The sequence below is a fragment of the Aquarana catesbeiana genome, linkage group LG04 (genome assembly GCF_042186555.1).
Source record: "Aquarana catesbeiana isolate 2022-GZ linkage group LG04, ASM4218655v1, whole genome shotgun sequence".
Lineage (NCBI taxonomy): Eukaryota > Metazoa > Chordata > Amphibia > Anura > Ranidae > Aquarana > Aquarana catesbeiana.
The window spans coordinates 370293960-370359460 of record NC_133327.1 but is presented as its reverse complement, the minus strand read 5'-3'; the positions used below and the strand labels follow the sequence as shown (position 1 = coordinate 370359460).

Sequence of the window (65501 nt, the reverse complement as noted above, 5' to 3'; positions counted from 1 at the left end):
TGTACTCCTGAACTCTGCATCACTTAGTGTACTCATGAACTCAGAATCACTTAGTGTACTCCTGAACTCTGAATCACTTAGTGTACTCCTGAACTCTGCATCACTTAGTGTACTCCTGAACTCTGCATCACTTAGTGTACTCCTGAACTCTGAATCACTTAGTGTACTCCTGAACTTTGCATCACTTAGTGTACTCCTGAACTCTGAATCACTTAGTGTACTCCTGAACTTTGCATCACTTAGTGTACTCCTGAACTCTGCATCACTTAGTGTACTCCTGAAATCTGCATCACTTAGTGTACTCCTGATCTCTGCATCACTTAGTGTACTCCTGAAATCTGCATCACTTAGTGTACTCATGAACTCTGCATCACTTAGTGTACTCCTGAAATCTGCATCACTCAGTGTACTTCTGAACTCTGCATCACTTAGTGTACTTCTGAACTCTGCATCACTTACTGTACTCCTGAACTCTGCATCACTTAGTGTACTCCTGAACTCTGCATCACTTAGTGTACTCATGAACTCTGCATCACTTAGTGTACTCATGAACTCTGAATCACTTAGTGTACTCATGAACTCTGAATCACTTAGTGTACTCCTGAACTTTGCATCACTTAGTGTACTCCTGAACTCTGCATCACTTAGTGTACTCCTGAACTCTGAATCACTTAGTGTACTCCTGAACTTTGCATCACTTAGTGTACTCCTGAACTCAGAATCACTTAGTGTACTCCTGAACTTTGCATCGCTTAGTGTACTCCTGAACTCAGAATCACTTAGTGTACTCCTGAACTCTGCATCACTTAGTGTACTCCTGAACTCTGCATCACTTAGTGTACTCCTGAACTCAGAATCACTTAGTGTACTCCTGAACTCTGAATCACTTAGTGTACTCCTGAACTCTGCATCACTTAGTGTACTCATGAACTCTGAATCACTTAGTGTACTCCTGAACTCTGCATTACTTAGTGTACTCCTGAACTCTGCATCACTTAGTGTACTCCTGAACTCTGAATCACTTATTGTACTCCTGAACTTTGCATCACTTGGTGTACTCCTGAACTCTGCATCACTTAGTGTACTCCTGAAATCTGCATCACTTAGTGTACTCCTGAACTCTGCATCACTTAGTGTACTCCTGAACTCTGCATCATTTAGTGTACTCATGAACTCTGCATCACTTAGTGTACTCCTGAACTTTGCATCACTTAGTGTACTCCTGAACTCTGCATCACTTAGTGTACTCCTGAACTCTGAATCACTTAGTGTACTCCTGAACTTTGCATCACTTAGTGTACTCCTGAACTCTGCATCACTTAGTGTACTCATGAACTCTGAATCACTTAGTGTACTCCTGAACTTTGCATCGCTTAGTGTACTCCTGAACTCAGAATCACTTAGTGTACTCCTGAACTCTGCATCACTTAGTGTACTCCTGAACTCTGCATCACTTAGTGTACTCATGAACTCAGAATCACTTAGTGTACTCCTGAACTCTGAATCACTTAGTGTACTCCTGAACTCTGCATCACTTAGTGTACTCATGAACTCTGAATCACTTAGTGTACTCCTGAACTCTGCATCACTTAGTGTACTCCTGAACTCTGCATCACTTAGTGTACTCCTGAACTCTGAATCACTTATTGTACTCCTGAACTTTGCATCACTTGGTGTACTCCTGAACTCTGCATCACTTAGTGTACTCCTGAAATCTGCATCACTTAGTGTACTCCTGAACTCTGCATCACTTAATGTACTCATGAACTCTGCATCACTTAGTGTACTCCTGAAATCTGCATCACTTAGTGTACTCCTGAACTCTGCATCACTTAGTGTACTCATGAACTCTGAATCACTTAGTGTACTCATGAACTCTGCATCACTTAGTGTACTCATGAACTCTGCATCACTTAGTGTACTTCTGAACTCTGCATCACTTAGTGTACTCCTGAACTCTGCATCACTTAGTGTACTCCTGAAATCTGCATCACTTAGTGTACTCCTGAAATCTGTATCACTTAGTGTACTCATGAACTCTGCATCACTTAGTGTACTCATGAACTCTGCATCACTTAGTGTACTCATGAACTCTGCATCACTTAGTGTACTCCTGAAATCTGCATCACTTAGTGTACTTCTGAACTCTGCATCACTTAGTGTACTCCTGAACTCTGCATCACTTAGTGTACTCCTGAACTCTGCATCACTTAGTGTACTCCTGAACTCTGCATCACTTAGTGTACTCCTGAAATTTGCATCACTTAGTGTACTCCTGAACTCTGCATCACTTAGTGTACTCCTGAAATCTGTATCACTTAGTGTACTCCTGAACTCTGCATCACCTATTCCTGACCCCTGATCCCTGTGTCTCTTGCTCATGACCCCTGAACTCTGTATCACTCCTGACCCCTGAACTCTGCATCATTTACTACTGACCCCCGAACTCTATGTAATTTACTACTGACCACTGAGTTATGCATCACTTATTCCTGACCCCTGAACTCTGCATCACTTACTACTGAACACTACATCACTGATGTAGTCTTTTACTCATGACCCCTGAACTCTGCATCACTTACTACTGACTTCTGAACTCTGTGTCACTTATACCTGACCCCTGAACTCTGCATCACTTACTACTGAGTTCTAAACTCTACGTTACTTACTACTGACCTCTGAATTCTGCTTTACTTACTATTGACCTCTGAACTCTACATCACATACTACTGACCCCTGAACTCTGTGTCACCTACTGCTGACCTCTGTGTTAGTTACTATTGACCCCTGAACTCTGCACCACTTAATAATGACTGCTGATCTCTGCACCACTTACTACTGACCTCTGAACTCTGCACCACTTACTACTGACCCCTGAACTCTGCACCACTCAATACTGACTTCTGAACTCTGCACCACTTACTACTGAACCTTTGGAATCACTTGCTACTTGACCCCTGCACTCTGTGTCCCTTGAAGCCAGCACCAATATTCAGCACAATGAAAACCACACCTAACCTTTTCTTTCTTTTTATCTCACAAAAGGGCTCAACTTATGATCTTGCCCACAGACCCACTGCTTTCTAAAAACACCCCTGCAAGGTCCCTGAGAGATCAGAGAGAATATCAGTGATGCCAAATAACAATACCAACCTGGAAAAAAGAAACCCCTTCAAATATACCAAATTAACCTAATAAATCTCTGGTAGATTGCAAGGTTCTCTCAGATGTAAGCATCCCTAAAGTATCACCAGCAAAAGGTATACTCAAGCTTAGAATCTAATAAACTCTGTCTGCTACTTAGGTTCCAAAGGTGAGAGAGTTCTTGCAGAGAAACCAAAAAGGTGTTCTCAGAATGACTCAAACTGCAGCTAATTTCTAATGAAAGTGAACTGTAATGCCGCGTACACACGGTCGGACTTTTCGTCTACGAAAGTCCGACAGCCTGTCCGACAGACTTCCGGCGGACTTTCGGCGGACTTGCGGCAGACTTTCTAACGAACGGACTTGCCTACACACGACCACACAAAAGTTCGACAGCCTAGTACGCGGTGACGTACACCAAGCGACGAGACTATAAAACGGAAGTTCAATAGCCCGTACGACACCCTTTGGGCTCCTTCTGCTAATCTCGTGTTTATCTCGTGTTAGTAGAAGTTTGGTGAGAGACGATTCGCGCTTGTGAGACTCGTATTTTTCAGTTCGTTTTAACTGTTGTTCAGTCTGTGCTTGTGAGGTTTGTATCTGCTTTTCAGTGCGTTTGGTCAGTTGGCATTGAGAAATCTTTGTTTTATTGTCCGCTTGTTCCTGATTTTCAGGTCGCTCTTCACAGGCCTTGCTGTTCTTCAGTGCGTTCTGTTTAGTGCGTTCTGACCAGCCGACCGTTTTGAAACCATGTTACCTGTACGTACTCGTCGTCAAGCTCGTCCATTGTATGTGTTTGGTGCTGTAGTTTATTCTTCAGACCAAGACCAGTCCATGAACAGGGTGGGAAGGAGTTCATGGACCAAGAATTGGTTGCTCCAGCGTGACCAGTTCTGTCACATGCCATTGCTCCGTGAGATCCGTGAGAATAATCCTGAGGATTTCAGGAACTTTCTCCGGATGACGGACCCCGTTTTTGACCGTTTGTTGGCTTTGCTGACCCCCTATATCAGCAGGCAGGATACCTGCATGAGGCAAGCCATCACTCCGGAGCAGAGGCTAGTTGCCACGTTGTGGTACTTGGTGACAGGGAGAAGCCTGCAGGACCTCAAGTTCTCGACAGGCATCTCCCCCCAGGCTCTGGGGATCATTATCCCAGAGACCTGTTCTGCCATCATCCAGGTCCTGCAGAAGGACTATATTAAGGTAAGATATTTTTCTTTTATTAGCATCACATGTTCTTTTATGTAATCTTTGATAATGTAATGTATTTCTTGCCTCAAACACTACTTACCATCATTGCAATATAGTGTGAATGTCCCCTTTTTATCCTCACACATGCTGGATTTTTTTCCTGTTCTTTTTTGTCATGCATGTATATTTTCCTTCAATAACCTCCCCAGCATGCAATGATGGGCACATATCCACCTAGTCTACTCATTTTGAATGTATTTTGTTTGAGTGTATTTAGTGTGCTTATAATTAGCAATTAGCTTGATTTCCCAACCCCCTCCCCCCCACCTAAACTCAATCCAAATAGTGTGCTTATAATTAGCAATTAGCTTGATTTCCCAACCCCCCCCACCCCCCACCCTCGTAAAAATTTTCTAGAATGTTCTGTGGTGTTGATTTGTATAAAGCAAATATATGTTGCACTTTGCAAAATGCATGTGCACTCTCCAAGTGCATTTGTTCCAGTGCTTTAGTAAATGAGCAGAAGCTCTGCTGATTTCCATCATCAAATCATATGCAAGCCACAAAGTGTTTTCATTAATTGCCCTTGCATGTGATTGTGTACTCCTTGCAACATGACTGCCTTTTTACCTTACCTCATTTACTGTAAGCTGGGTAGCAACTGCACTTGCAGAGTGCGACAACTGCAGTCTTGTAGCCTTTTTAGTCCCTAAATCCCTGCGTGTCCTAAAAGTAATCTTTTTTAGGGATTTCACAACCCCCTAAAATGTAATCAATGTTCCATCAGAGGGGGTGAGCAATCTGATAAGTGTGCCTTTCCATATTAGTTCTTCCCGAAGATTTAAATTATTTAATGTTATACTGATGCTGGGGAATAATGTTTTTAATTGTATAATTTTCTTGCAATGTTATCTTCAAAATTAATGATTTTGGTTTTCTTGTTTGATTCCCCAGTTTCCTTCAACGCCACAGGAATGGCAGACTGTGGCATCCCATTTTGCCACCCGTTGGGACTTTCCCAATTGTGGAGGGGCTATAGATGGGAAACATGTCCACATCGTGCCACCACCCCATTCGGGGTCATACTATTTTAATTATAAGGGGTTCCACAGTATTGTTTTAATGGCGGTGGTGTCGGCACACTATGAATTTTTATATGTGGACGTGGAGAAGAATGGCCGGATGTCGGATGGAGGAGTATTTGCCCAGACGGAGTTCTGCCAGCGTCTCCAGAGTGGTGGCCTGGGATTGCCACCTGATGCGGATAACGTGGAAGGACTCCCCTTTGTCTTCATTGCCGATGAAGCCTTCGCTCTGAGCAAGCACCTCATGAGGCCATTCCCGCAAAGAACCCTCACCCCGGAGAGGAGGGTTTTTAATTTCCGGCTGGCCAGAGCTAGAAGAGTGGTTGAGAATGCGTTTGGGATTCTGGCCAGCCGGTTCCGCCTGTTTCAAACCTCCATTAATTTGGCGGAATACAAACTTAATTTTATAATTTTATCGTGCTGCATCCTGCACAACTTTTTACAACAACATTCTCCAAATTATATGGTAACAGTTGGGCCTGAGGCCGGACTTATCGATGACAACCTTACGGGCCTGGATACTGTCCGTACTGGCTTGGCCCCCCAAAGTGCCCGTCAAGTTAGACAGCAATATGTTAATTATTTTATGGGAAGGGGGGCCATTGCAATGGGCCAGGATATCTAAATATTTTAAAATAAAAAAATCTTGATGAAATCGTGAATTATATTTATTGCTTGCCTTTCTTTTGGGCTTTCTCCTAGGTTATGGTCGAGCAGTTGTAGTGCCAACTGTATTTTCCTTTTAAATGTCTAAATAAGCTCCATTGCCACTGTAAACAACTTTTTTTAAATTATAACCAAACTGATACTGAGCATTGAAATAACAAACCACACATTTCTTTAATTCCTAAGCAGATGTTTTTATTAATCGTTGTTATGCATTCAGTTATGCATTTAGTATAAAATGTTCCTAGACAAAAATATAATGATATCTTAATAATTTCGAAAAATATAATTATAGTTAAATATTTTTACATAATCAAAAATACAATTTTTTGGGCATTTTGATCTTAGCAAACATGCGTTTTTCTAATTTTTTTTTTTGGTTTTTTAAAATCACTTTTTTTTTTTTTTTTTTGGTTTTTTAAAATCCATTTTTTTTTTGGTTTTTTAAAATCACTTTATTTTTTTTTTGGTTTTTTAAAATCCATTTTTTTTTTTTTGGTTTTTTTAAAATCACTTTTTTTTTTGGTTTTTTAAAATCCATTTTTTTTTTTTTTTTGGTTTTTTAAAATCCATTTTTTTTTCTTGGTTTTTTAAAATCCATTTTTTTTTTTTTTTGGTTTTTTAAAATCCATTTTTTTTTTTTTGGTTTTTTAAAATCCATTTTTTTTTTTTTTTGGTTTTTTAAAATCCATTTTTTTTTTTGGTTTTTTAAAATCACTTTTTTTTTTTTTTTTGGGTTTTTTAAAATCACTTTTTTTTTTTTTTTGGTTTTTGAAAATCACTTTTTTTTTTTTTTTTGGTTTTTTAAAATCACTTTTTTTTTTTTTTTTTGGATTTTTAAGATATTTTCTCTAAACAGCCCTCCTTTTTTAAATGCTGTTAAACAGCCATATAATTTGACCAAAAATAATAAAGAGAAGGCCCAGAATGGGGTCAGCAAACCAGGAAATGAAGGACATGATCGATGTTTTGGGGTTTCAAAAAAGGCATTTAGATTCGACCCAAAACATCAATCATGTCCTTCATTTCCTGCTGCATACGATCCAGCCGATTACGCATTTCATCGATCTCCCCATTCCAGGCCATTATTTGACCAATTAGCCGTTGGGCACTGTCTGAGGTGAAATAGTCACTTCTTGTACCTAAAGTGGAATGAAACAAAAAAATGTGTTTAGAAATATGCACACATACATAGTTTACCTTACCATAAAGCTGGTGTCTCAGACACTGACCTGGTGGGGTGCCCATGTCGCATAATTCCTGAACATCCTCGGGGGTGGCGCTGTTGCTTGACTCAAGCACAACCAGATCACCTAAAATAGAGTAGAAAAATTACATAAAAGAAAAGGCAGCCATGCATAGATTACCGTAAGCTGGTGTGTCAGACACTCACCTGGTGGGGTGCCCATGTCGCCCACCTCTCCTTCCTCCACATCCTCAGTGGGGCTGATTTCCCAAGTATGTTCTTTTGCTGGGGGAGGACTGGGTTCCTCTTGTTGGCTGAGTGATTTTTCCCCTATGTGAAGCCAAAAATTAATATACTTAGCACACAGATATTTTAGTACATACTAATCTTCAAACATTTGTAGTGAAGTGGTGTACAAATTGTCTGTTTGTGTAGAGTTCCTAGTAGACTTCAAGATTTTAATTTCTAAAGACATATCAAGATGGATAGATATCTCGATATCTAGATATCAATATCAAAATATATCAAAAAATCTTTGGATCTCTCTCTCTAATCTAAAAATAGATATTAATTTAATTAAAAAAAAAGAAAAAAATTCTATATCTATCTATATATCTACCTATATATCTATATACATACATATATACATACATACATATGTATATATATATATATACACACACACACACATATATATATATATGTATATATATATATATATATATATATATATATATGTGTATATATATATATATATATATGTGTATATATATATATATGTGTATATATATATATATATATATATATATATATATGTGTATATATATATATATATATATATATGTATATGTGTGTATATATATATATATATATGTATATGTGTGTATATATATATGTATATATATATATATATATATATATATATATATATATATATATATATATATATATATATATATGTCTATGTGTATATATATAGAGAGAGATATATATGTATATATTATATATAGATATGTAACGATGTTTATTAAAAGATCGTTTCAAACGATGCAAACAATCGTAGAGGAATGAAAAGCACATGGAGCGGTATACAAGGTAATCAACACAAGATGAAAACACAGGTACTTACTTTTTTTCAGCACTTTCCGGATCCGTCTGAACTGATCCGGCTCCCTGAGTTTCAGGTCAGACCATCTTTTTCTAAGTTGATCCCTGGAGCGCTGTACCCCAAAAGAAGCCTGTAAAGTGTCCACCACCTTCACCATTATTTTGGCCTTGCGCAAATTTGGCCGGGCGTACGGCCCATACTTCCCATCATAGTCCTTTTTTTGAAGAATGGCCACCATCTCCACCATCTCTTCAAAACTCATATTGGAGGCCTTAAATCTAGGCCTCACAGATCTGGTTGACGTTCCAGCCTCCAGGCTTTTTTCGCTACCTGAGGTAGTTAACATGTCGTGTGTCTCCGCCATTATTCACCCCACTACGCGCCGTAACTAAAAATGGGCGGAGAACATGAGTTAAAATCGAACGTCAGGGGCGGGCAACGCAGGCGGAGTTTCACACATGCGTAGTGTATAAAGAGGGGCCTTGCGCACGTGTCGTACGTACGTTCTGTGCGTAGAATTAAGGGGCGGAGAACATGAGTTAAAATCAAACGTCAGGGGCGGGCGACGCAGGCGGAGTTTCACACATGCGTAGTGTATAAAGAGGGGCCTTGCGCACGTGTCGTACGTACGTTCTGTGCGTAGAATTAAGGGGCGGAGAACATGAGTTAAAATCGAACGTCAGGGGCGGGCGACGCAGGCGGAGTTTCACACATGCGTAGTGTATAAAGAGGGGCCTTGCGCACGTGTCGTACGTACGTTCTGTGCGTAGGTGATAGTGGACCGGGACGCTACTAAACGAAGGTAATTTAAAATTTATACTTTTGGTCAAGACTTTGTAGCAAGCGGCCTATATGGCTTGACAGATTGATGAGGCCTACATAGGGATAAGATGATGAGGGTTTAGCAGAAACCTAATAAGTGTTTTTTGTCTTGTGACTTTATCTTTTATACAGACATTATGAATCCCCTATTTAAGGATCCAGAGTTCCTTACTGCTTTTATTTCTAAATATAGAGAGATGAGGAATTTGTGGGAGGTGAAACACCCACAGTATTATGCAAAGCATGTGAGGAAGTCAACGCTGGAGAGACTTCTGTCCTTTGTCCAGGCGACCATCCCGGAAGCAACAATGGAGACATTGCTCAAGAAAATTGGGGTCTTGAGGAACATGTATAAGAGGGAACATAAGAAGATCCAGGAATCAATGAGATCAGGAGCATCAGCAGATGATGTTTATGTACCCAGGCTGTGGTACTACAATCAACTCCGTTTTCTTGATGACCAGACTGAAGCCAGGGCATCACTTTCAACCCTTCCCTCCACCCTTCCCTCCACCCTTCCCTCCACCCCAGCAGAGGCTGATGAGGAGCAAGCTGGGTCTTCCATCCTGGATGAACCGGATATGACCATCTGGAGTCAGGTAAATTATTTTAACAAATATTTACTGTACTAATATTAATGATGTTAACTGGATGTTATAATTGTCTAAAATAATTTTGCCCTCAAAATTGTGTATACATATAAATTGACAGTAGTGGCTAAATATGTTTGGCACCTGCTTGAAATAATTAGGGTGTCTGATTAGACTCTTTTATTAAAGAGATGTATTCACATTGAATTTGCTAGTCATGAGAAGCAAACTGTGTGTCATTGATGAACCCAAAAAAATATACTAAAACTATTGTCCTTTTTTTATACACAGGATGAGTCCATCCAGGAGGAATGTGGGGAAAGTGGCAGGCAGGAGGAGACCGGGCCCATGGACAGCCTGGAGGAGGCCGGATTCACCATCATCCTGGAGGAGGCTGGGCCCAGTGTCAGGCAGGAGGTGGCTGCTCCCAGTGAGGTGGCTGCTCCCAGTGAGGTGGCTGGGCCAAGTGAGGTGGCTGGGCCAAGTGAGGTGGCTGGGCCCAGTAGGAGCCTGACCGAATCCCAAGTGCCTCCCCTCCACCTTCCCAAAAAAAGGGCCAGGAAGGGGACGGTCACACAGGAGGCATCCCTGCGCCTCATGCAAGAGGCCACCCGTTTTTTAAAGAGCCCCCCCGAAGCGGAAGAGTCCTATGGCTGCTACTTAGCCAGCAGGCTTCTTCAAATGGATTGGGAGCAGCGCCTCATTTGTGAGCGACTATTTGGGGAAACAATCCAGAAGGGGCTGCAGGGCACGCTAACACGAAACACCCAACTACATGAGGCAGCCCCCCCTCCTCCTCCTCCTCCTCCTCCTCCTCCTGCCACAACTGAAACACCAGAGCCACAGCCTCGAAAGAAGGCTACAGGGAAGGCTGCAGGGAAGGCTGCAGGGCAGCGTGGAGGAAAGGCTGCAGGGAAGAGAAGAAAGTGATGACTTGGGTTCAGTCTGGTCTGACAGAAGACGCAGGCTGTTGTAGTACCACAGTCTGGGGACATCTATATCATCTGCTGGTGCTGTTGATCTCTGGGATTCTTGGACCAGATTGTGCTCCCTCTTATATGGACTCCTCAAGATCCCCATTATCTTGTACACATACTTTTTCCAGCGTTGACTTCCTCTTTATTTTATTTAGACCATAAATAAATGGATCTTTTTTGAGTTTAGGTTTTTTATTTTAAATCATAGATTTTAGACACAATGTTTTAAATTAACAAGGGACAACAATCTCATTGATTTTGCAAAAACACAACAAAAATAGATTAAAATAATGTTAATAATGTTCGAGTGGTAAGTATTTAAAAAAAAAAAGAAACATAACCAAAAACGGTTCTTTGGGTTAACTTTATATAAAAAAAATAACAAATCACTATAAAAACAAAAATTATAAAGGGTTCTTTGTGGTAACTTTACAAACATTAAAAAAAATTTAAAAAATATATATAAAAATGGGTTCCCTGTGGTAACTTTACAAAAAAATTTAGAGATAAACAGAAAAAAAGTTCCACAACAATCATAAAATAAATATCTGGATAAAAATTACAAGAAAAGATGACTCCACCAAAAAAAAAAAAAGTTTAAAAAGTATTATTAGTATGGAAACATTGTTTTGAAAAAGCATACCATGTCATTCATGAGATCAAAGAGAAAAAGAATCCAGAAATCTGTTTGGGAGAACTCTGTTTGAATATGAACAGCAAAACATCTTCATTCTTTATAGCATTCGTAAAGAAGACATTAAATGCGCTGCATTCAACGATCACAGATTTTGCAGCATGAGGAATGTGCTACCTACAATACGAACACTAGTTTTACTAGACCGAGTGCTTCCGTTTAGTTTTTGCTTATGAGCATGCGTCGTTTTTTTGTCCGTCGGACTAGCATACAGACGAGCGGACTTCGGGGTCCGTCGTAGTTACGACGTAAAGATTTGAAGCATGTTTCAAATCTAAAGTCCGTCGGATTTGAGGCTAAAAAAGTCCGTTGAAAGTCCGGAGAAGCCCACACACGATCGGATTACCAGCCAGCTTTAGTCCGTCAGCGTCCGTTGGACTTTTGTAGACGAAAAGTCCGACCGTGTGTACGTGGCATAAGACTTTGCACAACTTTTGTTTGATGCAGCAGCAATGTAATGCCCATCTGCAGCCTCACCTCAGATAACTGCTGCCTCGGAGGGGAGAGGGAGGGGGTGGGATGAGTGCCATCAGATTACGTACAGCAAGAATCTCCTGTTTACTCGGCGGCCTCTTTAATACAAAGTCCTGCCTCCTGGACCGGCTCCTATGATAGACAGAACAGAGGTCCAATGCTGCCCCAGGAGACAGGACTTCCTATTACAAAGGCCGCTGAGTAAACTCTCTGTAATCTGACGGCACTTGTCCCGCCCCCCTCCCTGTTCCCTCCTAGGCAGCCCAAATTACACTATTTGCACCCGATTTTTCAGAGTGAAAAATTGCGTGTTATACGCCAATAAATACAAAGACCAAGCTGTTCAGCAAAAATGGCAGTTATGCCGCGTACACACGGGCGGACTTTCCGACCGGACTGGTCCGACAGACTGAATCCGGCGGACAATCCGACCATGTGTGGGCTGCATCGGACTTCCAGCGGACTTTACGTCGTAACTCCGCCGGACTCAGTTCCTGACGGAAAGCCCGTTCGTCTGTATGCTGGTCCGACGGACCAGATACAATGCAAGGGCAGGGTACTGCATCTCGCGCTCGCTGCAATAGGCAAAAACATCACCCGGTGACCCCGCCCCCTTGTGCCGTCACAGTCCCAGCATGTCCAACTTCGGCTTAAGGGGGTGGGGTCACCGCCTATATAAGTCATAGCGGAGCACCCAGACAGCATTACAGTCGGAGAGAGCGTCGTGTCAACATCGGAAGAAGAGAAGAGGGAAGTAGGTGACGCAGAAGTCCAGACCACCACTAGCAAAAGAGCGGCAGAAGATAGCGGAGGAGCCGGCAGAAGAACTGGATACCGGGAGCAGAGGTCGAAAGCCGGGAGAAGAGGCCGGAGAGAGCGGAGAAGAACCAACCAGACGCTGGGAGAAGAGGCCAGAGGGACTCCCAAAGTCGGAAGAAGACCCCCGAAGTCGGAAAAAGTCCCCCGGAGTCAGAAGAAGACCCCCCAAGTCGGAAGAAGACCCCCGGAGTCTGAAGAAGACCCCCAGAGCTGTCCAATAAATTACTTTAAAAACCTGTGTAGTGTGTTTTTTTTATTGACACTTTTTCCCTAGGTGAATGGGTAGGGGTACGATGTACCCCATACTCATTCACCTAGGGTGGTGGGCCAGGATCTCGGGGCGAAGAGGCCCTTGTCCTCATCAACATGGGGACAAGGTGCTTTGGGGGGGCGGCGGCCACAGGGCGCCCCCCTCCCCCAAAGCACCCCCCATGTTGAGGGCATGCAGCCTGGTACGGTTCAGGAGGGGGGCGCTCGCTCGTCCCCACCCCTTTTCCTGATTGGCCGGGCTGCGTGCTCGGTATGGTATGGATTTTGGGGGGGACCCCACGCCGTTTTTCTGGCGTAGGGGGTTCCCCTTAAAATCCATACCAGACCTAAGGGCCTGGTATGCCCCGCAATGGGGCTCGCAAGGTGTCAATCTTGCCGATAAAAGCGGCGAGATTGACTACCTTTTCTAGTCCCGTCGTACCCGAGTCACGTTCAAAATGAACGGACTTGTCCGTGTGTGGGCAAGTCCGTTCATTCGGAAAGTCCGCCGTAACTCTGTCAGAAGTCCGTCGGAAAGACCGGTGGACCTAGTCTGCCGGAAAGTCCGGTCGTGTGTAGGCAAGTCATTCCATTCAGAAAGTCCGTCGGAAGTCCGTCGGGAAAACCGTCGGACCTAGTTTCCCAGAAAGTCTGGTCCTGTGTACGCTGCATTAGAGTGTAGTGACAAACTAACATCATAGGGGTGCTTACAATATCTACAATTTTTATCCCAAAAGCAAAAAAAACAAACAGTTTGTGTAACTGCTTAACCCCTTAACTCCGCCTGCCGATGAACATTTAAGTGGGCTTGCCTGGAAGGTGGTGTGGCTTCTGTATTATAGAAACCACTATGATTGGTTCTGACATGATAAGAAACCCATCCTGATGGCTCCCAATAAGAAACATGATGGTGAGCTGTCAGTGACAGCTCAATCAGTATGCTGAAAGCATGCAGGGACACACAACAGCACAAAACTTCAGGCTACTGTGCATGCATATGTGTGATGATTGGGCTTTAAAGCCTACTATTTTTACCACTGCATACAGTATATGCAATACGTGGTTGACAAGAAGTTAAGTGGAGTTCAGCTTTAATTTCCTAGTCAGGGCCATCGAAATCTGGTCTGTGCATCAAACACTACTCTCTCCCTAGATTGACAATGTCTTAGTCCAAAGGTGTCTCTATTGCTTCTCTATCCATAGTGGAGACCCCTTAAGACAGGAAGTGTGTTACTGGCCAGATCAACAGGTGGAATAAAGGTAAAATAGCCTTAAAAGTTATCACATACTGTATACTGCAATGGAGTGGTACCTTGGATTAAGAGCATAATTCGTTCCAGAAGAATGCTTGTAATCCAAAGCACTCGTATATCAAAGCGAGTTTACCCATAGAAGTTGATGGAAACTCAGAAACTTTGTTCCACGGTGACTTCTGTTGTATGCATTACTGCATATGGCCAGAGGTGGGGCGCCGGAGACACTCGGAAACCGATCGGAGCCGCTCGGATGCACCTGGAGAGGCTCAGAAACGGAGCGGCTCTTAGTGTCACCGGCGCCCCTGCACCTCTAGCCAAATGCGGTACTGCAGACCGCAGAGGCTTGAATCCTACTTGTTTTGCGAGACAACGCTCGCAAACTGAGTCAGGATTTTTAAAAAATAATAGCTCGTATTGCGAAATGCTCGTTAACCGCGTTACTTGCAATCCGAAGTATTACTGTATATCACATTTTTGTGTGTGGGTTTAACACCACTTTAATTTGTGTCTTTTATATAAATCTAGAGTTCAGCTTTGTTGAAGATAAACAAAACCTTGACTGCAAGTAGACAACTATTTCCTTAACAACCCTGGCTTTCATTAGTATGGCTAAAAGATATTATATCCTTTTGTGGATATTGACTCTGGAAGGCAACTGAGCAGATGAATTCCATACATTGGTACTGTGTCTTAGTTGTGCTAATGGGTTCATGTAACGATAAGGTCTTCGAACAGGTGTTTCAGGTCTTACAGTTTCATTACAACGTAGATGTTACAATGCCTTGACAACATTTAAAACATTTTCACCTGCAGATATTTAAAGCGGTATTACCCCCCCCCCCCCAAAAAAAAAAAACAAAACAAAAAAACAATGTAATATATTGCAGCATACCAACCCTTAGATGTGGTGGCTGCATTTGTTTTTTCTTTTAGTGTTTTTTTTTCTTTATTTTCACCTGATGGTTAGGCCACTTACACTCTTCTTGTCATAGGGTGTATCAACTTTGGATGGGAGCAGTGGAGACACTTTGAACAGCAGCATTGTCAGTCCATGGAGAGGGAAGTGTTAAGGCCCGTATACACGATCGGACTTTTTGACAACAAACATGCAAATTAGCTGTTTTGGAGCAACATCCGACCGTGTGTACGCTCCATCGGACAAACTTTTTCTGTTTCCATCGGACTTTTGTTGGCTGTGCGAACGCACAAACTTTACGGCAACAAAAGTCCGATGGAGCAAAGTCCGATCGTGTGTACACAAAAGCATCGGACTTTTGTACAAACTACAGTACACAGCTGCGAGAATGTTTCCAGTGCGAACCCATCGCGCTGGTTCTCGGCAACAGGGTCCAGTACATCTTGCGCTGGCTGCAATAGGAAAAACACATTTTCCTATTGCGGCGAGCGCGAGAGGGAATGAGTATGGGGTGCATCGTACCCCTACCCATTCACCTGGGGAAAAAAGTGTCAATAAAAAACACACCACACAGGTGTTTAAATTAATTTATTAGGCAGCTCCGGGGGTCTTCTTCCGACTTCGGGGGTCTCTCTGGCGTCTTCTCCCGATGTCCTGTTCTTCTCCGCTTTCTCCGGCGTCTTCTCCCAATGTTCGGATCTTCTCCCGGTGTTCGGCCTCTTCTCCCGCTCTCCGGTTCTTCTGCCGGGCTCCTCCGCTATCTTCTGCTCTTTTGCCGCTCTATTGCTAGAGGTGGCCCGGACTTCTGCATCGTCTTCTCCCCTCTTCTCTTCTTCTGATGTTGACACAACGCTCTCTCCCGCTATAATGCTGTGTGGAGTGCTCTGCAATGTCTTATATAGGCGGTGACCCCACCCCCTATGACATCACAGTCCCGAGGCATGCTGGGACTGTGAGGTCATAAGGGGGCGTGGTCATATGATGACATGACCACGCCCCCTCATGACCTCACAGTCCCAGCATGCCCCGGGACTGTGATGTTATAGGGGGGCAGGGTCTATATAAGTCATAGCGGAGCGCTCAGACAGCATTACAGCCGGAGAGAGCGTCGTGTCAACATCGGAAGAAAAGAAGAGGGAAGAAGGCGACTCAGAAGTCCGGGCCACCGCTAGCAAAAGAGTGGCAGAAGATAGCGGAGGAGCCGGCAGAAGAACCGGACACCGGGAGAAGATGCCGGAGAGAGCGGCGAAGTCGGAAGAAGACCCCTGAAGTCGGAAGAAGACCCCCAAGTTGGAAGAAGACCCCCGAAGTTGGAAGAAGACCCCGGAGCTGCCTAATAAATTACTTTAAAAACCTGAGTAGTGTGTTTTTTTATTGACACTTTTTTTCCCTAGGTAAATGGGTAGTAGTACGATGTACCCCATACTCATTCACATAGGGTGGGGGGCTGGGATTTGAGGGCCCCCTTATTAAAGGGGGCTCCCAGATTCTGATAAGCCCCCCGCCCGCAGACCCCTGACAACCAACGACAAGGTGCTTTGGGGTGGGCGGGCCGCAGGGTGCCCCCCCTCCCCCAAAGCACCCACCCCCCATGTTGAGGGCATGTGGCCTGGTACGGCTCAGGGGGGGTGCTCACTCATCCCCACCCCCTTCCCTGGCCGGCCGGGCTGCATGCTCGGATAAGGGTCTGGTATGGATTTGGGGGGGACCCCCACGCTGTTTTTTCAGTGTAGGGGTTCCCCTTAAAATCCATACCAGACCTAAGGGTCTGGTATGCCCTTGGAGGGGAACCCATGCCGGTTTTTTATTTAAAATTTGGTGTGGCGTTCCCCCTCAAGATTCATACCAAACACAGTGCCTGGCATTGGAGGGGATCCAAGTCAGATCCCAGCACCAGTGTGAACCCGGCTCGCAAGGTGTCAATCTCGCCGATAAAAGCGGCGAGATTGACACAATATCAGACAACAATACAGAAATTGACCTAAGGGTGGTGGTAAAGAGCTGAAAAACCACGCGATTTGGTGAAAGTTGGCTGGAAAAGTCCTGCCGTCTGTATGCAATACAACCTTATGGCCAACGCCATTTGTACAAAAATCCACAGGAAAGTTTGTACCAAGTCCTATCGTGTGTATGGGGCTTTAGATGAACTAGCAGATTTAGATAGACATGACTAGTGAACTAAAGTGGAGCTAAACCCTCCTGTCCCTTACAGACAAGGAAGCTGCCATCTTAGTCTCTGTTTGATCTTGCCATGATGCTGACATGATGATGACGTATGATTAGTTTTGATTCTAGCCATTTGATGGCTTGACAGTTCAGTTGAAAGCATAAAGCTGCCATGACTGTTATCAATCACAGCATGCCTTTAAAGTAACTGTTCTGGGAAGCAACTAAATCAATGGATCTAGTTCTGCTTTAAAGTGGTAGTAAAGTCCTGGTTGTAAATGACAAAATGAGTCCCTTGCAGGTTTAAGTCATAATATACTAGTATGCACTGCATACTAATACATTATGACAGACTTACCTACAAATGGAGCCCTCCAGCGTTGCGCTGTCATGGCTCCCCGGCACTTCCTTCGTCACCCAGTCTTCCTTCCAGGTTTAATGAATTAGAAATGTATCATCGCACAGTGGTCATGCGGATACAGGATAGATTATGTGTGCCACGTCTAATATAAAGTAGTTTGGGAGAACATGAAAGTGTGGGCAGGCACCAAGACTTTATAGGCACAATAAGGATACTTATATCATTAAAAGTCTTATTTTTATTTCAAAAATATTGTACTAAAAACGGGGAAAGACAAAAATTGGATAAAAACTGAATATGATATACATCGTTTACAGAACGCTCTGCACAAACTACTATCCGTGGTGCGATGGCGGTATAACGCTCCACCACCAATTGCTATATCTACCTGTTCTACAATTAGACTCAGCAAGACTGGGGGCTGAACCGCACAGCGTCCTAAGGAACTATTATGTTCATACACCTTGATGAAACTTATAAGTCAGTCTGTGACCGACAATCTTCTTTTCCCCTGCTCCACTCAATAAAATGCTGGGAATTATCTTTATCTACTAAGGAGACGGCTGAGGTTTTGTTTTCCATCTTCCCCCTTTCTTAAATTATAGTCTCTACATTGACTAGGTTGTCGTATTGCATGCTCCTGAAGAAGCGCCAAGGCGCGTAACATGTTGAGCTTATGAGCATATACAGAATTTGACTACCACCGTCACATAGCGTTTAACTCAACGATATGTACTGTAACTATATAGATCGATAAGTTGTTTTTGTCTCTTACTGATCCTGTAGTTCCGTTGTCTTTCTATACTAACCTACTTACTGTGTATGGAGTGCATATTCTGTAAACGATGTATATCATATTCAGTTTTTATCCAATTTTTGTCTTTCCCCGTTTTTAGTACAATATTTTTGAAATAAAAATAAGACTTTTAATGATATAAGTATCCTTATTGTGCCTATAAAGTCTTGGTGCCTGCCCACACTTTCATGTTCTCCCAAATTCCTTCCAGGTTTGAAATCTTTGGCCACTTGAATTGCAAGGCAGTGGTGACGTCATGCCAGCTCATGTGCATGGGCTGTAAATGTTGTCTAAGCTGTGCATGTGTGGCTCAGATCACATTACCCACTGACAGGCAGGAGGGAGATCTATGACAGAAAAGACCTCTAGGGTCTCTTCTGTTATAAAAGCCCTGCCTGTCAGCGGATATTGTATTACCCCAGTTTTCTACCACTTTAAGGCTAAATTCCTGCTAACTCTTTTCAGGTTGTTACAGCAACAGTTTTTTTTTCCTTTTAAAGGATAAAGGCTTTACAGAACTGTATAAAAGCTGAACACTGTAAGCACGACTGTCAGTGTTATGGCCCTTTCACAGTTTTTCAGGCGGACCCAATTGGAACCTCCATTGCTCTCTATGGAGTGGTGGATGTCAAAGGACATGTGTCCGCTGACACCTGCCAACATTCGATCTGATCCTGTCCACTAAAAACAAATCCATTCCCCATCCATCTTTTGGATCAGATGACAATCCGATGAACATGGACAGGCAGTCCGTTTCCATCCGACTGCCCATAGAGAACAGCGGGTTGTGCCTGTGTCCACTCTGCATCAGCAGTGTGGACACAGACCTGTCATCTGCCTGCTCAGTGGGGATTAGTGGAGAGATCCCCTGTTGAGCAGGCAGATCCGCTGGCAGACTCTGCCGTGTGTGAAAGGGGCCTTAAATGGTTTGTCTCTTCCCTTTGACTGACACTTTTGCTGGCTGTACTTCATTGTGCACTCCTGTGGCCCATTTTCAGCAGACAGCGGGCTGAAGCCCACTGTCAGCTGATGTCACAGAGCAGATCCAGGCTGGGGCAAGATTGCAACAATATGGTCGGGATCCTCCCATAACCCTGGGCCGGCACCTGGCTAGCCAGCCACTCCCACCCCCTCTACAGCCCAGCGCTCCAGTGAGAGTGGGGGGGGGGGGGGGGTGTAGAACAGACAGTGGTGACTGGTAGTCACCAGCTCTTTGCTCATGGAACTCTAAGAACTGAGCGATCAGCGGTGTGCGATCTCTTGGTTCTCAGTGTTAGAGCTGGTGGGGGACAGATACAGCATCAGACCGATACGGCTTCCACCTAGGTAAGTATGATTATTAAAAAAAATAACAAATACTGAACTTCGCTTTTAAGAAGTGCCCACACTACCCTTTCCCCAGTCTGACAATGCTGCTGGCCAAAGGTGACTATGTTGCTCTTCCATCCAGATTGGAGACACCCTACTGGCCCGATCATCCAGTGAAAATAAAGTGAAAAAAAGCCTTAAAAAAAAGAAAGGAATGCTGTCACTACATCTAAGAATTGGTAAACAGAAGTACATTCATTTTTTACTTTTGGGTTTATGACCGCTGTGTCTGCTGCACTGTGTGGATCATCAAAACTGTGCAGAACTGTCACAGCAGATTATACAGAGGCGCCCTGGGAATTCTGGTATGGAAGAGCAAATGCTATCTAGTGATATAACTTACAGTATATAATTATAATGACAGTCTAATATGTGCCACTGATGCAAGATCAGATGATATTATTATCTTTTCTGGATGGAAGACGCCACTGAAGACTTGGGCTGCATCAGCTCATCTAAACTCCTTGCCCGTTTGATTTCCAGTGGACGTCAAAGGTTTGTCATCATCTGGTCCCATGCAGCGCTATACCAGCAACATCCACACTTTAGAAAAGCCATGTGAGCAGCAGAAGCACGTTTTCTCCAGCCCCAACATCCCTCCTCTTCCCACCTACCCTCTAAATCCAGCCCACCCTCCCCCTGTCCTCAGCTTGTACAGTACTGTGCATCCTACATCCTCCTCTGCACACCTGTCACAACGCCAGTCCTTGCAGCAGCAGGTCAGTGGACAGATCCAGTGCTGATCCCATTCATGTGCTCCAGCCACCCTCACTACAGTCCATCTAGGAGATGTCCTGCTGAGCCTTGCTAAAGGTAAGGGTTATCATCTCTTCTAGACAGCATGCTTGTAGAATAGATACGATGGGATAAGAATGAAATAACAAGATAAGATAGGATAGAATGAAATAACAAAAGGTAAGGGCTATCATCTCTTCTAGACAGCATGCTTGTAGAATAGATATGATGGGATAAGAATGAAATAACAAGATAAGATAAGATAGGACAGAATCAAATAACAATAAAGGTAAGGGTTATCATCTCTTCTGTACAGCATGCTTGTAGAATAGATAATATAGGATAAGATAAATATTTTATTGTCATTGCTAACAAGTGACAATGAAATGACTTTGTATCATTGTGAATAGTGTCATTTAGTAGTGGCATGATGTATAATTGTGGCACCAGGAGTAGGGAGTGATGTGCACTGTGCCGGTGAGAGCTGTCATCAGCACCCCGGGTAGGTTCAGCACCATGGACAGCTCCCGGCAGGCAGTGCTGGAGCTGTTATCAGCACCCCGGGTAGGTTAAGCACCATGGACAGCTCCGGGACCGGCAGTGCTGCAGCTGTTATCAGCACCCCGGGTAGGTTCAGCACCATGGACAGCACCGGGGCCGGCAGTGCTGCAGCTGTTATCAGCACCCCGGGTAGGTTCAGCACCATGGACAGCTCCGGGGCCGGCAGTGCTGCAGCTGTTATCAGCACCCCGGGTAGGTTCAGCACCATGGACAGCTCCGGGGCCGGCAGTGCTGCAGCTGTTATCAGCACCCCGGGTAGGTTCAGCACCATGGACAGCTCCGGGGCCGGCAGTGCTGGAGCTGTCATTCGCACCCTATGTACTGTTCAGCACCGTGGACAGCTCCATCCGGCAGTCCGCAGCGCTGATCAGTAGCAGTCGCCTTGCTGTGCCCATGAAATGTTCTCATTCTCTTGCTTGTGTTTCATTGCAGGCACACATACGCTGGAGAGATGAATGAAAGCCTTAATGACAACGACACCGGCTTCTCTCTTCCCTGGATCCGCAGCAGCGATGCCAACGCTTCCCTGGAGTTGTCTGCTTTCTTTTCCATCTTCACCATCAACCCCTGGGATATTATGCTGTGCATCTCTGGGACCATCATTGCCTGTGAGAATGCTATCGTGGTGGCCATCATCTTTTACACCCCGACGCTGAGAACCCCGATGTTCGTGCTGATCGGAAGCCTAGCTACTGCAGACCTTCTGGCCGGCTTTGGCTTGATCCTTAATTTCGTGTTTCAGTATGTCATCCAGTCTGAGACTATTAGCCTTATCACCGTGGGGTTCCTGGTGGCCTCTTTTACTGCCTCTGTCAGCAGCTTGTTGGCCATCACCGTGGACCGGTACCTGTCCCTCTACAATGCATTGACTTACTCATCAGAGAAGACCATCCTCTGGATACATCTGATGCTTGTGGTCACCTGGGGGGTCTCAGCGTGTTTAGGACTTCTTCCAGTGCTGGGCTGGAACTGCCTAGATGACATCTCTTCTTGCAGCGTTGTCAGACCTCTGACCAAAAGTAATGTGGCTCTGTTGTCCACCTCCTTCTTTTTCATATTTATTTTGATGCTGCACCTCTACATAAAAATCTGCAAAATTGTGTGCAGGCATGCACACCAAATAGCACTGCAGCAACATTTCTTGGCAGCATCCCACTATGTAGCTACCAAAAAGGGGGTGTCTACCTTGGCCATTATTCTTGGGACATTTGGGGCCAGTTGGTTGCCTTTTGCTATTTACTGTGTGGTGGGAGACCAAGACTATCCCTCTGTGTATACATATGCCACACTCTTACCTGCCACTTACAACTCTATGATCAATCCAATCATCTACGCCTACAGAAACCACGAAATACAAAGATCCATGTGGGTTCTCTTCTGTGGCTGCTTTCAATCCAAAGTGTCCTTTCGATCTAGATCGCCCAGTGATGTTTAATAGTGACATTATTAACGAGAGCACTGCACAAGTGACAATCTAGTTAATGAATAATGCCTGCTATGAACTTCTAGGTTTGTGTTCAGTACTTGTTGATAAGAGACTTTGAAAGTAACATTAGCACTTTATATGTGGGAATGGCCCATTCGTTTGAGTCTGCAGAGTTGTGTTCGCTCGGAACAATGTGGATGTCTCCAGCACAACTTGTGTGAAGGGAATACGTCCTACGATCGCTTCGATATCGCACTTTATTTCAGCTGCTGTACTGCCAAAACAGTGTTGCGTTTTTAGGGCTGAATGAGATGGAGAATGCACTGTATGAATGTGTGTATGTGTGCGTAATACTTGTTTATGTGATAAAATATTTTGCCACAAATCCTGAAAACTTTTGTACCCAACGAAATAAAAGTCGTTGAAATGTAGCTATTGCTCTTTGGGGTTTTTATTCAAAAGAACATCTATTGATTGATGTACTGTGATTATTGCACTAAAGGTTATCTTGTTAATGTGTATCTTTAGCCAAAATGCTTTCCATCTTGGATAGAGTAGGGAATGGTAAAAAGTCTCCCAGTGGAGTGATTAGCCTTCACTATTCCTGGAAACATAAAAGGAGAAGAAATCTTTTCAAAGTGACGGAAACTCCCCTTTTGTAGAAGCACTTTAATGCTGGACATGAGGATTTCTGTTGTATCCTATGCTGCCTGTTCACACCTGAACATCATGTCACGCGAATCTTGTAGTTCATAGCTCAAAAAAGTACATGAGGTTCTTTGGGTCAGAGTTGGGTGTTTTGGTCCCTAAAGACTTCAATGGGAGCACATAAAAATGCCTGAAATTCATGTTTTCATGCAATTTCTTGCCTCTCCTTCTCCTAGTAAGTAGCTATCCATAGGCTAAAACAAAAAAATTCAAGCCTGAAAATGAGCATAAAAGACACTTTAAGAGGCTCAAGCTCAATTGCAAACCTTGTCATCAGAACAGGTGTCCACATTAGGAGCTGTATCTCTATTTATGTTCTGGTGACAATTATGAAATGACAGTGGTCACCAGACAGGATGAATCTCCCTTAATAAGGAAAGAAAGCAAAAAAACCCTGCTTGGGCTCTGAGTTTTGCCTACTCAAGCCAGAACCAGAAAATAAAGTTGTAGCTAGAGATACAATTTAAAGAGGATCTTCAGTCTTAACAAGAAAAAAAGTCAGCAGCTACAAAAATTGTAGCTGCTGACTCTTAAAAAAAGGACATTTACCCGTCCAAGAATCCAGTGGCATCCACACCAAGGCTGGTTTTTCACGGTCTTCAGAGCCGGCATGTTTATGAAGGGAAGCCGAGTGTGACTCCTTATGGTTTGCACAGTGGAGCTGTGCTTAGTGGATGGTCCCACAGCCTCCTGGGACCAGTGGCATGTCCCAGAAGGTTGCGGGTGGGGGGGGGGAGAACTTACGCTCCACTCACCTAGGCGGTCAGAGCAGAAGTGGGAGTGGGTACCTGCTAAAACTAGGTACCTGCTCCTCCCATCAAAAAAAACCTCCAAAAGTGGGAGAGGGGGAGAGAAGTTGGTGTTAAAGTTGAACTTCCCTTTGAGGGGGAAGTTCCACTTGAATTAGAACAAGAAGGGAACTGATGCTACCGGTTTATTGAAGTAGGTGACTGCTGTGTTTTATTTATTGCCTAAGGACATAAAATGACACAGACGCAGGCAGTCTTTTCCTAGGAGAGTTTATTTCAAAGCAATTACTTTTCCTTTGCCCTTTTAGCAGACGCTCCTTATTAACATGCACAATATACATCATATCATTAAACAGCCCTCCGCCTGGAGCTTTAGCAGGTTTAGCACACTCCAGAGATGCTGCCAGGGTTTATTGTGGTGATCCCTATGATTGGGCTTTACGTCAGAGCACTTTCAGCAAAGTATGCTTTCATTTTCTAACTGAGCAGTGATCTGCATGGATACCTGAGCTGAATACCATTAACGCCCACTCTACAGCCAGGAGACATAGTCACTCTGTCACCATCACTGCTGAGTCCTGGCAGCAGGAGTCTCCATTAAAGACATGTATAGCTAGGACAGGTTGTTTTCACATGCCTGACACAGGTAAATGTGTTCAGGGTGCTTATTGCTAGTCTAGTCTCACAAATGAGATAATAAAGCTTGTTACTATATTGTGCTTTAAATGGCCCCTACAGATGGTCAAAGGTGCTTAGTAGTACTAGTCTAGCCTCACAAACAAGATAATAAAGCCTGTTTCTATCTTGTGTTTTTTTTTTTTTTTTTGTACTCCCTTTAGTAATAAGAAATTATGCAGACACTATATTTACTTATAAAATGAATGCATTTCAATGGTAGATTCTAGGTTTTACTAACCTAGACTTCTGTATCACAAATGTAACATTTATTTTCTCCAGTTTTAGATAATAATCTATAAGAATAATTCAAATGTTACACATCTTTTACTTGTAAAGGAAACCTTTTCTGTTGCTGACTTACTCTGAAAATGCAAGTTGCTCGGCTGATAGGCTGGTTTTCTGACCTCACTACATTAAAGTGGATCTAATCCCAATAACGTAACTTTCATATAAAATGTTAACATCATTTGTTCTTAATCCTTCTAAATCTGCAGCTCATGTTGAAATAATACTTGATCACCCCCAGGTAGTTTTCACACTTCCTGTTAATGGGTGTAATATATGTGTAGAAGATATGTCTGTGTTAAAATCTAATTAAATAAATAAATCTAAAAAACATCAGGTTCTAAAGGGCATGAAACAATATGTTAACACTGACGTTTCTGCACACCGCTATACATCCTTAGGCCTCTTTCACGCAGGTGACTGGGGGAACAAGAAGACTGTAACGGATTTAGACCTTGGGAGTCTTGGACATTCCAAGTTCGGGGGCCCCTCAACATAGAAATTAAAGGATAATTTCACATTAACATTTTTTTTGCAGGTAAAGGAGATTGCAGAGCATTGCACTTCCAAACAGCAGATCATGGGTGCAATGCCAGGCTCCTGCAAACTTTTATTATAGCTATCTGGCAGACAGTTACTGTAGAGCTGGAAGAATCAATGAACTATAAGAGCATTCACCAGTGCCCTTGCAGTTCATTGAGAAGTACGCGCTGTCTGCTGCAATGGCAGACGGGACCCGTAGTTCATTAGTACACAGAACCCTGAAAATGAATGACACGACTGTGTGGGTGGAGCCCCACATGGCCACACTGTTTTCAAATTTTGACAGTGGATGCTGGGAGAGGATCCTCATAAATGAGGACAAAGCATATCCCTCTATAGTGTGTAGTTGTCTCAGTCCAGAGCACTATGGGTTTGATTTACTAAAATTGAGGAGTGCAAAATCTGGTGCAGCTCTGCACAGTAACCAACCAGCTTCCAGTTTTTTTCTGTCAATGCTTAATTGAACAAGCTGAAGATAGAAGCTGATTGGCTACTATGCACATCTGCACCATATTTTGCACTTTCCCGTTTTAGTAAATCAATCTCTGTGAGTAATTTCTGTCTGCTGCTTTGTTCTTCTGCTATTGGCATGAATCACTTCTGACAAGTTTTCCTGACACCAAGAGATAAAAAAAGGTGACAGGGGAGGGAGCTCCAGTTGATGAGCATCCTCAGTTCTGTTCCTGTGAGCTGTATGAAGGCGGTGTGTCCCTTTCCTCTAATCAGCTCTCAGAGCTCTCCTCACTGAGCTCTGCAATGTGTAAATTCAGCTCTCTGCCCCCTGCTTTCTGACAGCTCAGACAAGCTTTATAAATTTTGCACTTTGAACGGATGTAGAGAATAAAAAATTGCTGTGTATCACCTGAGGCCAGTCACTTCATTGGGTCATCACCTGTATCATCTTGAGGACATTGCTCACCACAGCCAGTAGGTACAGAGCACTTAGTCTTCCATCATGGTTCTCAGATAATTCTTTATCAGTGACTATTTGCTGAACAATCTTTCTCTCGAACAACTAGTGACCATCATACTAAAATATAAGAGCTACATTAACACCTGGAGAGGTGTCAGCAAGCCCTTCATAATGTAATAAAACTGCCTGTTGAAATGGAGTGAGACATGACCGGAGCTTGACAAGGGTTACAAACTAGACAAGGGGGGGGGGGGCCCGAGGCAATTGTCCAGTAAGTAAGTAAAAACAGGGAGTTGAGTTGCCATTTTACTACCACCATGACCGTCCACCTAACACCTACAATACAGCCAAAAGGGGCGGTTTACATGCCACAGCCACAATCCTTGGCATCACAGGCATAGCACATTTTACTTTTCAGAGAATGGAAGAACCTAGCATTAGATATTTGTAACAAACTTACTGCATAAAAACAGGGGTATTCAGTTCACATACAGTATATTCTGTTATATGTTCAAGCTGGCCAACTGTGTTAAAGTAATCCCCCCCCCAGCTAGTCCCTACTGTACTCTGTAAAATAGCAAAAAATGTTTACTTATGGCATACTTTAATGTAGTACTAATATGGAGGAGCGCTACAGACTCTGGTCACCAATCTGCACTATGAAATAGAAATACAGGACTTTTATTTGTTCTCAAATCTAAATATCTTCCATATACATAACACATTTGGTGCTAAAGGGGATGTGACTACATATTAACACTGTATAGCAGTGTGCAAAGGGTTCATTCAGAATTTTCAGTGCTACAGTGGTATTAAACTATTTTTTTTTAAGTTGCAGACAGGTAGGGTTTTTATGACAGAAGAGAATTGGTCTATTCTTTCATAAATGCTTCCCCCCTGCCTGCCATCTGTCATGTACATGTTCAGATCAACATACATTTTTGGCACCCAATCTGTGCCGTGGTGATGTGACTACCGTACGCATGCACGGGAATGATGTAATTGTGGCCCAGCCATTTATGCGATCGAAGAGACGAAACCTGGAAGAAAGAGTGGGAGAAGATGAAAGTGCCAGAGACCAGGGGAAGCGGTGACAGTGCAGCACTGAAGGGCTTCATTTTACAGGTAAGTCTGCCATAATTTGCTAATATGTGGTGCATACTAGCACATTATGTCATAACCTACCTGGGGGCCCATGTAATTAAAAAAATAAATCCCAGATTAATACTGCTTTAACTTGTGATTACACACCCTTTAGCAGCTAATGCAATATATATATATATATATATATATATATATATATATATACACTCACCGGCCACTTTATTAGTTACACCTGTATAATTTATTTATTTATTTATTTCAGGTACTTATATAGCGCTGTCAATTTACGCAGCGCTTTACATATACATTGTACATTCACATCAGTCCCTACCCTCAAGGAGCTTACATTCTAAGGTCCCTAACTCACATTCATACATACTAGGGACAATTTAGACAGGATCCAATTAGCCTACCAGCATGTCTTTGGAGATTGCTTGATAACACAAATTGCTAATCAGCCAATCACATGGCAGCAACTCAATGCAATTAGACATCTAGACGTGGTGAAGACGACTTGCTGAAGTTCAAACCGAGCATCAGAATGGGGAAGAAAAGGTATTTAAGTGACTATGAACATGGCATTTTTGCTGGTCCAGACGGGCTGGTCTGAGTATTTCAAAAACTGTTGATCTACTGGGATTTTCACGCACAACCATCTCTGGGGTTTACAGAGAATGGTCCAAAAAAGAGAAAATATCCAGTGAGCGGCAGTTGTGTGGAGGAAAATGCCTTGTTGTTGTCAGAGGTCAGAGGAAAATGGGCAGACTGGTTTGAGATGATAGAAAGGCAACAGTAACTCATATAACCACTCGTTACAACCAAGGTATGCAGAATACCATCTCTGAACGCACAACACATTGAACCTTAAAGCAGATGGGCTACAACAGCAGAAGACCACACCGGTACCACTCCTGTCAGCTATAAACATGAAAACTGGGGCTACAATTCACACAGGCTCACCAAAATTGGACAATAGAAGATTGAAAAGACATTGCCTGGTCTGATGAGTCTCGATTTCAGCTGTGACATTCAGATGGTAGTGTCAGAATTTGGCATAAACAACATGAAAGCATCGATCCATCCTGCCTTGTAACAATGGTTCAGGCTGGTGGGTGGTGGTAGTGTAATGGTGTGGGGATATTTTCTTGGCACACTTTGGGCCCCTTAGTACCAATTGAGCATTGTTTAAACACTGTGGCCTACCTGAGTATTGTTGCTGACCATGTCCATCCCTTTATGACTACAGTGTACCCATCTTCTGATGGCTACTTCTAGCAGGCTAATGCACCGTGTCACAAAGCTCAAATCATCTCACCGCTGGTTGATCACAAAAGGAAGGGAAAGTGGGGACCTGGGATTGTGAGGTACCTCACAGTCCCGAGTCCTCCCTTTCCCTTCCTTTTGTGATGATATTGTTGTTGGGATTCGGTACCGCTGTTGTTTCATAGGATATAAGACCATTGGTATTCTATCTCAAACTGATTTCTTGAACATGACAATGAGGTCACTGTACTCCAATGGCCTCCACAGTCACCAGATCTCAATCCAATAGAGCACCTTTGGGATGTGGTGGAACGGGAGATTCTCAATATGGATGCGCAGCCGATAAATATGCAGCCACTGCGTGATGCTATCATGTTAATATGGACCAAAATTTCTGAGGAATGTTTCTAACACCTTGTTGAATCTATGCCATGAAGAATTAAGGCAGTTCTGAAGGCAAAAGGGGGTCCAACCCGATACTAGCAAGGTGTACCTAATAAAGTGGCCGGTGAGTATACATATATATATATATATATATATATATATGTATATATATATATATATATATATATACACACACACACACACACATACACACACACTTCACATTTTGCATTACATTACATTTTATTTCACATCCTGGGTAGGACCCAGGCAGCCTGGGTTCAGGGAGAGTGGGATGAATAATGATGGATGCCAGACTGAGGACACCCAGTGGTGAAAAATAACTACTGCAAGGAGAGCTCGGGATTGAAGGGGAAATATATCAGCAAAAGCTGCTTTTTATGGGCAATTCATTTTTAACTTGTTATTTTTGCTTTAACCACTTGCCCACCATCCCCTGCAGTTATACTGTGGCAGGTTAGCTCAGCTGCGTAAATCGCTGTAGGTGTACATCGGGCTCGTAACACGGTGATCTGTGGGGGCACACGCTCCCATTGGCCAGCGGGGGAGCCAATTAGCAGATTCGATGTCCGCCGGCCACCCACGATCGTTCCCTGCAGTCACACAACAGGGATCTGCCTGTGTAAACAAGGCAAATCTCCATTCTGACAGGGGAGATCACACAGATCCTGTGTTTCTGCTATGCAGGAAGATGGATCTGTGTGTTGTCCCAGTAAGTCCTTCCCTCATACAGTTAGAACACACAGTGAGGGAACACAGTTAACCCCTTGATCGCCCCTGATGTTAACCCCTTCCCTGCCAGTGTCATTATTACAATAACGGTGCATATTTTTAGCACTGATCACTGTAATAATGTCACTGGTTCCCCAAAAAGTGTCAAAAATGTCCGTTAGGTGTCCGATCTGTCTGCCGCAATGTCGCAGTCCCGCTAAAATTCACCGATCGCCGCCATTACTGGTAAAAAAGAAATAAATAATAAAAATGCCATAAATCTATCCCCTATTTTGTAGACACGGTAACTTTTGCAAAAAACCAATCAATATACACTTATTGGGATTTTTTTTTACCAAAAATATGTAGCAGAATACAAATTGGCCTAAATTGGAAATGTTTTTTGGAGATGTTTTATAGCAGAAAGTAAAAAGTTTTAATTTTTTTCCAAATTTGTTGCTCTTTTTTTGTTTATAGCTTAAAAAATGAAAAATGCAGAGGTGATAAAATACCACCAAAAGAAAGCTCTATTTGTGGGAATACAAGGACATCAATTTTGTTTGGGTAAAGCGTCGCATGTCCGCACTATTGTCAGTTAGAGCGATGCAGTGCCGTATCACAAAAAATGGCCTGGTCGTTAAGTGGGAAAATCCTTCCGGGGCTGCAGTGGTTAAAATCCTACTTGTCATATAAAAATTATGTGGGCTGCTTTTACAGAACTTTCCTTTTGAGAATGCTAGTTCCCTCACTGCCATGCTGATGCTAATGCTTTAAAGTGATTGTAATGCTTCATTTTTTTATTTTTTTTAAATAACAAACATGTCATACTTACCTCCACTATGCAGTTCGTTTTGCACAGAGTGGCCCCGAACATCCTCTTCTGGGGTCCCCTGGCAGCGCTGGTAGCTCATCCCCGCATCGCATAACCCCCTTGGAGAAGTGCTCTCCCAGGGGTTACCTTGTGGGCGTGCTACCGAGTCCAGCATTTAGTGTCCATAGATGCCAAATGTAGGACCCGGCCCCGCCCCCGGCACCTGCATCATTGGATTTGATTGACAGCAACGGGAGCCAATGGCTGCGCTGCTATCAATCTATCCAATCAAGAGCAGAGAACCCCGGGCAGAGAGGAAGAGCACGGCTCTGGCGGGGGGGGAATACAGGACTCAGGTGAGTAAAACGGGGGGCTGGGGGGCCGGTCAGTGGCAGACGTTTTTTCACCTTACTGCATAGGATGCAGTAAGGTGAAAAAACGGGAGGGTTTACAACCCCTTTAAGGCTTTCTCAGTCATTAACCTGGAGCAAATATAAAGGTAAGGAATCCTGCGCTTCTTCACAGCATGGTTGTTCCAGGTTTTTGAGATAAAAAGTATTGAATCCAGACACGGCCAGGCAACTAATATTTTCAGAAATAGGTGTACTTTAGGGCTAACACAGACTAATGGATTAATAATGGATACACTTAATAATGTTTAATATATTGGTTCCTCATGTTACCTACTATTTTTAATTACTTTGTAACATGAAACGATACCTACTGTATATTGGCTGATGCCACATCTGGAAGCCAATGAGTTTAGCTTGTTTTTAATTAGGCAATTGTCAGCAAGAGTCTAAATGTCAAAATGTCATACTATTAAGTGATTAAAATTTTTTGGCGTAGATGACTTAATATGGCAAAACATATCTTAGTGATAACGCTAAGGCCCATATAACATTGGTGCCTTATGGATGCATAGGGGACTATTTATGAAAGCCAAAACCACTTTGCATTACAAGTGCAAACTACAAGTGCAAAGTGCACTTTAAATTGCACTGAAAGTACACTTGGAAGTGCAGTCGCTGTAAATTTGAGGGGTAGATCTGAAGTGAGGGGAAGCTCTGCTGATTTTATCATCCAATCATGTGCAAGCTAAAATGCTGTTTTTTTATTTTCCTTGCATGTCCCCCTCGGATCTACAGCGACTGCACTTCCTAGTGCACTTTCAGTGCAATTTCAAGTGCAATTTCAAGTGCACTTGTAGTGTAAAGTGGATTTGCCTTCGTAAATAACCCCCCCCGTGACATAGTTAGGTTTAAAAAAAGAGACACAAGTCCATTGAGATCAAACAAAAGAAAAAAAATGATATGATATACAGAACCTTATACCAACAACTGAACAGGAGGAAGGCAAAAAAAAACCTTATAAAGCATGGTCCAATTTTCCTGAATCAAAAATTTATGTTACATAGTTACATAGGTACATAGATACATAGTAGGTGAGGTTGAAAAAAGACGCAAGTCCATCAAGTCCAACCTATGTGTGTGATTATGTGTCAGTATTACATTACATATCCCTGTATGTTGCGGTCATTCAGGTGATTATCTAATAGTTTCTTAAAGCTATCAATGCTCCCCGCTGAGACCACCGCCTGTGGAAGGGAATTTCACATCCTTGCCGCTCTTACAGTAAAGAACCCTCTACGTAGTTTAAGGTTAAACCTCTTTTCTTCTAATTGTAATGAGTGGCCACGAGTCTTATTAAACTCTCTTCTGCGAAAAAGTTTTATCCCTATTGTGGGGTCACCAGTACAGTATTTGTAAATTGAAATCATATCCCCTCTCAAGCGTCTCTTCTCCAGAGAGAATAAGTTCAGTGCTCGCAACCTTTCCTCATAACTAAGATCCTCCAGACCCTTTATTAGCTTTGTTGCCCTTCTTTGTACTCGCTCCATTTCCAGTACATCCCTCCTGAGGACTGGTGCCCAGAACTGGACAGCATATTCCAGGTGCGGCCGGACCAGAGTCTTGTAGAGCGGGAGAATTATCGTTTTATCTCTGGAGTTGATCCCCCTTTTAATGCATGCCAATATGTTGTTATTTCTTATAAATATTTATAGCCATTTACATTTTGTACATTTGGGAATTCATCTATTTTTTTTTTAAACAATCAGTTGAGCTGGATAGAACTAGTTTCTGAGGGAGTCTATTCATTTCACGCATCAAAATTCAGCCAGCCAAATGTAGGTATATGTGAACCCCTTTTTGTTAAACAGAAGTCATTAGACCAGCTTCTGATGAACAGTCCAGCTAGAAAACCAGCATTTGATCATATTCTGGTGGGGGGAGCCCCTGCTTTAAGAATACAATAGTGCAGCAGGGGGAGAAAGCCTCTGCCTAGAACTGGCTATGCTTCCCTGCTTGAGAGCAGGAGGCAGGAAGCCTTAGCTCTTTTCTTTCTCTGCGCTGCTCTGCCAATCAGTGTGGAGAGGAGGAGCACTTACGGGTCGGCAGGAACTTGACGATGAACTACCTGTCATCTGCCCACAGATCATGTTCGATGAGTTGCCGACCCCCCCTCTAACTGCTAATTTATCTAAACAGTTTGGTCTGTTAAAGGAGGTTGAAAAATAACAGACTTTCTGTGAAAATAAAGGAAGAAAAAGCCTAAAAAAGAAAAATAATGTAGCTATCACATCTAAGAATTGGGGAGCTGCAATTTAATACATTTTTGTGTTTGGGTTTAACACTGCTTTAACTCTATGATCTACCAGAACACCCAGATCCTTCCTTGCCATTGACTCCCACAGTTGTACTTATAGTAGGTGAGGTTGAAAAAAGACACAAGTCCATCAAGTCCAACCTGTATGTGTGTGATTATGTGTCAGCATTACATTACATATCCCTGTATGTTGTGGTCATTCAGGTGCTTATCTAATAGTTTCTTGAAGCTATCAATGCTCCCCGCTGAGACCACCGCCTGTGGAAGGGAATTCCACATCCTTGCCGCTCTTAGAGTAAAGAACCCTCTATGTAGTTTAAGGTTAAACCTCTTTTCTTCTAATTTTAATGAGTGGCCACGAGTCTTGTTAAACTCTCTTCTGCGAAAAAGTTTTATCCCTATTGTGGGGTCACCAGTCTGGTATTTGTAAATTGAAATCATATCCCCTCTCAAGCGTCTCTTCTCCAGAGAGAATAAGTTCAGTGCTCGCAACCTTTCCTCATAACTAAGATCCTCCAGACCCTGTATTAGCTTTGTTGCCCTTCTTTGTACTCGCTCCAGTACATCCTTCCTGAGGACTGGTGCCCAGAACTGGACCGCATACTCTAGGTGCGGCCGGACCAGAGTCTTGTAGAGCGGTAGAATTATCGTACTCCTCCTGGAATATATGATACATGTGTATACTTAGCCCCCAAGTACATCTCTTTAAAATTATCAATATCAAACCCACATAGTTGTCCATTGAAATAGTGCATTCAGCATTCAGCTTGTAAACTAGAGACATTTTGTAAGGACATTATTCCACTACATAATTTCTAATGTTTTAATCCAAAACTCTATATAATTTATAAATAGGTTAAAAAGTAGGGGTCCCAACACTGAACCTTAGGGTACACTACTAATAACCCGAGACCAGGGGTAGGTAACCTTTGAGAGATAGAGATCTACTTGAACAACACTGGTGAAGTCAAAGATCACGGGCACAGTGTCCTGTTGTTAGGGCCTGTTCACACCAGAACCCAGTGCCAGAAAGGCATGTTCCATGTGTGTTTCCTGCAATGTGTCCAATATGTACTGCCTTTGTGATCTACTGCGGGTAATAATACATTTTTAACCCCAAACGTAGATTACAAACACAGTGTGTTAGTGGACACAAGACTGCATGGTACTGCACTATCATGCAATTTTGCACAGTGCATTTTTAAAAGTAGTGCATGCACTACTTTTTGTGCAGTCTGATGTGATTTGCAGCCAGGGCTGGGTTTACTGTTCCTCCTCCCGCCCTCCGTCCTGAGTTATGCTGCCTCCCACTGTCAGCTGTTCACTGATGACAGTGGCGGCAGCGGAGGAGGCTTGGGGGGGGGGCATAGAAGGTGTGGCTAAAGAGGCTGGAGGCTGGGTGGAGAGAGAAGGATCAGCAGCTAGAAGACAGGGGTCGGCTGCATAGGAACCTGTTCGTGGTCTACCTGTCACCTGCCCGCGGTCGACGTGTTGCCGACCCCCGCCCTAGACCATTCAGACCATTCAGAATAGTGATCATGAATTACTACTCTCTGAATATGTTTTTTTGTGAGTTTTCTATTCATTTACAGACCAAATTTTCTTAGCCTGTCGACCTTAACTTGGATCTTAGCCAACTTTGGGGACTTGTGTCAATTGCTTTTGCAAAGTCCACAATTACTATATCCACAGCCACTCCAGTTTTTACTTATTTCCTCATAAAAAAGAAAGCAGATTTGTTTGACAATTTTGGTCATTCATGAATCCATGCTGACTATTGCTTAGACCCTCACGTATCTTCCCTATAACTATAGAGATTTTGACAGGTCTGTAGGGACTCAGGGCCATCTTAATGAGAGGGCACAACTGGGCACTGCCAAGGGGCCCCAGCTATATGGGGGGCCCCTGCACTTTCCCCAAAGAAGCTGCTCCTTGAGTCCACGATGCCTGGAAATTGGGGGCCCCGTGATGACACTGAGAGTGATGTATACACAGGGGAGGCAGGCTGGCAGCGTGCTGTGCAGAACGATACCTATTTCACAGCCAGCAGAGGGGCGGGGCCGGAGTGCCAGTGATGCTCTGACCCTGCCCAATGCAGCTTGAATGCTCAGGACTCGAGGCCACGGGGTAGGAGCTGGAGTGAGAGCTGCTGAGTCAGCAGCACTGAGAGGAAGTGGTATTGTGGATGGTGTCATTGTGAGCCCAGCTGTCCAGCACTGTTTGCACCGAAGGGCTTGGAATGCACGGAAGGACGCTTCCTCCTCCACCCCTCCTGCTGCCTGCATGACTTGATTGGTATAGGTGAGTCCTTGTCACAGTGCTGGAGGTGGGCACATAGCCAAAAGTTCACATACACTGTATCTCCAATGGAAAAGGGAGTACTACATGGATGGAATAATGGTGCTGGGGGATATCAAGGGTGTATGGGGGAAAACAATGTTGAGCGGGGATCTGTGGTGTATAGGGGGTAGCAATGCTTGAGGTATCTTGGGTGGCTATAGTGCTAGAGGTATCAGGGATGTAGAGAGGCCACAGTGTAGGGGGTATCAGGGATGTAGTGGGGTCACAATACAAGGGGTATCTTATGGTATATGGTAATAATGCTGGGGGAATATCTAGGGTGCAGAGAGGGATCAGAGTGCTGGGGGGATATCTGGGGTATAGAGGGGTCTGAGTGCTGGGGGGGATATCTGGGTTGTAGAGGGGTCAGAGTGCTAGGGGGATATTTAGGGTGTAGAGGGGTCACAGTGCTGGGGGGATATCTGGGGTGTAGAGCGGTCAGAGTGCTGGGGGATATCTGGGGTGTAGACGGGTCAGAGTGCTTGGGGGATATCTGGGATGTAGAGGGGTCACAGTGCTGGGGGGAGATATCTGGGGTGTAGAGGGGTGACATTGCAGGGGGGATATCTAGGGTGTAGAGGGGTCAGAGTGCTGGGGAGTTATTTATTTGGGGTTTAGAATCCAGGGGTTTAGAGGTGGTAACAGGATAACAATGGTAGGGGGAAACCTGGTGTGTGTGTGTGTGTGTGTGTGTGGGGGGGGGGGGGGGGTTGGTTGGGTGGAGTTAGGAGTACTGGATGTATATAAGATGTAGAGAGGTTACAATGTCGGGGGTATCTGTGGCCCTGTCAGGCTGGATGGTGCCTCATAATTTTTATTGTCTATACTTGTTTCAACTGTCCTGAACATTATTCTAGCAAATATATTTGCACAGGACAGCTTTGTTACTTTATCTATGTAGTATTTTCCCACTGTTTCTTTGCTGTATAGAATGATTGTTCATGTAGTTAAAGCAGAGCTCCATCCAAAAGGGGAATCTCCACTTGTCTGCCTCTGACCTACTTGATGTCTGTTTACCTGCGCTGTCTCCAATGTAGGGGCCCCAGAGCATTACATTGCCTAGGGGCCCATGATGCTATTAAGATGGCCCTGTAGGGACTTGGTAAGACTTGACTCCTTTTAAAATATAGGCACATATAGTAGCCTTATGCAAATTAATTGACATCAAGTCAGTCATTTAAGAACTCTAAATGTTTGAAACAGTTTTCACAGTAAGATGCAATGGTTTGTGATACCATTGATTATAAATGGCACCACAATGCCTGCAAAGTAGCAGGCAACAGACCTGTGTTGCAGCACACGACCACACAGATGTGCTGCTTTAAAAAAGTGTGCATGTCTGATATTTAGAGTAGTGTGCTAGAGTGTGCTGCCAAACCATTCAATATGCAATGTTAACGCAACACATAGGGGCATATGTATAATGCAGTAAGTGTGACATTCATCAAATATTACTGGTGGTAAGTCATTCCCTGTAAAAATATTCTGATATATTGCAATGTGCTGCTGTGCAATAAAATTCTGCATGCCTCACCCTTTTACAGGGGACACCAATGCAGAGCATTTGGGTTAACACTGATAATAAAAGCAAAGCTTTTTGCCTGACTGCGACGACTATCACAGCCCAACACATGGTGTGAGCAAACCCTTAAACCCTTAAATAGCAAGGGTTAAGGTGCAGAGAAAGATGCTGGTATTTTTGCAGTCTAACAGCCTGCTATCCTGTCAGTATTATACTGGTATTACTATTGCAAGCCAACTATGTGCTAGCAGACTGGTTGAATGTCTGCCAGTCCCCCCCCCCCCCCCAACAGAATCAATGAGAATGGCAGACCCAAGACATAACAGTTAGTAGAATCGGAGACATCTTCTGTACACAGGCAGATGGACTGCCAACTTATGACATGCCACCACCAATAATACACCACACTCTGCAAAATTCAGAAAAGGCAGGCGTAGGGTATCACTTTTCTACCAAAAAATTAGACTGTTTGCTACCTTCTTTATTCCACCTAGCTAACTTTTTTTGTAAATTGTTTTATAAGTCTCCAGAGGTCTTATTTTTCAGATAGGCCCTGGGGCTTTCTTTCTGGACCACCGGATGTAGGTATTTTGTTTGGTTTGTTTTTCTTTTTGTTGTTCATTTTTAAAATGGCAAGAAAATTTGCATACCAAAATAAGGATTTGTGTAAGGCCGCGTACACACACGGGCGGACTTTTCAACCGGACTCGTCCGACAGACTTTCCGACGGACTTTTGATGGGCTTCCGACTGACTTTTTAACGAACGGACTTGCCTACACACGATCACACCAAAGTCTGACGGATTCGTACGTGATGACGTACACCGGACTAAAATAAGGAAGTTGATAGCCAGTAGCCAATAGCTGCCCTAACGTCGGACTAGCATACAGACGAGCAGATTTCTAGGTCCGGCGGAGTTACGATGTAAAAATTTGAAGCATGTTCCAAATCTAAAGTCCGTCAGATTTGCGACTGGAAAAGTCCGCTGAAGGTCCGGTGAAGCCCACACACGATCAGATTGTCTGCCTGATTTGGTCCGTCGGCGTCCGTCAGACAAGTCCGGTCGAAAAGTCCGACCATTTGTACGCTGCATAATAGTGGCTAACAGAAGTTGTTATTTTCAATATGCATCTCTGCTTCTCCTGTGTGAGGAATGATAGCCCATTTTTTCATACCCTATATTGTCAAAAGTGTTAGGATGCCTGCCTTTACACGCACATGAAATTTAATGGCATCCCAGTCTTAGTCTGTAGGGTTCAATATTGGGTTGTCCCACCCTTCGCAGCTATACCAGCTTCAACTCTTCTGGGAAGGCTGTCCACAAGGTTTAGGAGTGTGTCTATGGGAAGGTTTGACCATTCTTCCAGAAGCGCATTTGTGAGGTCAGACAGCGATGTGGACGAGAAGCCATTAAAGTTCATGTGCGTGTAAAGGCAGGTGTCCTAACACTTTTGACAATATAGGGTGTGTCTCTTGTACCTTTGGTGTACTGTCTATATTATGCTGGTTATGCTGCAAATTTTCAATAAAACACAGTATAAAAAAACCAGACTTGAGCATTATTTTCACATTAGGATTTAAAATCATTATATAACAGAGGATCAACTTCCTGGACAGTTTTCGTGTCTGAGCCCAGAGTTTGAACTTAAATAAATCCATGTGCAAAGTAAAGCCGGTCTGTGCTATCTCCTACCCTAAGTTAATATGTAATGTAATCCTCTCATGATGACAATATTGATTTCTAGCCTCATTCCTCAAGTCAGTCATTGAAACCTTTTGTAGACTTTAATTGTGAGAGCACATTCTCAAAGGTATCGCCTTGTGCAAATACAGAGCCTGCCAATTTCTTAGTTAACCTTTCAGAGTTAAGGAAGAAGCCGGCTAAAATATAATAGGATGTTTGTAATACTGTGGTTTAGTGAAATCACTTTAATTTGGGAAGACTAGGTTGTAAATTGTAGAAATGTTTTCTAGATTCTTAAACCTTTATGTATTTTTTTAGAACAGAGGCCCCAATAGTCATCATCATATGATGTATAAGCTCTTTCCCAATACAGACACGACAAGCTGTTTTCAGAGATAAGTAACAGGTTGTTGTGAAACACATAATGCGCTAATATAGCCTACAAAAGCATGGAACATGATTATTAATGAGAGTGCTTCGAAAGTTAAGCAATCATTTCCACTTTTTCACTCAGTAGTAACCTTTTATGCATCATAAGCCCTTCTTAACATCATGCATGTAAATACAATATTGACTACTAGAGGAAACATAAAATACAGTAGGCAGTGGTGGAACTACAAGGGTCGCAACTGTCGCACTTGCAACCGGGCCCTGTCGTTCCTCCACTGCGAGGTGGGGGGCCAAGACCTGGCATCTCCTTCTGCACCTCCGGCTGCTTACTATACAGGGGAGGGGGGTGCAGGGCCGGTGCTACCGCTAGGCGAACTAGGCAGCTGCCTAGGGTGCACTGCCGCCTAGGGAGCAGCCACAACCGCTGTTTTTTCTACGCTCTGTGGTAGTGGGAGGAGAATATATCAGAGTTTCCGCCAGGCGGGCTGGGGCCGGCATGGTGTGTGTATTGTGAATGTGGGGGGAGGTGACTCCAGTGGTTCATCTGGCTAGCTGCTAGTGCAAAGTCGCTGGGTGGGGAGAAGGAGCAAGCAGTGCCTCCCCTCCCCCAGAGCTCGCCATTACTCAGGAGCTGCCACAGAGCCTTGGTATGGAAGATCAGAGCTCCAGTTCAGCCTTTTGACTTTGGGAAGATGGATTGGGTTGAGTTAGTCAGGCCAACCGGGTAGGTGGGGGGACTTCCCAGGATCACTACCGATCTCACTCTCTTTCTCCATCCTTGCCTGCTCCAGCTCAGGGGAGGATTAGAGGTAGAGCCTGAATCGGATCGGTGGCCATACACAGCCTGGGCTCTAATCACTTCCTACCTGCCTCTAAGAGCAAATCTCCCTCCAGCTGCTTCTACCCAGTGCCCAGTGATTAGTGCCCAGCAATCAGCGATCAGTGATCAGTGCCCAGTGATCAGTGCCCAGCGATCAGAGCCCAATGATCAGTGATCAGTGCCTAGCGTTCAGTAATCAGTACCCAGCCATCAGTAATCAGTGCCCAACGATCAGTAATTAGTGCTCAGCGATCAGTGCCTAGCATTTAGTGATCAGTGCCCAGTGATCAGTGCCCAGCTATTAGTGCCCAGTGATCAGTACCCAGCGATCAGCGATTAGTGCCCAGTGATCAGTGCCCAGCGATGAGTGCCCAGCGATGAGTGCCCAGCGATTAGTGCCCAGCGATGAGTGCCCAGCGATCGGTGCCCAGCGATCGGTGCCCAGTGATCACTGCCCCCTTGTCACAATACCCCCGTCATACTGCTCCCCTCCTGTCACACTACCCAGGTACTCTTCTCCTGTCACACTGCCCCCCTCTTGTCACAAAATCCCCCTGTCACACTGCCCCCTCTTATCACACTGTCCCCCTCCTGTCAGAATACCCCCGTCATACTGCCCCCTCCTGTCACACTTCCCCCATCATACGGCCCCCCGTCACACTACCACCACTGTCATACTGCCCCCTGTCATACTGCCCCCTTCTTGTTACACTTCCCCATCCTTTCATAGTGCTCCCTTTCTTTCACACTGTCCCCTCTTATCACACTGCCCCCCTCCTGTCACACGTCCCAGGTACTCTTCTCCTGTCACACTGCCCCACTCTTGTCACAAAATCCCCCTGTCACACTGCCCCCCTCCTGTCACAATACCCCCCGTCATACTGCTCCCTCCTGTCACACTTCCCCCATCATACGCCCCCCGTCAGACTACCACCCCTGTCATACTGACCCCTGTCATACTGCCCCCTTCTTGTTACACTTCCCCCTCCTTTCAAAGTGTCCCCCTCCAGACCCTTCCTTTTATGAATGGACACAGTGAGTGATGTTGTTTCCTCTTCTGGGTCTGGGTCACCGGCAACCCACTCCCGCTCCCGCAATCAGCGGGTCTTAAGGCCATGATGGCCACCTGGACCCACCGTTTGTTTGCTGGAGACAAGGCAGACCGTTGTTCTATCAGAGAGGAAGAGAGAGATCTTGTGTTCCTGCTAACCAGGAACACAGATGTCTCTCTTTCTCCAGTCAGTCCATCCCCCACACCAGGGATATGTAATTAGCGGACCTTCAGCTGTTGCAGAACTACAATTCCCATGAGGCATAATAAGACTCTGACAGCCACAAGCTTGACACCCAGGGGCAGAGGCATGATGGGACTTGTAGTTTTGCAACAGCTGGAGGTCAGCTAATTGCATATCCTTGCCCTACACAGTTAGAAATCACTCCCTAGGAGTACACTTAACCCTTTGATTGCTCCTGGTGTTAACCCCTTCCCTACCAGTGTCATTTATACAGTGACACTGTATTGGTGTCACTGGTCCCCAAAAAGTGTCACTGATCACCACTATTACTAGTAAAAAAAAATTAAAAATAAATGCCATAAACCTATCCCATAGTTTGCAAATGCGATAACTTTTGTGTAAACCAATCAATATACGCTTATTGGGATTTTTTTTATCAAAAATATGTAGAAGAATACATATTAGCCTAAATTGATGAAGAAATTCGATTTTTAAAATTTTTTTTATTGGATGTGTTTTATAGCAGAAAGTAAAAGATATTGTATTTTTTTTTCAAAATTGTCGCTCTTTTTTGTTTATAGCGCAAAAAATAAAAACCACAGAGGTGATCAAATACCACCAAAAGAAAGCTCTATTTGTGGGAAAAAAGGACATCAATTTTGTTTGGGTACAGCGTTGCACGACTGTGCAATTGTCAGTTAAAGTAACCCAGTGCTGTATCGCAAAAAATGGCCTGGTCATTAAGGTAGTGAAACCTTCCGGGGCTGAAGTGGTTAAGATTGAGCTCCAGTATTCATATCTGATATCCACTGGGAGAGCCACTGGGAATGCTGTAAAGCACTGTAGTAGTCTATGCTACATACAGGGAGAGCTGTGAACTTCTTATGTGCAAGTGACTTCCCCTGTGCACACTGAACAAAGGGAGAAAAGGTCGCTCACTCAGTACCTCCACTACTGATAGAATGTCTTGTATTTTATCAATGAATACAAGACATTCTTTGATGAGACTAGGTGGAGTAGAGGGGTGGTGACATCACAATCCCCACCTCATCCAATCAGAGAATGCCTTGTAGTCATTAAAACAAGGGCCTCCTTTTAAGATCTTTGGTTCTACGGTTTGTAGATACAAACAGTGAGTGTGCATTCGATGAAACTACAACCTGGTACAAATCAGGGAATGTTTAAGGTATAGTAGATACATTTTAGCCTCTATTGTGAAGAAGGTGAATTTGCTGCCAGATCCCTTAATAGCAATAAATCTATATATTTTAATCCACCCCCACTCTAAAAAATGTTTTTTAGAGTTTGTGACCTTTTGAGGGAAATTTCCCCTGCTCTGTCTGACAGCCTAGGAAGTTTAGAATTCCAGTCTAGAAAGAGAGAGTAGATCATTTTGTGAGATAAGGGGAGCAACAAAGTATTTCTTTGCAGAACTGGAGCCTTTTTTAATTGATTTATCTGAGACACAAAGTAGTAAGCAGAAAGGTTCAGAACTGTCAAACCAGATTTTAGAATATATTAAAAAAACACTGAAAGAAAACAATCCTTATAGCAAATGTATACCAAAACCATAATGTAGCCTATCCTTTTCTCGTTACTTTTTTAGTCTAAAGTATATATGTAGAGCCAGAGTGTGTGCCCAATTGTTGAGATTTAACTTCAATTCCTGTCCCTGAGATGCAATGGGAAAGTGAAAGGAAATATCCCAAGCTGTCACAAAAGCAGGTGTCCATACTGGAAGATATACACTATATTGCCCAATGTATTGGGACACCTGCCTTTACACGCACATGTACTTCAATGGCATCCCAGTCTTAGTCCATAGGGTTCAATATTGAGTTGGCCTACCCTTTGCAGCTATAACAGCTTCAACTCTTCTGGGAAGGCTGTCCACAAGGTTTAGGAGTGTGTCTATGGGAATTTTTGACCATTCTTCCAGAAGCACATTTGTGAAATCAGACATTGATGTGGATGAGAAGGCCTGGCTCAAAGTTTCTGCTCTAATCATCCCAAAGGTGTTCTATCGGGTTGAGGTGCAGGCCAGTCAAGTTCCTCCACCCCAAACTCACTCATCCGTTATTTTATGGACCTTGCTTTGTGCACTGGTCCAAATCATTTGGTGGAGGGGGGAATATAGTGTGGGGTTGTTTTTCAGGGGTTGGGCTTGGCCTCTTAGTTCCAGTTCCACTCTTAAGGCCCCGGCATACTAAGACATTTTGGACAATTTCATGCTCCCAACTTTGTGGGAACAGTTTGGGGATGGCCCCTTCCTGTTCCAACATGACTGCTCACCAGTGCACAAAGCAAGGTCCATAAAGACATGGATGAGCAACTCCTGACCTCAACCCAATAGAACACATTTGGGATGAATTAAACTGGAGACTGTGAGCCAGGTCTTCTCATCCACATCAGTATCTGACTTCACAAATGTGCTTCTGGAAGAATGGCTAAACATTCCCATAGACACACTCCTAAACCTTGTGGACAGCATTCCCAGAAGAGTTGAAGCTGTTATAGCTGCAAAGGGTGGGCCAACTCAATAATGAACCCTACAGACTAAGACTGGGATGCCATTAAAGTTCATGTGCGTGTAAAGGCAGGCGTCTCAATACTTTTGGTAATGTAGTGTACCTTTAACTCATGTTCTGGTGGCAATGTAAAGATTTTGTATTTCTTCTTATTTTTTTTCTTTCAGTAACAGTGGTCGTTAGGACAAACATCTCTCCAGTGGGAGCACAGAAAGCAATGGAATCCAAATAGATGGCCCAACCCTTCCCCACTTAAACCAAAACTAAAAAAAAAAGTTTTTCATTTACAAGTATGACTGGCAGGGGACATTCTTTCTACTCAGGCTGTGGCTGCCAGTGCCTTTTAAAGAAAACAAACTTTAAGACTTTGCACACTTTCATTCACCTGGAATGTATTTAGCTGATTTAAACAGGAAATTCAACTGGGATTCATTAAAGAGGAGCTCCAGTCTCCTATGTAAAAATGTATTTTAAATAAATTACATTAAAAACTGTAGCTGCTGACTTTTCATAAACAGCTACTCACCTGTCCCATGTTCCAGTGCTGTGCTCGGACCAGCCTTGTGTATCTCTCTTCCCTAAGCTGGCATCTTTACTATGGGCACCCAGCTAGGACCGCTTGCGGCTTCACATCCAGGTGCTCACTGAGCATTCGCAAGTGCCGCTGTGCACTGTGAATGATCCGGCAGTCTTCTGGGACCTGTCATGTGTCCCAGGAGACTTTAGGTTGGGTGAGGGGGGGGGGGGAAGGAGAACTTCCGCTTCCAAACGCTTAGGCGGAAGTGAGAGGCGGTACCTGTCAAAATCTGGTATCTCTACCCCCCCCCAAGGCTCCATTTAACAAACCAGAGTGGGGGAGGAGGCCTTAAAGCAGAACTTCCCCTTTTGGGTGCAGCTCCACTTTAGGGGTAGGAATCTGCAAATTTAGATTTTATCTGTAGCCCTACCTGCTGGTGAAATGTATACTATATGGGAACCATACATCTGCATTAAAACTATTTCACCTGTATGTTTAGACATCTGTCTGCCAAGAAGTACCGGTATATGAAAATGGGAATCCTGCTGTTGTTTAAAATGAAGCTCTGGGTGGTTGGGATACATTCTGAATAAGATCAGAATCAGATGCAGATTAGAGTTTGAACTATTAATCCCCCTTCAAATTTTAGGGTTCCAGGCAGTGCACACATCATGTATAAAATAAGCCCGAGACCTAGTGAACACTGGCTGGCATGAAGGATTACATAATTTAACGAAGTCGTGGAACGCTGCTTTAGAACATGAAATGCATCTACATCACTGGGATCTTATTAATGAGAATTGAAGCCGTGAAGTTCATTATTCTCCCCTCATAATCTCTATCACCTAGCAACAAAGCATCTACAGTTTGATAAAAATCCTCGCTGAAGCACTGCATCTGTGTGCTCTGGGGCAACTGGCAAAAATGACATTTGTTCAGATGGTGCACTTATAGCTTATGAAATTAGCTATTTCTTCTGAGTCTTTCTATACCATATTTAAATGTTTGGACATAACTTACAATTTATCAGACAGTTTATCAAAAAATAAAATATTTAATGCTCACACTCATACCAATAGTTATCTGTGCTGGGCTCTTGCATCAACATGAAGGTATAGTAAAATAGATGTATTCTCTTACAAATTGCTGACCAATAACCTTGACTTTATCATATGATGATCCAAAAACTAGCAACAGAAGGAGGAAGAAAGGGGACACACAGACCTTGTGTATTATCCAAGATGCATTAAATAAATTAAAAGTAATAATGCACTCACAATACTGATGGGATAGTGGCCCTCAGGGTCCAGCATTATCAGCCCAGTAACCATGACCAGCACTAACCTGAGAAACCCGAACCTGAACACTTAACGTAACACTTAGGGGTCTATGCATAAAATATTTGCTGTGTGGATGTCTTAACCGTTCACATAAAACACCACAAATATTTGCCATATTGCTTGTAATATGATTATCTCCTATGATCATAAGCTTCATCTAGTGTTCATAAAGCAGTATTGTTTTTTTTATAGAGGTCTTTCAGTAAAATACCCCATTATGGCCACTAGATGGAATTATTGATCATAGGAGACAATCTAAAAAAAAAACCAATACAGCAAAAGTTCATGGTGCCAATGTGAATGGTTAACCAGTGGTTGTGAATGGTTGGTACAACAAATGTTTTCTTTATAGACCCCTTAAAGTAAATGTAAGGCCTAACAATTATTTTATTTGCTCCTTTTTGGTCCATTGGTTGGTGCTGGGAGGGAGTATTTTGGGTGGGAATTTTTGCTGGGAGAGGGGAATGGTTCATGCTGGGAGGTCAGAAGGAGGAATTTGGGGGGGGGGGGGGAGTATTTGCACTGCGAAGTGGGATTTTAGGAGGTGAGGATTTGTGCTGGGAAGGGATTTGGGGAGAGGGAGAAGATTTTTGCTGGGAGGGGATATTTTGGTCTGGTAGAAGGGTTTTTTGGTGGGGTTGTTGGTGCTCAGAGGGAGAATTTTGGGGAGGAAGAAGATTTATGCTGGCAGTGGAGATTTGGGGGGGAGGGGGTTTGTAAATTGAAGAGGGATTTGGAGTGTGGGAGAGGATTTGTGCTGGGAGGGAGGATTTGGGGTGTTGATGAATATTTCTGCTGGGGCAGGGATTTCAGCAGTGGTAGAGAGATTTGAATTTGGAGGAGGGGGGAATTTCTGCATTTTTGTTTTGGGAAAACTTTGGCTTGCAGAGGGAATTTATGCTAGGGGAAGGGGGCTGGGGTGAGTGTGCAGATTAGCACTCAATATTTTTTTTTTGGGGGGGGGGGAGAAGTTTTCTGATAGAGAAAAATGGGGGAGACTATTCCTTGCAGGGTGAATGTTGCACTCTTCCTACCCCCACATTTTTGAGGTACACAGCCTTTGCTCCTACACCCTCCTCATTTTATATTCATTTTATATTCCAGCCCCCTACACTTCTGATGTGCATTGTACACGCCTGCCCCCTGCACATGCTGCATTATACACACATGGCCCCTACTATTTGTGAATTAGGTACTCCTGACCCCTACACTTTGTGCATTACATATCCCTGACCCCTGCACTCAATGCATTATATACTGCTAAACCTTGAACTGACCACAACACGTGTTACACGCATGTTACATACTCCTAAGCCCTGCACTCTATATGTTACATACTCCTGAGCTCTGTACTCTGTGCATTACATACTCTGTGTGTTAAATATGTCTGTCTCTTGTACTCTGCATTACATATGCCTGACCACTACTTTGTGTGTTACATACTTCTGACCCTTGCACTCTTTGCATTACACACCCCTGACCCCTACACTCTGTGCCTTACAGACTCTTGCATAATATACACTTTATTATACATTACATACTTCTGACCAAAGTGTTCATTGTCTATTTTAATGAAGTTTCTCTTTAACCTCCCTGGCAGGTATGATTATGTCAGATTTTTGATGCTCAAATCGGTACATTGTTTTGCATGGAAATTTGGCGTTTTATATTGTAGGCCTGTAATTCTTGGGAATAACACACTTAAATCTGTCCAAACAAGTAGACATCCTGAGTATGATATGTGAAATCATAAATTATAATATAATAAATAACTATAAATAATTATAACAAATAATAATATAACAATAATAAAATGTATTCAATAATGTAATCAAATAAAAAACACTGGAATTTGCTCAGTTGCAGAATTAGCGGTCATTACTTTCAGTGTTTAATGACGAATTTCCCCACAAATCACTATCACTCAATTCTACAAGTGATTCTAATTTATTATTGCTGTTTTCTAGCTGGTCTAAAACCGCTTTTGACGTAAAGGGACACTTTTTGGTTGCTATGGACAATCTCAAGTTTCCAGGCAGAAAGAACAGTATATATAATATAAAAGTGCATGCAGGGCACCAGAGAAAGCATTAAGGACAAAAAGGAGGTGAAATTTTTTGATACAGTAATGTAATCTGTAAGATTACAGTGTACTGTATATGTTCTGTGTTTTTCACTTTTTGAATTTGGCGCCAGGCTCCATCCCCGTGCCTCACGACACTCACAGGGAACGGAGCTCGGCACTGTGATACATCGAGCGGAGTACACAGCTCGCAGACATAGCGAGGAGACATCACAGGATGCCGGGGACAAGGTAAGTAACTTTGCCTGGATCCTGCGATGCAATCCCGAGTGTGGCTCAGGGTTACCGCTTTTGTTAGTGAAAATTCACCCCGAGCCATACTCGGTAATACCGCCAGGGAGGTTAATGTAGGCTCAGACAACGTATCAGGGCTGCTCAGAGCAGAGGGGGAGAACTACGCGATCAGCGGAGTTTAATCGCTCAGTTCTCACTGCAGAGCTGGGGGGGGGGGGACCAATGATGCATCCACCTAGAGGGGGATAAATGTTTTTTTTTTTTTAATTCCGAACTTCTTTTTTAAATATTATATACAGTCAGGTCCATAAATATTGGGACATCGACACAATTCTAATCTTTTTGGCTCTAGACACCACCACAATGGATTTGAAATGAAACGAACAAGATGTGCTTTAACTGCAGACTTTCAGCTTTAATTTGAGGGTATTTACATCCAAATCAGGTGAACAGTGTAGGAATTACAACAGTTTGTATATGTGCCTCCCACTTTTTAAGGGACCAAAAGTAATGTGACAATTGGCTGCTCAGCTGTTCCATGGCCAGGTGTTTGTTATTTATTATCCCATTATCCCATTTACAAGGAGCAGATAAAAGGTCCAGAGTTCATTTCAAGTGTGCTATTTGCATTTGGAATCTGTTGCTGTCAACTCTCAATATGAGATCCAAAGAGCTGTCACTATCAGTGAAGCAAGCCATCATTAGGCTGAAAAAACAAAACAAACCCATCAGAGAGATAGCAAAAACATTAGGTGTGGCCAAATCAACTGTTTGGAACATCCTTAAAAAGAAAGAACACACCTGTGAGCTCAGCAACACCAAAAGACCCGGAAGACCGCGGAAAACAACTGTGGTGAATGACCGAAGAATTCTTTCCCTGGTGAAGAAAACACCCTTCACAACAGTTGGCCAGATCAAGAACACTCTCCAGGAGGTGGGTGTATGTGTGTCAAAGTCAACAATCAAGAGAAGACTTCACCAGAGTGAATACAGAGGGTTCACCATAAGATGTAAACCATTGGTGAGCCTCAAAAACAGGAAGGCCAGATTAGAGTTTGCCAAACAACATCTAAAAGAGCCTTCACAGTTCTGGAACAACATCCTATGGACAGATGAGACCAAGATCAACTTGTACCAGAGTGATGGGAAGAGAAGAGTATGGAGAAGGAAAGGAACTGCTCATGATCCAAAGCATACCACCTCATCAGTGAAGCATGGTCGTGGTAGTGTCATGGCGTGGCCATGTATAGCTGCCAATGGAACTGGTTCTCTTGTATTTATTGATGATGTGACTGCTGACAAAACCAGCAGGATGAATTCTGAAGTGTTTCGGGCAATATTATCTGCTCATATTCAGCAAAATGCTTCAGAACTCACCATTCCTACACCGTTCACCTGATTTGGATGTAAATACCCTCAAATTAAAGCTGAAGGTCTGCAGTTAAAGCACATCTTGTTCGTTTCATTTCAAATCCATTGTGGTGGTGTATAGAGCCAAAAAGATTAGAATTGTGTTGATGTCCCAATATTTATGTACCTCACTGTATAAAAGATTATGCGGAGGTTGATACATTTCTGAAAAAATCTTGTGTGTGGTGCAACAAGCAAAGGATATTTATTGAGTACAAGGAGGCTTACACCCCCTTCCTGCCCAGACCAATTTTCAGCTTTCAGCGCTCTTACACTTTGAATGACAATTACTCAGTCATGCAACACTGTACCATATGAAATTTGCGTCCCTTTTTTCACACATATAGAGCTTTCTTTTGGTGGTATTTAATCACTAGTGGGTTTTTTATTTTTTGTGGTATAAATAAAAAAATACTTAAAATTTTGTGAAAAATGCCTTTTTCTTTGTTTCTGTCATAAAATTTTGCAAATTAGTCATTTTTCTTCATAAATTTTGGCCAAAATGTATACTGTTACATAGCTTTGATAAAAATAACCCAAATTAGTGTATATTATTTGGTCTTTGTGAAAGTTATAGAGTCTACAAACTATGGTGCCAATTACTGAAAATTGATCACTGATGATCTGATCTGATTAGGCCTTCAGTACATCAGGTGTATCTCATTTCCTGAGACACTAAGGCTCCTTTCACACTGAGGCGCTTTGCAGGTGCTAAAGTGCTAAAAATAGTGCCTGCAAAGCACCCCGAAAGAGCTGCTCAATGCACTCCAATGTGAAAGCCCCGAGGGCTTTCACACTGGAACGGTGCGCTTGAAGGGCGGTCTAAAAAGTCCTGCAAGCCGCATCTTTGGAGCGCTGTAGGAGCGGTGTATTTACCGCTCCTAAAGCGCCCCTTCCCATTGAAAACAATGGGGCAGCGCTGCAAACCCACCCGCAAAGCGCCGTTGCAGCGGTGTTTTGCGGGCGGTTTTAACCCTTTTTTGGCTGCTAGCGAGAGGTTAAAACCGCCCCGTTATCGCCGCTAAAACGACGGTAAAGCGGCGCTATATTTAGCGCCGCTGTACCGCCAGCGCTCGCACGCCTCAGTGTGAAAGTAGCCTAACAAGTCAGGAAAGTACAAATACACCCCAAATGACCCCTTTTTAGAAAGTAGACATTCCAAGCTATTAAGTAAGTAGCATGGTGAGTTTTTTTAAGTTGTAATTTTTTCCCACAATTCTGTGCAAAATTAAGGTTTTTTTTTTTTTTTTTTTAACAAAATTGTCATATCATCTGGTTATTTCTCTCACAGAGCATATGCATACAACAAATTACACCCCAGAATACATTCTGCTATTCTTCCTGAGATACCACATGTGTGAGACTTTTATACAGCCTGGCCACATACAAAGGCCCAACATTGAAGTAGCACCTTCAGGCGTTCTACGAGCATAAATTACACATCTCATTTCTCAACCTCCCATGACAATTTTGAAGGCCCTGGAGCACCAGGACAATGGAATTGCCCACAAAATGACCCCATTTTGGAAAGCAAACACCCCAACATATAATCTATGAGGCATGGGCAGAGATAGGTACTTGGGTACTCCGATGAGCTGCAGACAGGTACTTGGGTACTCTGATGGCCTGGTGACAGGTACTCAGTTACTCTGATGGCCTAGTGACAGGTACTCGAGTACTCTGATGGCCTGGTGACAGGTACTCAGGCACTCTGATGGGCTACAGATAGGTACTCGGGGACTCTGATGGGCTGGTGACTGGTATTTGGGTACTCTGAAGGTCGGTGACAGGTACTCAGGTACTGGGTACTCATATGAACTGTGACAGGTACTCAGGTACTCAGAAGAACTGTGACAGGTACTCGGGTACTCAGATGAACTGTGACAGGTACTCGGGTACTCAGATGAACTGTGACAGGTACTCGGGTACTCAGATGGACTGTGAGAGGTACTCAGATGGACTGTGACAGTTACTCAGGTACTCAGATGGACTGTGACAGGTACTCAGGTACTCATATGGACTGTGACAGGTACTCAGGTACTCAGATGAACTGTGACAGGTACTCAGGTACTCGGGTACTCAGATGAACTGTGACAGGCACTCGGGTACTCAGATGGACTGTGACAGGTACTCGGGTACTTGGATCGACAGTGAGAGGTACTCGGGTACTTGGATGGACTGTGACAGGTACTCGGGTACTCAGATGGACTGTGACAGGTACTCGGGTACTCAGATTGACTGTGACAGGTACTTGGGTACTCAGATGGACTGTGACAGGTACTCGGGTACTCGGATGAACTGTGACAGGTACTTTGATGGGTGGTGACAGGTACTTTGATGGGTGGTGACAGGTCCTCTTTATTGGGGGGGGCAATCAATGTGGTTGGTGTACACTGTAAGCGGTAACAAGATGTTACCACAATCTCCTTCTCAAACACGATCAGTGTGTGAGGAGGAGAACCCAGTAACATCTTGTTACCGCTCTATGTTTACATTTAGTGATCGGCTGTGAAAGGATCACAGCCGATCACGTGGTAAACAGCCACCGGCCAATGGCTGTTTACCAGCGTTGGTGACGAGCAGTGTTCCCGGGAACACGCCACCACTGACGTGCACGCACACGGCCGATCACGTGGTAAACAGCCATGCCCGATGGCTGTTCACCCCCCTCTGTGGCGAGCGGTGTCTCCATGACATGCCGCCACCGAAGGTACAGGGCTGCATGCACCTGATCATGCGCATGCCCTGTTTAAATGGATGGATGTCATATGACGCCCGCCCAGAACAAGAGCCACGCCGCCTGGCCGTCATATGATGGCCAGCGGGCGGCAAGCGGCTAAAGTAAAATTAAAGGCTTGTTAATTAAAAAAAAACAAAAACAAATATGTCATACTCACCTGCTCTGTGCAGTGGTTTTGCATAGAGCAGCCCGATCCTCCTCTTCTCGGGTCCCCCGCCGGCACTCTTTGCTTCTCCCTCCTGCTGAGTGCCCCCATAGCAAACAGCTTGCATTAAGCCAGGTCTCCAGACTTTATAATCAAACGGCAACTTGCACAGTTAACTCCTTGTAATCTGTGGTCGACTTCTAACACTAAGCACTTCGGACACACTTTGTTAGAGAGCACCACTCCCCAGGTGTGAAGCATTTCTGAGACAGTACCGCGCAGCATGTACTGGTCTTCACCGACTCAGCAATCCTGTCACCTCACTCCCAGTGACATGTACAACTGTTGTTACTGTATACAGGAAATGTACTTCTTCCACAACTCCATGTTTATTCTCTCTTCCGGAGCCCCACTACATCTCTCTCTCCCCAGTATCCCCCAGTACTAAAGGGGCCAAGCATAACACTCCTTCACTCCCAGAGTTACCTTCACCTTTGCCATTTCACCTGTTCCCTGCCTGGTTGGCTGCTTCAACAAGTGACACAAATACGGTAGTTCTTAGCTTCCTCTGGACAGCATCCTGCTCATTAGACTTCAGTCCCCTTGTTGTAAGCCCTGTTCTTTTGATACACCAGGCATGCACCCCTTTTAGAGACTTCAGACCAGGCAATTTAGAAGATGAACAAATAAAGTGCTTTTACGATAGTAGTTGTAAATAACAAGTAACAGTTCTCAAAGACATCTTCCACACACTTTTCTATACAAAGCTTTCTAGTCCCAAAAAGTGATTGTACATTAGGTGCTGGCTGATTTCAGCCGATATTCAGCCCATGTGTACCCAGCAAAAGTCTTTATGTTTTGGGTGCCCAAAGGTGCCTCAGGTCTTTTACAATCCTAGCAATGGCCCTGCAAGTACATGGGTTCTCAGTTCAACAGTGCAAGTTTGTGTCAAAGTCCACAAAACATATTAACCAGTTCCCACCTGGCTTATAGTAAAATGACTGCCAGGCATGAGCTTTCCTATCCCGGGTGAACATCATATGATGTCCTTACAGGCATGTGCCCCAATGCGCGCCACCAGGCTTGCGCAGCAGCACGATCTGTGACCTACTAAGGGATCAGTACCAGGGCGCTGCTATCATCCCAGGTACCATGTGATCGCTGTGACCAATAACAGCATTCACATGCTCACAATGTAAATAATTGACATGAATGGCAACCATTCATGAGCTATTTATTATTGTGATGCTGTGGTTGGTCACAGTGATCACAAGGTGTACAGGGCCAATCACAGAACCCCTTGTACCATGTGATAGCTGTGTCCAATCACAGCATCACAAAAGTAAACAAGAGTCATGAATGACAGCCATTCATGATAGTCAAAATGATTGCAGTTACAGTGATTATCGCTGTAACAAGTAATCACAGTGTAAAAAAAAAAGAAAAAATCTGGATCACCTTCCTAGAGTAGTACAGTGCCACTATGGTTACACTGCACTACTCTGGTGACAGTATGATGTAAAAAAATTATTAAAAAATAAAAATTGTAAGAAAATACAAATTATATTTCAACATATTCTCACCAGTCAATGTCCCTAATCACTGCCACCCACTCAGTGTCCCTAATCACCAAAGCAGTTACAGTGTCCCTGATCACTGCCACAGCAGTCGCAGTGTCACCTACTTGTTGCCTGGACCAATTCTTTGCCTGTTTGCTGACCATGTCTCTGCCAGTGCCTGAACTGACCCTATGATCTGCACATCCCGCTGACTACGTTCCTGCGAGGCACCTAAAACCAAAAGAACTCTTTTGTTCTTTCTTTAGCCTCCTCTACTTCCTGGCAAGTGAACATGGCATTCCTAGGGGCAGCTGTATATCAGAAGCCTAGGTTTGGATTATAGGAACATGGACTGCTATAGGTGATGCTACACTAAGCTATATACCCTGACTACTCATATAGAGGCAACAATTACAGTACATTCATTTTGATACAATTCGTTGATTTGTATGATACACAAGATACAATGTTGGATGTATAATCAGTCCAAACATTGAAAAAGTCTCACACATGTAGTATCATCACACTTAGAAAGTAGCAGAATGTGTTTTGGAGTGTAATTTCAAGTATGTCGATGCTGTGTGTGTGAGAAATATCTCATTAAATTGACAACTTTGTGAAAAAAAATTATTTTCATTTTCATTCTGCATTTTCCAAAAATTTGTGGCAAAAAAATGAAGTCTTCAAAAGACTCACTACGCCTCTTGGAAAATATCTTCGCGAAAAAACTTTACTATCTTTATTTTCGAAAATATTGTGACAAAAATATGACAACTTTAAACAACTCCCCAATTCCTCTTACTAATTACCCTGCACTGTCTACTTTCCAAAAAGGGATCATTGGTTTGTAAGATAATATACAAGTTGAACATACTGTAGCAAATTGTGCAATAATTATGTACAGTCATTCACTAATACATTAAAATTCCCACCTTGATATACTGGTTTCCTGTCTTTAATGACTGCTATACTTGGGGCTTGATAGAAATCACTGGCAATAACAGAAGTATAGCTATTATTGTGACTTGACAGCAATATTAGCAAACACTGAGATCTGATTCTCAGGAATGATTAAAGTGCAGTCTTGATACGCCCACTCATGTTTGTTAACATCTTATTAAAAGCAATCGGTTACTAGGGGAGAGAGGCTTTTACTGGGAAAATAATGCCTTATACTTTTCTAGCACACAATATGGGTTCCCTGTGTAATGAATGCATACACTCTGCCAGCAACATGACATGGAGATGTACAGATTTAACACCATTAGAGGAGGAAAAGTAACAGCTACCGTTTTCACTTTGTGAAGTACAATTAACGACTTTGTAATACTTGCCACAAAGATAATTGCTTCATACTCCTGAAAGGGTGAAGAGTTCTGGTTTTGCATGATTGGATCCTTATTGACTTGTGTTTGTGTGAAATTGCACTTCTGCTTGAGCCTCTAATTTTGCTTAACTGCCATGTGCTTGTGTAGTCTCATGATCTGACAGGAACATTCCAGAGAACTGGCCTTATGGCTAAACAAATTATTTTCCTGTCACATCATGGCAGCATACATTTGGGTTGTGACTCCGCTCCTCACAACCTTATAGGACTGAATAGCTATAAATTGTAAGAGAGGACCCACCTCAGTATTCTCCATTTTGTCCTCACCCATCCGGGACTGGATGGAACACTCAGGACCCCTTACCGCTCTCGCCCCAGCCAGGTTCAAGCCTCTCCTGGGTGAAAGTCCTTGCCTGTACAGCCTCTAAACAAGCTAGATGGAAGGAACCCCACTCTGATGGTCTCAGTGGTATGTTGCCTGGTACTTTACAAGCCTTAAATTGGCTTAGATTATTTGCAGTGTTCTTCGTTTTTTTCTAACACTCGTGGGGTTTTTCTTAGATCTGTAGTCCCACACAGCTATCCTGACATCCCTAAGATGGCGCCTGAGCATCCATTCGCTTCTGCACATGCTCGAGCAATGCCGACAGGATCTTGTTTTGCAGGCATCCATCATGGCAATGGGTTCCTTGGCGCGCTATCGTGCATGCGCGATCATGACGTCATTCCCCCGCGACGGCGGTAAATTTAAACCTCCAGTACTTCCTCTATCTCCTGTCACTGCAAGACACCAGAGATTCCTATTGGATGGCACTAAATGCAAACACTGCCTGCTAACCTCTCTATCCTTGCTCCTCCACTAAGATAAGACTAACTTAGTCTCTACTATGGGTGACTGATCTGCTTCTCTTTGTATTCTCCAACTCCTCCTGCATACTCTAGGTGGAAGCCTCTGTTCAGTCCTCATGGAAACCACTGCCAAAGCTGACCATCCACAGCTTAATAGGCAAGGGGACAAATTAGCAAGTATTGAAGATTGAGAAGAAGGGAGCCTTGCCACTAATGCTGCCTTATTGGACAGCCCTATCAGGACCATAAGATCATCAGACTCAAGACACAGAAGAAACAGCTCAGGTCCCTGAGGAATTCACTCAGATAACCGAAGGAGTCGCTCAGGGCACTGAAGAATTCATTCAACTCAAAGAAGCCGCTCAGGTTGGAGGCAAAGTCGCTCTAGGTCACCCTCTCGGCACCGTCACTCATACCAAGGAAGGTCCTCTTTCCACAGAACATCTTCGGCTAGCCATCACTCCCAAATGCTTGCTGGGTCTGTGGCAGCATAGCTCTTCCAGACAAATTGGCCTGACGTTCGTGCTTCGATGAAGCTACTGCAGAAAAAGAGACAGATGCCAGAGAGGTGACTGACATCATTAGAGAATCGGTTAGAAAATCGATCCAACAAATATCAACATCTGAAACAGATAAGCCTGCTCAAACTACCTCTGCCGTTAGACCCAGCACATCAAAAACAGCAGATAGTTCATCTGACACTGAAGAATTAGAGGCCTAAACAGGATTTGACTTTAACCTGATAGAGCCGTTTGTTAAGTCCGTGAAAGAAGCAATCTGATGCGAGAAGCCTAAAGAAGCCCCACGGAAAACAAAAACATATTTTCCAAACCTGAAGAAGGATCATTCCCATTCATTGATGAGCGATAGGTGGTATGTCCTATTACATACGGCACCTCATCCCTATTCATAAATAATCAAAGAGAAGATGAGGGGGATGGGATTATTACGGTGCCACAAATAAAGTAGAACACTTTTATTGTAAAAATCTTTTTCTTTTTTATTTAATCGTATCAAAAAAAGCTAAAAAATGTACATTAGACATACAAATATAGAAAATTACAGAATGCAAAAAAGCACAATGTATAATTCACAATAATGACCGTCACCAAGGATGTTAAAGGGTGATCGCTGGTCACTGGTTCCCAACTAGTTTCGCCAAAACATTGGCTTAATCTGGAGAATGTACAGGTTAACACATTAAGTAAAAACACTAAAACAGAAAAAAAAGAAAAAAGAAGGATACGTAGTTAAGTTAGGTCCACATAATCTGTATCATTGAGGCGAACCGTCAAGTCACAAAATGATCAAATTACTGTCACACCCATGTCCCCGGCTCCCCAGTCCCCACAACCAGAACGTACCATGCAGGAACTCCGGTAAACAAGGAGAGCTCCCCCAGGGCACTGAGAACACTCGTCACATTCAACCCTGTATTTGGCTACAGGGGAATCAAAAGGAGCCTAAAAGGATGAAGATTAGCATATAAGTATTCATTTATTCATCAATTAGTCAATAGGGGGGACTAAGCCTCAACCACATAAACTGATTATATGCAACAAAAACATCCACTGGTGCACGGGAAAGGGAGTTCACGACGTAATGGTTGAATACAAAGATCACACAATTGCGTATAGCCAAAAGGACTAGAAAAATGACAAAATAATGGTGATAATAAAGTGATCAAGATTTTATATAAATCAAATAGTTTTGTGACGGATGATTATACATGGATTTAAAAAGCTTGTTGAATGGTTAATAAATTTAGAGATGCTTACCAAAGGAATGCATATGGCTATAAGCAAAGGTGCAGACTAGACAGGAGATTCCGCCAATATATAGGCAAGATATTGGAACCTCCCCCACAAATCCTCAAATGGTATCAGCTGAATTAAGTGATCTAAAAATCCAATGCAGATGGAAATGCTGTCAGCATAAAAATTGACCAACATAGCCACATGTAACAGCAACAAAGAATATAAAGCGGTTAAACCGAAAAAGCGAAGGAGAGGAAGATGTAAGGTTGTTACCTTTAACCAGCGTCGCCTGACCGCCACACACTTATCCCACAGCAGGTAGGTAGAAATTGCTAGGATTTGGCTGCCTTTTAAATCCCCCACCTGATCAGCATGATGAACGTCAGCCAATCAGGAGCGGAAGAAAAGCGGACGGGGCGCATGCGCAGTGACCAACGCCGCCAGCCTACACTACGCAGCGTGCCGAGCGTTGATTGCGTCATATGGCAACAATTCCCAATGACCCGGTCAATGTAGATGTAAATATGGCAACGAGCTAATCCGAGGAGAGGGGGAGGAACGGTGGAATTTCGCAGTCATCCATGGAAGGGGGAGGGAGGCATGGAATAGGCATTGGGGTCTCTGCGATGGTCCCGGCCGAAGGGCGGGCTGACTACAAAGTCAGCCCTTGGGCGTCCATGCAGCCAAAGGCTGTAATGAGACGGATTCTGAAGCGGAGTGGAGGCTGACCAACCAGGTATACCGGGTCCACACAGAAGACCGAAGGGGGGAAGAAAACAGAAGGACCGAGGACATAGGCAGGACAGCCTGTCCATTGGACAGTTGTTGTCACCAAAAATGACTGGGATATGACCGGGCAGAGCGCCTACAACATCAGAGATGCGGACCTAAATAACAAAAACATGCTAATTAAGACAGTGTTGTAATTTAATAACAAACTCAATATTTTAAATTTTATATGACTTATACATAGATAACACTCATCATAGCCAAGAGATATTTTTAATCATCAGTACAAAATATCAATACAATCCAATAAACACAAAGTAAACAATACATGAAAATGAATGGGATATTTTTTATATATACATATATATATTTATAAATTTAAGAGAAGCTGAAAAATGGTTAGAAAACTACAACATCCATTGTTAAATTTAATATAATAAAACAATCTAGCAGTGGGCACAGGATAGGGGCAGGAAATGAGGACAGGATGGATGACCAAACCCTAGGAGACCGGATTGACCAAAGGGTCGGTCAGGCAGCGGGAGGACAATTGATGGACAGACCGATTGGACAGCAAAGAGCTAAAATGATTAACACAAACAAATATATACCATTCTAGAGAAAGGATTTAAAACTGATATATTCATTTAAAGGGGTTGTAAAGGTAAAAATTTTTTCACCTTAATGCATTCTATGCATTAAGGTGAAAAAACTTTTGACAGTACCGCCGCCCCCAGGCCCCCCGTTTTACTTACCTGACGCCTCGAATCTTCGTTGCTCGTCCTCGTCATCTTCATTGCAGCTCAGCCTGGTCGCTGATTGGCTGCAGTGGATGGATTGAAAGCAGCGCAGCCATTGGCTCGCGCTGCTGTCAATCACATCCGATGACGCGGCGCGCCGGGGGGCGGGGCCGAGTGATACAGCGAGCGGCTATAGCCGCCGGCTGTATCACGGGAGCGCGCCCGCAAGCACTCACCACTGTGCGAGGGAGCTCGCATTAAGGTGGTAAATGCTTGCGGGGAGGAGCTGAAACAGCCGCCGAGGGACCCCAGAAGACCAGGTTCGGGGCCACTCTGTGCAGAACGAGCTGCACAGTGAAGGTAAGTATAACATGTTTGTTATTTAAAAAAAAAAAAAAAATTAACTTTACAACCCCTTTAAGCCAGGGAATTTTACAGCGTCCAATATATATATATCCATCTAGTCTCCATCTTAAGTAAAGTGTTGTCAATATTGCCTCCCCGGGCATGTAAAGGAACATGCTCCAGGGCTGCAAATCTGACAACATTTGGATCATGGTTATGTTCCATTGCAATATGCCTATTCAGGGCTGTGGTGGTTAGACGTTTATATAGAGGTGCAATATGATCCTTGATGCGTTTAAAAAAAGGACGCTTAGTTTTACCCACGTAAAAACAACCACATTGACATAGGACTAGATATACTACGCTGATTGTTTTACAAGTAACTCTATATTTCGGGCGGTGAATCTTGCCATTCGGAAGAGGGGTATTCCTAGAGTTATAAATAAAGGGACAAAGGTCACATACACCACATGGAAAGGTACCGACATTGGAATGATCCACGGGACCTCGTATCATGTGGTGACTGTGAACTAATAGGTCTCTCATGGATGGTTCACGTCTATAAGTGATTTCGGGATATGGTTTGAGGAATTTTTTTATAGTGTTATCGGCCATCAAGAGTGGCCAATATTTTTGAAGGATCCCTCTCATCTGACCATGTGGTTTGGAAAATTGGGTAATAATCCTAACAGAAGGGTTTGATTTACGTGGTTTGGTTACGTGAATAAGATCATGTCTGTTTCGTTTAGTGACTCTATTGAAAGACCTCCTCAGCAAAGAACGGCTGTATCCCCGCAGACGAAGTCTCTCATATAGGTCACCAGCTGCCAGATAAAAATCTGAGTCCTGAGTGCAATTCCTTCTAAGCCTTAAAAATTGGCTATAGGGTATGCTATCTAGTAACGGCTGGGGATGTGCACTAGCTGCATGTAGAATCGTGTTGCCTGAGGTGGGCTTACGATATAAAGATGAATGTAAAATACCGTCCTTACCTAGATGTATTTGTAAATCCAAAAAGTTTATCTTGGATTGATTACATTCCATTGTAAAACTTAGGTTGAATGTGTTAACAGCCAGTAAGTCCATCAGCCGAGAGAGTTCATCTCGACTACCAGACCATAAAATGAAAATATCATCAATATACCTATACCAGGCTATGATGTGTGAAAGCAATTCTGACAAAGATTCTTGGGAAAACAAGTCCCTCTCCCACCCCCCCAGGTACAGGTTGACGTATGACGGGGCACACTTAGTCCCCATAGCCACCCCCTGTACCTGGAGGAAGTGGGAGGAGCCAAACATGAAGACGTTTCTGGTCAAGATGAACTCAAGCAGCCGAAGGACAAACCGGCTGTAACTGTCAAATGATGATCCTCGTTCCTGGAGATGGGTACGAACAACTTCAATGCCTTTAGTATGTGGGATTGAGTTATATAAACATTCCACATCTAGGGCCACTAGCCAGGTAGTGGGAGGGACCTGTTTTCCATCAATGTGACATAACAGATCGATGAATTGGAGGAACTGATCAAAGATGAATGGCAAAAGCCGGAGAATAAAAAAAACACAGTCTCAACAACAGACTGACAAATCTCTACCCACTAAAAGAGCCTAACATAAATCTGTTAGTGTCAGCTCCAGTGGTAGACGCATCACTAATGCTTTTGGCCAGGCATGTAACACTACCTCTCGAGGATGCAGTGACATTCAGAGATGTGTTAGATCGGAAAATCGATTTAAAAAGAGCCTATGCGGCAGCAGGCGGGGCTTGTAGGCCAGCTATCGCTTTAGCAGCCATAGGAAGAGCCATCTCCAGCTGGACATCTCATGTTGAGAAACTGATTCTGGTGGGAGCAGAACAGGAGAGAGTGATCACAGCTCTTCAGGAACTCAGTCTCTCAGGGGACTTTGTGGCAGAGGCCTCGAAGTGAACACAATCAGGTCCTCCTCAAGGGCAATGCTGGCTTGTGTGATCGCCAGAAGAGCCCTGTGGCTTAAACCCTGGACAGCTAATGCTGCTTCAAAAATGAACTGGTGTAAGATCCCATACGATGGAACAAACCTTTTTGGAGAAAGGCTAGACACAGCCATATCCAAAGTTACCAGGGGAAAATCGGGCTTCTCTCCCTCAGACAGGAGACCAAAACAACAGAACCCGCCACAATTCAGGCGTAATCTCCCAGAAAGGTATAGAGAGGCCAATTCAGGAGCACAGCAAAAGTCTTTTTGATGGTGCGTCCGTCCAGCCTGCGGTGGTACGAGCCAGGCTCAGGAAGTTCACGAAGGCTTGGGTGAAGAACATAAGAGATCCCTGAATGGTGGCCACTGTTCAGTTTGGTCACAGGTGGAAATTCAAAAACCGAATTCCCAAAGACCAGTTTTATGCAACCAGACTTCCAGCATCAAGAGAAAAATGAATACTCTTAGTCAAGTACATTCAGGACTTGCTTCTGAAACGGGCGATAGTAGAAGTTCCATTGCACCAGAGAGGGAAAGGATTCTACTCTCCACTGTTTCTAGTAAAGAAAAAGACAGGAGACCTGTGCCCAGTATTAGACCTAAAGAAATTCAACAAGAAAATCATGGTCCAGTCTTTCAAGATGGAAAGTCTTCAATCAATCCTTGGCGCGATAAATCTGGAAGACTGGATGCTATCCCTAGATTTATCCGACGCATATCTTCATGACCCCATACACGCTACGTTCCAAAGATTCCTTCTATTCTCAGTAAAACATCAACACTTTCCGTTCCAGAGTCTACCCTTTGGAATTTCCACTGCCCCCATGACTTTCACAAAGGTTCTGCTACCGGTGATAGCCCTCCTGAGAGAGAGGGGTCTAAGAGTCCATCACTACCTGTATGACATCCTCCTTCTATCAGTTGGGAATGTCTCATTTTCCATCGGAAAACACTGATTGCCACACTACAAAGTTTTGGATGGTTGATAAATTGGGAAAAGAGCAACCTTTAACCTATGCAGAAGATGATCTTCCTGGGAGCAGAACTAGACACTCGATTAAACTGAGGACAACTTCCCCAAGGGAATACAATTCTCCTAATCCAGAAAATGAAAAGATCACTGGCAGCAGTATTGATTCCAACCAGAGCATACCTCAGCAGTCTAGGCTCAATGTCAGCAACCATACAAACGGTTTAGTGGGCCCAGTGGCACACAAGGACATTTCAGAATTCATTTCTGAGGCAGTGGAATGGAGTGTCGATGTCTCAACCAATCTTTATTTCCAATCAAATCAAACAGTCCATATGGTGGTGGACCCACATACACAACCTCAAGAAGTTCAGGAACATAGTTCCCCCTCCACAAGAAGTGGTCACTTCTGATGCCAGTACGGAGGGATGGGGAGCCCACTTTCGGGACTAGGCAGCCCAGGGTCTCTGGCAGTTCCAAACCCAGGAGATTGTTTCAAACATACTGGAATTGAGAGCTGCCTTTCAAGCCCTTTCAGCATTCGGTCCCCTCTTGAGAGGCAAAGGGGCGTTACTACATATGGACAACAAAGTGGCAGTAACTCACATCAACACACAGGGGGGTACCAGGAGTTGCTCTCTTAAGCCCATCCTCGAATGGGCACAAACAAACCTGATGGATCTGAAGGCGGTGTACGTCCCCGGGGCACAGAATCATCTAGCTGACAACCTAAGCAGAAACTTCTTATCCAACAATGAGTGGTCCCTGAGTCGTCAGGCCTTCTCTCTCATAACCAAAACCTGGGGTATTCTGGACATAGACCTGGTAGCAACCCCAGAGAACACGAAATGCCGGAGATACCTTTCAAGGGCTGCTTACCCATCAGCGGAAGGGACAGATTGCCTGCAACATCCATGGAACTACCAGCTAGGCTACATTTTCCCTCCAACTCCTCTGATAGCAAGGTTCCTGTTCCGACTCAAGAGATAAACATCAACAGTGTTAGCTGTGGTCCCCTTCTGGCCGAGGAGGCAATGGTTCACAATGCTCATGCAGATGAACTCAGAGAATCCTCTGCTTCTTCCAGTCACACCAGATTTACACTTCCAGGACCAATTTATTCATCCGTCGCCAGAGAAACTACATCTGACGGCATGGAGGCTAAAAGATCTAGGTTCCTAGATCAGGGTTATTCCCAGAGAGTGGTAGAAACTCTACTCCAAGCCAGAAAAGCCACTACTAACAACACCTACAAGAGAATCTGGAAAAAATTAATTTCATTTTCACAACAATGTTGGGACACATCATCACTAGAGGTGGCACAAATCCTCAAATTCCTCCAGACTGGTCTGGAAAAAGGCCTAGGCTCAACTACCTTACAAGTTCAGGTCTCAGTACTATCGGCCATGACAGGAGTAAAGTGGGCCCAAGACCCTCTCATCTTGCAGTTTCAAAAAGCCTGTCTAAAAATAAGACCTCCCAGAAAACCTACCTTTCCAGCATGGGATCTATCAATTGTATTGGAAGCACTGTCTTACAAACCTTTCTTCCCTATCGGAGCCATCTCCTTATGGGATTTAATGCTTAAGGTCACATTCCTCATTGCCATAACCTCAGCAAAGAGGGTCTCAGAGATGCAAGCACTACTTGCGAAGGAACCTGATTTAGTCCTCTATCCAGAGTGGGCCTAAGGCCTTCGGACCGATTCATCCCAAAAGTTGCCTCTTCATTTCATTTTAACCAAGAGATAAGTCTCCCAGCACTTCCCACAGTTCAAGGTGATCTGCATCCACTGGATGTTAAAGGCAACATCTCGGCATACCTTGCGGAAACTAGTACCTTTAGGAAGACAGCTAACCTTCTTGTCATTCCTCATGGCTTCAAAAGGGGACAGGCGGCCTCCTCTCGGACCATCGCTTCGTGGTTGGTGAAGATCATCAAAAAAACCTATTTGCTACAGCAGATTCAAATACCTGAGGGCCTAAAAGCTTACTCCACTACGGCAGTGGAGACTTGATGGGCAGCATAATGCAGAGTGCCCGCAGAAAACATATGCAAAGCCGCAACTCGGTCTTCCAAAAACACCTTTATGTCCCACTATAAAGTAGATTCTGCACAGTTGTAGACTGTGGATTTTGGTAGGTCAATCATTCAAGCCAATGTTTCAATTGCTTGTTAAATTAACATAATTTCTTCTTGAACCCATCCATTTGGCAAGTTATTTCCCAAATGTATGCTGCCATGATGCGACAGGAAAACGGAAAATTGTATACTCACCTTTCCATAATTTTCCTTTCCTGTTGCATCTTCATGGCAGCATACAGATGCCCAAGTTCTGAGGTGATAGATACAGAGAATACTGAGATGGGTCCTCTCTTACAATTTATAGCTATTCAGTCCTATCAGGTTGTGAGGGGTGGAGTTACAACCCAAATGTATGCTCCATGAAGATGCGACAGGAAAGGAAAATTACGGAAAGGTGAGTATACAATTTTCAGTTTTTAACGTGTCAGAAAATGAAAGTAGTTTTTACCTGCAGTAAATGTAGAAACAATACATACTATAAAAAAAAAAAAGGAGAATACTAGTAAATATAAAGTATAACATCACATTATTTATATATTTATATATTTATTACCAAGGTAAAACCACAGGCTGCTCTGTAAAATGGTGGTTTACGCTAGATTTTGTAGGAAGCAAGCATACTAATGTGCGTGTGTGCTGGCTTCTTATAAAAGCAAGAGATAGAGCTCAGAGCCACACCCCCTCAGTGTGAAGGGAGCCGTGAGAGGTGCCGGTGTGAGCCATGGTGTTCAGGTTGGGGCAGAGCAAGACCCGAGCATGAGC

General features: G+C 43.7%; 1 protein-coding gene across 1 annotated transcript; it reads left to right on the top strand.

The window, feature by feature from the left end:
* The first annotated feature begins 20400 nt into the window (after positions 1-20400).
* GPR6 (G protein-coupled receptor 6) lies at positions 20401-23024 on the top strand. The gene is made up of 2 exons (XM_073629127.1): positions 20401-20684; positions 21600-23024. Exon 2 carries the CDS (start codon positions 21619-21621, stop codon positions 22600-22602), a length of 984 nt encoding a protein of 327 aa, XP_073485228.1. The 5' UTR covers positions 20401-20684; positions 21600-21618; the 3' UTR covers positions 22603-23024.
* Positions 23025-65501: the final 42477 nt, after the last annotated feature.

What these genes read in the sequence shown, in the direction of transcription:
- GPR6 (XM_073629127.1), top strand. Translation starts at nt 21,619, where the DNA reads ATGAATGAAAGCCTTAATGACAACGACACCGGCTTCTCTCTTCCCTGG.